This window comes from Helicoverpa zea, chromosome 8, assembly GCF_022581195.2.
Source record: "Helicoverpa zea isolate HzStark_Cry1AcR chromosome 8, ilHelZeax1.1, whole genome shotgun sequence".
Taxonomy (NCBI): Eukaryota; Metazoa; Arthropoda; class Insecta; order Lepidoptera; family Noctuidae; genus Helicoverpa; species Helicoverpa zea.
The window spans coordinates 381,735-453,823 of record NC_061459.1 but is presented as its reverse complement, the minus strand read 5'-3'; the positions used below and the strand labels follow the sequence as shown (position 1 = coordinate 453,823).

The 72,089-nt window shown below is 34.9% G+C and overlaps 1 protein-coding gene across 1 annotated transcript; it reads right to left on the bottom strand.

The window, feature by feature from the left end:
* Positions 1-41,554: 41,554 nt before the first annotated feature.
* LOC124632573 lies at positions 41,555-43,040 on the bottom strand. The gene has a single exon (XM_047167448.1). It carries the CDS (start codon positions 42,846-42,848, stop codon positions 41,586-41,588), a length of 1,263 nt encoding a protein of 420 aa, XP_047023404.1. The 5' UTR covers positions 42,849-43,040; the 3' UTR covers positions 41,555-41,585.
* Between the last annotated feature and the right edge of the window lie 29,049 nt (positions 43,041-72,089).

Below are 72,089 nucleotides of genomic sequence, written 5' to 3'. Positions count from 1 at the left end.
GCTTAAGCAGCGGCTAATCTGGCCTATTTGTGTTGCTTAGCGCCTTGTGCTAATGTCGCTGCTATTTATTGGACCTGCCTTTTGTTTTGGAAGAGTTTAAGCGTTACTTAAGGTTAGTAAAATAATTATATTTTGATACTATGGTTAAATTCTTTTGAGTCAACTTGAATACAGTTTCTATTGTATCTTTTAAAAAATGTAACATGTACTTTTAATACAAAATTCAAAATGGTTCACAAACTGGTCATCGACCTCTGTCAAATTCGCGTAATATGCCAAATGGATCAATACTAACTTCCTAAAACAAATTATATCGAAACATGCCCCAGTAATTGCCCTAAACAAGGATATACCTACTATCTGCAAAGCTTTATAATACAATCAGCAGCAGATAAGCCTTCGCAGCGCCAATGAAAGGAGTTTGTAACTCAATTTAAATTAAACCCGTTATTGTTTACACGAAACGCCTATTATCCTTGTATCTCTCGGATATTCAAAACGAATACAGCTTTTGGATTTATATCGAAATCGGGGATATGTCAAAAGCAGAGTTCAGATAAAACAACGGTTTGGAGTTGATTTAGATCCTGTTAGTGCAGAACTAATTGTATTTACTTGTTTATAGAAAGCAACTTTGCTAGACTATATCGGGAGTCTCTCGAGACATCTGCAAGTTTGTCGGGTAGTTGTACCGCAGCGCCTTTGAAATTGGAAGTCTAAAATAAACTTCTAATTAATCCTACGTATGGCGGGATCGCTCGGGAATTTGTGGGCGGTCAGTAGGCTGATGCTGATAGCCTAATTTGTAACTAAAAAACTTATTCATTCCTCAATTTAGAATATTCATGAGTAACCAATTACTTGTACTGAAATAAAATTCTTCAAGTATCAGACGTCCATAGAAAGTAAACTCCAGTATGTTAGGGTTGAATGGTCGCTCAGACCGCACCAACTCATTCGTCCTGAGGAAGAGTTACGGAGGTTATCACGCAACATATGGCCCATCGCCGCCGATTTATGACGGGTCAATACCTCTTAACTTACACACATTACTAACCCTTATATTGAAAGCAATAGAGGAGGTTATTGCTTGGATAGTTCAAACAGAATTTGATAAATGGAATAAAAATCGTAGTGGTATTTTTTTACAAATTGACCTTAACTTTAGAATTAGATTGACGTGCTATTTCAGTTGTTGTCAATAATTAAAGTAACTTCCAAGCCAGGCTGGACTTTACTTAATTAGAAGAGTGTAATTAATTTACTGATGATTAGTTTGTGTGGAAAATAAAAAGCTCAACCAAAAATGGTCTATGATAAATAAGAATATTGTTGAGTGAAAATAATTCCTTTAACTTACCTACCCTTAGTAGTGAGAAAGACAATAGTCTTAATCAAATTTTTATTCAAAAAGACAAAATCAAATCATAGACAAGGAAGAAAAGTCCACACTAAAAAGTTTTAACGTTCAGGTTATTGTTAAAATATTCGCGAAAAATTCAAAATTGGATTCTTCGGGCGCGACTTAGGTACCTTATTAATGCAAATCAAAGGGACAAAGTTTTTTGGGAAAAAGGAATAAAAACGACTAAAAATGACTTACTTGCTTGCTTTGGTAAATTGCGTTAGTATATCAAAAGATAGATTCTGGCTTGGCATAGGATATTTTGTGGAAAAACGATTACAGCACGGAATGTCGTACCCTTGTCAATTTTCGCACGGTTACCTTTATTATGGAAATAGTTTTTATGTGTGAGTAAAGATGCATTCGCTTCAAAGCATTCATGATTATTCCGATATTTTTGTATGAAGAATGATGAAATCTTAGTAATAAAGATCAGTTTATTTTCTTTTTAATGTATTTTGAGTTATTTTTTTTATTTATGTCCTCACGTACTTTCCCCAGTCTTGTTGCAAAATACATTTCTATACAATATCCTATACAACCACAAACCACTTTAGTCTCTTCACCTCCTCCAAATACATATTTTAGTTTAGGTATGTTCAAGCTAGGCTCACCACATCTGTATAAGTAAGTACCGTTTAAACTTATTAGGCCAAATATTTTCATACAAACGATGTTCAAAGTATGTCTTTATCCAGTAGATAACTACCTAACTTTAAGGGAAGGAGAGTAAATGGGGCCCATTCCTTTAAAATAACCCCTTTTGAAACACAATGATACCAGATGCTTACGAAACCTCAATAACTTATAAAGTTTCTTAATTCAGAACATAAATACGTTTCGTAATATAAAGTTTATAACTCTCAGCGGTTTCTAAATTAGTTTTCTTAGCTTCGTATTAGTGTTAATACAAAAGATTAAATGTCTAGCTGAAGATATTTACTTTAGAAAACCCTTGCTCCAGTTTCTATCCTAAGCTAATATTACAGTTTTTACTTTATTGATTTGTGGTCAGTAATATAAAAGAAAATCCTAGAATAATAGTAACCACTGAAAGATAATACGAAACTTTTAATTGTTTATGTTATGTTAAGAAACTTTTTGTTCTCTATGAGATAAATCGATCACACAGATCTCAAAGTTAAACAGTGGTTTTAAAGTTTTACATTTAAGAAAAATATTGAAAATTAAGGTAATTTGAAATTTTTATTTCACATTCTCAGTCCTCAGTCCTGGCTCAGTCCTGGCTAGGCATCCTGATTCACTGTTCATATTTATTTCTCTATTCTCAAGCCTTTTCAGGCATTAGGTTACCTTCAGAGATCGCCTCGTGATATATTATTCTGGTGATGAATGAGCTCGCATTATGCGCGTTCACAACACAATCTCGCGTGCCACGCACTACTTTGTAATGTTTCCTGAACAAAAAACTCGTAGGTTCTACCTGAAATGTGTATTAGAACAATTTATGGCTGACGGCTTTACGTTTGTAGTTTAGTATTCGGGACTCGCTAATGTATGGCTCGTTTGACGGTCTAGTTTTGTAGATTTGTTTGTTTTTGTACATATTTACGACTTGCGAAGTACTTAAAGACTGAAAGTTTTTATTCTTATCGTATGTTTTTCTAACGACCTTGCCTGTGTGTGACTGTTTTTCAAATCTGACTAACGGTTTCTATCACGGAAGTGCTGTAGTCAAGGATAACATATTTATTTGTACAACAATCTATGTAGATTGGAAATAAATGGGCTTTTTATTTATTTATTTTATTTATTTATTTATTTGTACAACAAGGCTTATCATCAGATTCTGTTTTGAGGAATTTCAAAAACCCACAAAGCGACATACAAGCTTGCAACCACTATACCACGAAACCAGAAACCACAGCCCCACACTCCATATTACACGACAAACTGTTTGGTATGCTTCAGAACATATAGAATTAACTGCTGTACATTGTTGAGCAAATCCGTCGCAACTCGATGCAAGCTAATGAACCCGTGATTAGAAATCAGCGGCTAATTGGATTAGCATCTGTAATGAGGAATGTGCTGCACACGCGAACTGTTCAAACGTCAGGTAATTTACTTGAAAATAAATGAAAAACAGATTTTTAGAGAACTAAGTAAAGCTGAATGAAAGGATTAAAATACTGTAAATAGATCAGAACAAAATGGCTAATTAAGGCTGATTAGACTCTACAAGTATAGTAAGACACGATCATCAAATATAAAGAAGTCTGGAAATAATGAAAGTGACTAAAATAAACATTTATTTTCCAAGAATATTGTCAAAAAGAGTCGTGAGATAAACACACAATGTTACGGCTTCATGAGAGACCGTCATCTAATATTCAAATTGAGGAAGCGGTTACCCAGGAGACCTGAGGGTTCGCTGTCCAAATTGTAAACGTATTTAGCTCCTTATATTCCTTATATGTTTTAGGGTTTGGGCGTAAATATTTGTGCCCTTCGTACGGACAGATTTAACCCTTTACGTGACACTGGCCTAACAGCTATATATTCTCGCCGCGAAGAATGTTTATATTAAGAGCCTTTTGTTGAACCCTATGGGGTTTATTGAATTGTATTAAAAAGAAAAGCTCGACTTTCAATAGAGAGGGCAATATTATGCGAGCGTTTGAGGCGAGGAGAAAGTTTTATCTAGTTTCAAGTTTAAGTGAAGAAATATGTTACTGTTGTCTTCTTACAGTTTTTTAACTTCATGTTTTATTCCGTTTTCGCTACTTACTACTATATTAATTAGATCAAAAACTAAGTCTAAACTAAAATCCTCCTGTATCAAGTAACAAATGATTTTAAAAGCGCTTTACGTGCTCATAAAGGAGCCTCGCAAGCCAGCCTTAGACACTGATCTCATTACACTTTGGTGTTGATCAAGAATCTAGGGCTGACTACAAAGACAAATCTTCTAGAAAATACTATAACCTTGACTAAGGTGTATGATTTTTCTTGCTAAGTGGCTATGAATAACATCTCGTCAATGACAAGATACTTGTTAAAGCTGCCAATCCGATGGCATTACTAACTATATATAAAGGTACTTAAAACTCGTTTCTTAAAAATTACACTCAAAAAGTTTAAAACATTCTGTAGCCTCATTAAGTGATTTCTCAAGAGGCCGCTACTTCTAAGTAAAAAATTAAGGAGTGATTAATTATTTTAATTCTGTACACAAATCACAATTAAATCGTTTACAGTTTCCCTTTCTATTTAACATCATTAAGCATTCTGTATACTGAACGCTTACCCTTAAAAAAACCGTTATAAATATTATGAGCACAGACAATATTACGCTTAAATATCGTCACTACAACATACAAAATGAAATAGCAAAATGTTAGGTTACAAATTGGCCAAGTGGTCGATTGGACAGTCAAGTGGTTACACGGGTGCTCGGGTGACAATCCTGAGCTCATGAGCTACACTCATTAGCTTGGTAATGGCTGCTGCGCCTTCACTTACACCCTGAAGGTTCTCAAAGTTTTGCTACCTAATAGATTTTAGACCAATTTTACAAATGTACCTAAATAATGCTAGAATTTGGTAGGTAGGTATACTTTGGAAGAGTTAATATGGACTAATTCTCCAAAATTGAGTTTATCTTGGACCCTTAAATTTAATAACACGAAATTAGGCTGAAAAGGGCTAACAATATTTTTAAACCAGCGTATTGATCAAATTGCGTGACATGGTCTATAAAACATTCGATTACCACCATATTTCAATCGGGCTACTAATTGGTTTTACACGTCACATTTCTGCAAATATTTTTATCAGCGCAAAATGTAATATAAATTAAAGTTACGTCATTTCTCTTAAAATAGTTTGAGAGCCAGTGACTAAAGGTGTTCGGCGAGCTTGCCAATTTCCTTACCGGCGCGACGAACTACTAATGGCGTTATAAAGTTCAAGTAAAGCGCTATTTATTTATTGTCGGTCACGTCTGTTCCCTAGACGCTGTATTTATGTTATTTTAATGTTTTTTCTATGAATATCGTTACGAAATGTTATCACAAAATGTGAAAAATAAATATATACTGTTGTAGCAAATGATTTATCTGCTGTGGCTTCGAAGTTGATTAAAAATATACAGCGTAGCTGCCGCGTGGATTTTACACTATTTTATGGTAGCGGAATGTAAGCGTGTATTTCCAGAAATACATTTTTATCCTCCAAAGTGTATAGACATTGATTTTCCCTCTCAATATAATAAAAGGGATTATAACACCTCAATAGAATCTGTTTGATTAAGTTATAACTAAGTGTTTCTTCCTAGGATAATAAAGATATCATTTTACCAGACGAAAATGTTTACCTAATCAATTACCTATTTATGTCATCACTATTAAATGAGAACTAATAACGTATGTACTTCATTACAATCCACAAACTTATTCTAGTATAACAATTCCACACTTACAAGACCAGTTGTTCCACTTGCACTTATCAGTCGATCTACGTCGACTGGAGATCAGAATCTGGTAACAAATGAATAGCGTTGCTCCGGCTATCGGAGGTCATTAGTTAATGTGGCCGGGCTTTCTAATCTGCTGCCGGCTCCACACTTTACGACATTTTGTCACGATTTGCTTTTTATGTTGCTAGGTTTCTTAAGAATGGTCGTATGTGTTAATGCTTTGTATGTCTTTGAAAGGATTATGTACTGTTGTTTGGATGATTGAATAACCATTAAAGGCTGTTGGCATGAAATTGTTGTATTCTACAAGCAATTATTTGAAGGTCATTAGGGAGACAAGTCTATTACTATAGGTTTAAATCATTTATTCTCAAAAATACACTGTCACTTACATGAGAATACAATTCAACACTTAGCATTACTATAGTTATATTATAAGTACCCATCACCAGATAACAACAAAGATAAAATATTAATACATACGAGTAATTACACGTGTAGATACTATTTCGCCTCCCAGTCCTTCCAATCACACACTGGACATCTACTCATAGTAGATCTCCAGTATGTGAAATTAAACTATTACTATAAGTTATATACTTATTAAGTCTTCATACACAGCAAGTTAGACCTAATAAGGACATATCGTCCCGGCTGGTAAATGGAATGGAATAGTTACTTCTTTCTTTAACGACTGCTAAACCAATGATAGCACAGTTTTTATCAAAAGTTTTAATTTAAGGCACATAACGAAAAGTAAAAGTCATGTTAGTCACCTTTTGTATACCTACTCTGAGTTCAAACGGTAATAGAAAGCATCAAGCAAGTATTTTCCAGTCTTTATTTCCCCAATTAACATGACTGTTGTGTTTGTACCGAGTGAGAGTTAACCCCCATAAAACCGGCACGTAATAGCTTGCCATAAATATTCAAATCAGTGTAAACACCCCTTCAATTGTTATGCAAATATTGACGAGTGACGCATCGTGCGACGCCGTAACCAACTCCTTTCGGTTATTGCCTATCAAATTACTTTACTTAATGTTAAACTCAGCGAATGAAGTCGATGCATTGGGTTTGTCATTTTTTTTAAAGGGTTTTTGATGTGAATGAGTTTTTTAGAATTGATTGACGTCTTAAATGTTTTTTTTTTACTGTTTCACTTTCAGGTTGAGTGTTTTATGTACGCTTTCAATATACACAAACCCAGATATGAATTTTGTATTTGTTCCGGGCGGAAATCGAATCTAATATGAAAACGCAATTGCTTCCAAGTCAATAACATGGTCTATTATATAAAATATAATAGACCATGTGACACAACTGTTTCATGTTAACTTCCGTGGAAAATTTTGACTTCCATAATAAAATAGGCCATCAAATTATGTGTACATAAACACAGGGATGGCGTTTTACTTATGATTTTCCCAAATGAAATTAATGCTGGGTGTTTTCGTAAGGGGAACGTTCGTCATTTAATTTTAGCACGTCAGAGGTCCAATCGGCGGTTATTGTTTCTTGTGATAACGTCAAAATAAAATTAATGAGGGTCCCGCGCTACCGGCGGGTCGCACAATATTGTGAAATAAAAGTTCCCACTCAAGGAATTGTTTTTATAAGTATGGCGTGGTAATTATGGGGTTCGAACGCGTGTTGTATATTTAGAACAAGGAAATGAGCTTGTATTAGCATCTATTAAATCAGAATTTATGGGTCTCGTAAATTATAGTGTGGGGAAAAATTATGAAGCGTGTTGGAATTATAGAAAAACAACAGTATGTTTAATAGTGCATACTTCATGCCGTAGTTGTATCGTTCAATACAGCTAGAGGCTCTTAAATCAACAAAACGCACGTTTCCCTAAAAAATCCAAATCCGTTTATCGGATTTCCCTCGGATGCGTGACAACGGTGACGGCGCGATGCGTTTCATTGACGTACGATTGCTAAGCCGCGAGCCTTCCGCTCTCGCTGCGTGCAAACACCGCGCCGCTGTGAAAACCCCGACAGTGAACAAACGAACAAACAGAACGCTCGTAAAACAAACACTCGTGTCACGCATTGTGGAGTCAAGGGATTTTTTGTGGTATTTGTGTCGGGAAATACACCATCAGTGTCTTTGAGATTGGTGGTGATAAACTATTCGTTTGATTTAGTCATATTTTTGAACGCTGAATAACATTAAATTACTTTTGGAATCATTGACTTAATGCATGGATAAGACTGCTATGCTATAAGGCTATAAAATTAAATGTTCTTTTTTATTTTGCTCACAAACTGATCCCAGTTTCAAAACTCGTAAAACAAAAACCTACACAATACGCAAACTCACTTATATAATTTCGACTATACAATTAAGTGTAAAAAACATTTTCAATTTATATTAAAAAGGCTCGTTGCCCTTGACCCGAGAACGGTTAAATTAATAAAGGGACTCTTTCAATTTAGAGTAACGTCGTTAACGCGAGACATTTAAAGCAATAAACAGGTTTACTAATAAATTCTTTATGAAATTAAAACGCGCCTATGAGAGAACTAAACACTAATTAACAATTTGTTCAGAGAATCATCTAACTTGCTGAAAGTTATTTCGTGTATAATGCTCTTGAATCAGGATTAACTTTTTAGACCTTTGGTTTAGTTTGAAATAAGACCATTAATGAGCACGTCTAATAGTGAATTATTTGTCACAACTATAAATAATCATTTGAAAGGTAATTAATAAATAATTAAAAAAGAGATACAAATAACCGTGAATACATATTGACAAGGGGGGTTAATATTCCGTTGTTTACAGAGATTTCTAGAAGGTAAAAGTAATATTGGACGTTGATTTTCGATGAATTAAAACACAAGCGTATTCTAAAAGAATGCTACCAGTTCCTGTACTCACTTAGAATTATCTGAAAGATTTGTCCAGTATTTCGATTAGAACAGGTTGGGCAAGTTTCCCCAACATATCCCGAATTCCTGGAGCCTTTATTTCGTATCCCTCATATCCGGCTGAATGTTTAATAGAAGACGCTCTCGGGTCACATTTCACGTCGGGTCTGTCTGTCCATCAATTTGTTTCTTATCTAGAGATACTATGTATTTTGTCTAAAGACTGGATGAGGTAGACTTTCTATAAAATAAAACAGCTAGATCTACTAGAATTATTTATTTTTACTATTTTGTTGCCTGCGGAAGTCATTGAATAAAAAAGAAAAAATAAGTCTCCCAAACAACGGCCTCTTAGAGTTAATTTCCACCTCTACAAAAAAAAAAACGATTGTACTGTTAGCCACCCAGATTTGAAGAGCAAGTAAACCCTAATAACAAAGTTATCCTATTTAAAATCTAGCCACGAGTCTCGGGGGCTTACGAGGCTAATCCGACCCCGCCTTGTTCAACCACACCAACTACTTAGTACCCTCAACACATTTTACAGTGCGCCCACAATACATCACACCTAAACCTTTACGAGCTACAACTAAGGCCCTATGATTCATATTTTTGACCTGTTTTCAACATTTATTAGTACTGTCCCTGGATGATACCAGTAAATTTTGAAATTGGTAAATATTGGGTGATAAATTATGTTTTTCATTTGAAAAATTTTTAACTGTATCGATATTGTTTATTCTATATACCGTCTTTTTTCCTTGGTTTTATATTAAAATACATTTATTTTAAATCAATATCATACAAATATGATACGCATACATATCATATCAAGTTTTCTACTTAGCAGTAACTAGAACACTTGAATGAGGGTGCGTTATGAGATCAATCCCTCTAGGTCACGTTCACGCATGCACATAAGTGGGGGCCAAGTGGGGGAGGAATCGCTCAGAGTATGGAAATGACGAAATATGTCGATGACGTTTTGATATGCCCGGAATATCCACATTAGCATAAACGGTGGTCACTTATGTGCTACGACGTAGTCTTGCTACGCCGTAGTCTTACTACGCCACACCCTTCGTAGTCAAGTAGAAGATTTTGATTAATTCTTACACAGTATTATGCAACTCGCTAATATACTGAAACTGTTACTGTTATAGCGAAGTTCAATTAACAAAATTATTTACACTTCTAGCAAAAAAAATAGCCCTATAGTGAACAACAGTACTTTCCAGGTATTACAATAACATACTTCTAATTACACTTTCGCCAGGAAATAAAATAGGCCCACGTTAAATCAGCATATCACGTAATTTCTTGTATCCTGACAAGCCAGCTAATGACACGGCCTGTGTAAGACTGCACACTTTGTCAGGAAAACGTTTGTTTGTTTCGGTAATGACGCCGATGCCGGCTTGTTTGTTTTTTACCCCTCAGGGTGACTCCATACGACGGGGTGGAGCGTGATTCCTACAAATGAGATCCACTTTGGCTGCATAATTTTGTGGCAGCAATTTTCTGCGATATTTATCAAAACGTGCGAATAAGGTTATGATGAACTCGGAATAGATTTTGAAAATTGAATTCATCAAGTTTGCACAAAGCTAGAGGAAAATTCGATCGTGAAGTAAACAACGTGCCTACAAAAATAATATTTTGATGGTTAAAAACTTTTACTCACAAAAATACCTATACATCTTATCAATACAGAACTTAGAAATATCGAAACAAAATAACCTTTGAAACCGGTTTCCTTACAAAGGAAGAAAAACACAAGGAGTTTCCTCGGGTATCCCGGGATTTGCCGGGAACACGGAAAACTTATCGGGATTTAAACGACTTTGAATGCGTTTGATGCTCACTCGTTTTCATTCTTTGGAAGTCTCCCGGGGAAACATGTCTCATATCCGGACTGCTGCTCATTTCTCAAACAATAACGTAAGTAGCTTGTCTTTTGACGGTTTTGTATTCTGTAGTAATATATAAATAGGCCCAAGGCTCTGGAGGGGTATGAAATATATTTTTTTTATCTACAGTACGGCCATCTCCAATAACTTTTTCTAAGAATGCTACACGTTTAAGCTTTGGGTATTCACAATATAATTGTTGGCGACAAACAGTATCCCCGGCCAACTAATATGAAAATATTTTTGCCAACAGTTAAATCATAATTTCGCGTAATAAGAAGACGTTCAATAAATTATCTGAGAATTTAGACAATTTATTATCGTTCAAGTAGCGTTATAAATTACCGAGCTTTTGTAAGAATACAATTATAAGATTATTATTTATCTCAGACGTGTAACGAAAAAAAGGGTTTCGGTATTAAAAGGGTGGACTAGGTATATTTTAGAAGATAAAATTTATTATTTTGTTAAGGTAGATTTTGTTTATGGAGCTGTTTCAGTTCTTCTACAAGCAATTATAGGTTGCATTTAATATTTTTCCTAGACACAATTTTACAGGAAACTGTTTCTAGAAACAATTTAAAAGACCAATGTGATGATAATTACAATACAAAGCATAAACAAGATATATATTAATTAAACTAGCTCCATTATTTCTGAGTACATGGAGACACATTTTTTTTACATCAATACTTGAGCAGAATCAACAAACCATGATGATAACGATTGTCACCCACTTTTTTGGGTGTCCCAGTTATCCAACCGTTTATATCCCGAAATCGATACCCAATTACTGGAGTGAGGACGATGACACAATACGATGTAGCGAAGACGCGAACAATCGCACCAACAAATTAATCCATCCCGTATTATAATGGCTTCACAAGTACTGAAAGCCTCCGTACTAAAGGACGCGTATGAAAGGGATCCGATATTAATTAAAACTTCAGGTCCCGCGAGCGAACAGTTACAATTAGTCGGACGCCTCGTATGGCCACGCTTTGTTTTAAAAGCAGGACACGGTCCGGATAGATGAGCCCCGCGGGTCTCATAAGATTCATTTTCAAGTTGCATTCCTGAATTGAATCGGGGATATCTCAGTAAGGGGTTGCTGGTTGTATTTTAAGACCATTTTATTGATCCTTTTTCAGGGTTATGTTAACTTTTTATCTGGTGATTTCTTTTCTTTTCAAAATTATAAATACTTAGTGTCATTTATTTGTAAAGACTGATAAGTAGCAAAAATATTTCATGTCCTAAATATTACAAAGTATTTCAACGTATTTTATTTACAATGACATTGCCATAAGAAGGAGTATTATAGAAAAGAAACGAGGACAGTCCACAAGAGACAAGACGATTGTACACAATACATAAACCTTGCTTAAAATGAATCCCGGTATTTATTTGTGCGGACACAACGACCCACGTTTTCATTACAGTTTAAATTTCGTAGTAATTATTGTTTTATCCTGGCTTCAGGGTTTCACGAGCAGTTTTCATAGGATTACTTGAATTCTTAGAACAAACCGAAATGAAAACTACGATTTTGTTAACTAAATAAAGATTTATGACTATATTACTTGTTTCTGCCACCGGTTTCAACCACAGTTACAACTACATCGCTCACCCGTAGGAAAAAAGCAAGTAATCTATTTAGATAAATGAGCTTTCCAACACTAAAATATTTTTTCAAATTGGACCACTTTTCCTGCAATCAGGTCGTTTAAGGAAACAACTGTTTAACTTCATAATTAGATTACTACAGATTTGAATTCGTAATATTATTTGACATTATATTTAACTGTTTTGAAAAACTTATACTGTTGCTTATAATAATGTAGTCTCCATACAATATTATTATGCTTCGCTGAATTAAACCTAGAACACGAAACTAACAACAGCAGTTTCACTTGGATAGTGATGCTGCAACATTGCACAAATTACATACCATACCGTTGATTTACGAGTATCTCTACAATACCAGCAAGACCTTCCACTGGGTTAACCCTCATCCAGCCGTGGGTCCCTCAGGCCCGCGCCGCACATTACGGCGAAGCATCGCCCGGCTAATAACTAGCCGCGATGAGCGCAGGGTTAATTATGACGATGACTCGACCGACGCGAATTTTCTCAGGTTTTGTTACAAGAAAACCATTGTGTTTTAACAACATCGTGTTTTCACTTCTCTTGTTTGTTTTTCTTGGCGTGTTTTTGTTGAAAACGCTGATGTTGCTGCTGTAAAATAATTGGATGAATGAAATATTATGTTTCTGCATTGTTTTATGAAAATGAAAAGCCGATACAATTGATTCCAATTAAACATAAAACTATCAAATTGATGAGTAATATTATATCGCAGAATCTATTATTGGTCGTCAAAATATATGTACGTTCAACAAAACAATCGTAAACAGTGTTTCATAAAAACCATTTGCAATTTCACCAACGATTTACTGTCCAATATCGGATTTAGTGAGATTTTATTTGAAAATACGCGGCAGCTAGTTGTGAACCAGTCGACTGGGTACAATCGCTACATAGGCGTGAAATGGTCAATTGTACCCGAAGCGCGAAGGTTCAGGAGGACCCCTTTGATGACGCGCCCATTTGAGGAAATGTTTCTTTTATTTGATAGTGAATGGAAGAAAACCTTGAGGATGGCACAGAAATATAAAAATATCGTGACAGTATTACGGCAACAAAAATGACATAAAATATTTTACTTCCAAATATGAAAGCTATTTGGTAATCGTGACGAAAGAATCCCGACGGCGAAAAACTACTCGTGCTATTTATTTATTTTTCCGTTTTTGAATCATCAGTTACAAAGGAAGGCATCCTTGAACAGTTACATATTTAAGCCACAACAAAGTTGCACTGTACTCATAGGAGTACATTGAATACTGTCTGTCCTGCACAAGTGACAGTTATTAAATAACAATTGTTTCGAGCCTTTACTTACTTCGCACGACTTAACCCATTGTGAAGGCCTTATTTACTCCTCACTGCACATGTAAGCCACAGTCGCCGCATAGGCACTGTTCTCATACGAGTACATTCATGTCCTGCTCGAGTTAGCGACAGTTGTTCAATAAGCTAGTGTTTGTTTGCGCAGACGCCGCTGCAAAGCGCAGGAAACGCCGCGACAGCCGCGCGATTCCATTCCTGTACACAGTTTTTATGTGGCCTAAGTTAGAGGATTGAGCGACTGTATAAAAAATGCCAATAAGCAATCCTGGGGATAAAATGATTTTCACGAAATTATATTCACAGCCGTCTTCGTATGCTCTAAGAGAGTTTCAGTCCAACTACAAAAACCATTCGTCTTCACATACATGCAGTTATAGGTATGGCAAAATTCCCTCGGTGTTTCTAAATTATCTGTGAAATGCGAACTTTATGTACATACGGTGAAATACGGTCACATTCTAGCCGTGGACTAGCGCCGATATACCTACTCATTTTCGTGGAATCTTGTCATTATATTCACAATAACAGCAGTTTTGACGTCAAGAAACTTACACAAATACATATTTTTATTTGTCGCTACCACTTATACCTCAGACCATCCGCACAAGGGCTAGTTAAAGGCGGACCAAGCGTATCCTGGAACACAGTTGCAGGCGTTTGTTCAACGCTCATTGTTCAGGAGCGCTTTGTTCAGCAAAAGTTGGCGTTGTACCTGAATGAGTACAGGCGCCTGCTTATTGTGCGCGCTTTCTGATTGGCTTCGTTTGCCGCCTGATCGGCTGGGCTCGAATGAGTACGAGCGACAATGGCGGACATTCAATGCACTGTTGTATGTAATCAAGTAGCACGCTAGTAATGTAATGAGTTGATTCGTGAATGGATTTCTGCGTGTATCGTCTGCCGTTATTGTTTTGTTTAAAAATAGTAGCAAAAATTCTGACTATGCGAATGAAAAAATATAAAGAATTCTCAGTAATGCCCTATGAAAGTAAAACTAAGGGCTCTAAGAATAAAAAAGTCTACTATCTTATTATTGTGGGTAGATAAATCGTCTTTAAATGCTAATGTAAGCAATATTTATTTAATACTTAATTTATAAATAATACAATTCGCTTAAAGTCACAGAGCATTACTTATTTATTAAAATGGCAAAAATAATATTGGCCCATTTGATGAAGTAAAAGCTTAGTTTTAAAACTATTCTGTCAAATAACCTTTCAAATGAAAATGTGAATAATTTTTGTTCCATAAATAAATGACGACTGCCTAAAAAGAGTAAAAATGTAATATAGAGTAATATTTCAGTACATATTTTATGAACTTGTATTATAAAAGGCTCCACTAGTTTTTATTTACCTATTAATAAAAGCTAACAAAACTTAACAGTTTGAATAAAAATATTAGTTTGATTTATTTCGTGAATATCTTTATAGCATTAATTTTAAAATGTTAGTCATAATTTTCTAGTGTAAATGACAGGCTCATATGTAATTGTAATTAAAGTATTTGTCTTCGTCGTCTGGACATTAAAACTATAGATTCGAGTGTGTTTTTAGTGCTTTAAATAAGGCAACATACAATAAAAAGTCTAGATACATTGTCAGAAAAATAACCAGCTAAAAAAATAAATAAACGGAACTAAAAATCAACACGCAGTTCAAGAAAAAAATAAAAATGAAAAAAAGAGGTGCAAAAATGATAACAAAGAGAGCCGGGCGGCCGGAGGAAAATCACGAACATCGCGCAAAAACTCCTCGCGACCACTTGTTTCATACTACCCTCATTTTATTATTTTATTCTGCTCTTAAGTTGGATTGTGCAAAGGTAAGCTCCGAGCTCTAGTTGAATTTTTATAGCTCCGTTAATGGAAGTTGATTTTTCTCAGGTTCTCTTGCTGTGACTAAGTCTAAGAAAAACGTGACTTACTGAAAAAACTCGCTATCTTTTAAATATTAAGGTTGATAGTAAAAAGGTTTGCTCAAGTCAGACGACGTTTTAATCGGCTTGAACATTTTCTATGGGAAGCCATACAACATTTATCAAAGTCTTAGTAGCAGTTTTTGTGCTTACTTTTTTTATTTAATACCTAAATTATAGTTTAAAATTTATTTTTTTGAATTTTTATGCTTTTTAAACCGAATCAATAGCTGACATGGCAATACAGTCCTAAAAATTCATCTACTTATAAAGTAGAATAAAATCAAAGAACATTTGAATAAATAAATTATTATATTACACCCACATCATACAAAGCTATTCTACTCGAGTGAGCAAGTATATCTAAAGCTAAGCTTTCAAAAATGAAACTCCCGCAAACAAGGGGTAAAATGAGCGCTGTATATTCAACTACTAAATAAAATTCAAGTACTAATAACAGAGTTATCGTTAGTAAGGCAAAAACTTAGTTTGCTTTGTAAGCGGCCATCTTGAACACAAAGTGCAGCTTCTAACACAAGCTTCCGTTGGCAAGCGTTGCTACTTCTTGTGTATTAAATTAAAACTTTAACGAACGCCATTTTCTAAAACTAATACGAGGTAAAAGTGTTTCAAAAATAAAATATTTATCAAGCACGTGCAATTTTGTTAACACACGAAATTGATTGGTTTAAATTTTTTGCACCTAAAGTGTTAAATCACTTAACATTAATTAAGCTTGGCTTTGTTAAGATTTTATAAGTGACAAATGAAAATTGAGAAAGATAATACACTAAAATAACTATGCTCAAATTTTTGATATCAGTAAGACAAACATATTCGTATTACGTCAAAGCACATTAAGTGCCTCTAAATACGGTCTTTACTTAAACGAGGCACAAATAAATAACTGCGATACATTACCGAAACTCACGTTAATATCTGACTTCCTTTCTCAATATCAGATATCAATTTATCTGGCAACACATCTGTATCGATACCGCACGAGCTCAACAAGGGCACATCCCTATAATTCCTGCTTCCTTCCACAAAAACAAAAAATATAATGGAACCACTCCAAATATATCATTTCTGGCGGCGAATATAACTTCCTTCTAATATATCATTGTATAAGGAAAACGAGGCCTTACAAACTAGGGACATATCTGTGTTTTAATATTATCTGCAAAGCGTACCAGATATTATTCTGCTAAAATATTTTGAATAAAGCAATAGGCCAGTACGTAAAGTACACAGTTATGGATAGAAGTAAATAATCTTTGTGTATTTGGCCTAATAAATTCTGTTATTTAAACTGTTTTGCTATTATTACTAAATATAAGTTACTATAAGGAAAATGTGTACAAATTTTTCCATCTTCGTAAAGTAAGCGATCCTAAAGAGCATCAAAGGTCAACGGTCCCGTTCACGATGGCTATAGCATTACTCCAAATATTATAACAAGCTCCATAAAATATTACACCTACTAAAAAACGTAAAACACACCGTTTCCGAGCCACGTTTAAAACAGCCGAAAATTTACAAAATATCGTAACATAATATGGCTAATAAAGTATCGTTATCAAAGTGAGGGTGTTTCGCAAAGTGAACGTTGCATTTTCATAATAGGTGCAATTTGGTGCGGGGCGGCACGGGGCGGGGTTGGGTAAGGTGGGGCGAGGGGGGCGATCTAGCCACTTTATGTACGTAACGTGTGATTCTTCCGCCTCATAATGTAAAGGAAAATCGTGCTGTTGTTCCTGTATTTTTAAAGATTTTTATTTTTCCTTTGAGATTAATACGGTGCACCTGAGGTGTATTTTTACTTTAGTTTTATGGTTGAATGATTTCTTTATAGTGAATTTTCTTTTATGGGAATGTATGTGAAGTTAGCGATGCGTTAGAATAAACCTACATTTGGCATTTAAAACGTTTCATACTGCTGTATGATTTAAAACTTATTGATGTCGTAGCGTTAATTGAAATAAATATGGTCCATGACTAACTTTTTAATATGATCGTGCCCCGAAAATACAAATACAAATGGACGTAGTTATGCAGAAACGTTCCAACCCACAAGTCACCCGAAATCGAGTTATTGTGATTGAACAGCCTAAAATTTAGCATATGGTTATCTAAACTCAATATAATTCAACAATAAAACCTCTAGTACCTTTACTAGTTAGAATAAAAAAGAATACAACTGAAACGCGTAAATGCTTATATCTCAAATTAAACTTGAATTTGAGATATAAGCATTTACGCGTTTCAGTTGTATTCTTTTTTATTCTACACACACAGTACAGTGGGTTGGAACGTTTCTGCATAACTACGTCCAAATATTCTTTATTGTGGTACATAGGTAAACAGTGAGTTGTTACATGGTTTTTAAATTGTACACAGCTATGACCCGCCATAATGGCATACAATAATTTTAAGGTAACATTTTATAACATTCGATTAGATTATAGATTAATTACTAATAACATATAATATAACATAACATAACATAATAACATTACTAAGTACAACTTAGCATTAAGAAATGTATTATAAATCCTTAACAAGTCGAATATCTAAGCCTATCCCCGAATTATCTGCCATTATTAAGTAATCACTGGAATCTGGTTCAACTAATATTAAAATCATAAATTCTCTTTATGTCTGCGAAAAAGGTTAACGAGCGCTTTATCCCATTTTAAGGGCTAACTTGTACTTGTGATGTCACAGGTTATAACTTAAAGATACGTAATGATCAATTCTAAAGTCTAGATAAAAAGATGCCTAAGAATGGCAGGCTTGTTAAAGAAGTAGTTTGTGTAAAGTGTTTCTTTTAAGCGAGAATATACCGTTTAGAAAAGAGTTAAAATGAAGTGGACGCGGTTGGGAAATTCCTAATTATGAGCTCTTTCAACCAAGCGGTTTTTTCTCTCGGTTTTTTCGTACGACATCGGATGTTGTCGTGCTACATCAAACAATTGACCTCACCTAGTTGTGTAACATATTTTTGTATAGCGCGTTGCAAAAACGATCCTACACGCTACAAATCCGGTAATGTGCTAACGCTCTTATTCTTACGATAATAATATACCACTGATTCTTGAACAATCTTGTAGATACCATGTTCTTCTCGAAACATCACCTCACCCAACTAAGTCTTGAGCAGAAATTATACGAAACTACCAAAATACTTGTTCAATTTAGCAGAACATGGTTCTAACAATCTACAAATTTATGAAGGTGTCTGTTTGCTGGGAGGACTGTGGAAATGCCACAATGCGCGGGTTGTTCCGAAGCGACCCTTTTTATTTGCAACTGTATTGTTTTAGATGCTCCCTCCTTCGTGTATCGGGTAACTTTTCCACTTAAATGGTTGCGGGTAGGTATTGCTAAACGTGTGTAACTTTCAGCTTTGTTTGTGTTTTTGTAAATGCTGAGGAGTTGTTGTATTGTTATTTTGTAGGATTGGTTTTGGGAAAATAATAGTCCCCAGGCCGGTGAAAAATTTTTTTTTTGATACATATACATTTAAGACCTTGTGAGTGCTTTCTTTACGATGAGTCCGACAAACTTTTCGAATGCGCAAAATTTTGGTGCCGCTGCGTTTTTTAATGCTTGACTCCTGGAATTGTCGATATGACGTCACTATGACTCTTCGTATATACAAGTTTCATTTTTTGAGATTCGTTTAATAAAGTTAACTAGAAAATGGTGGTCAACTTGTCCGATAAAGATCGTGCTGCGTTTGGAGTGTCCACCATCCTGAAAATGTCGGTATGACGTCACTACGACTCTTCGTACATACAAGTTTCATTTTTTGAGATTTCTTTAATAAAGTTAACTAGAAAATTGTGGTAAGCTTGTCCGACAAAGATCATGCTGCATATGGAGTGTCCACCATCCGAAAAATGTCGACATGACGTCACTGTGTCTCCCCATACATACATGTCGGACAAGAATAACAATGATAGATAACATTATTCTAAATGCAAATATGGACTTGTCCGACAAATACATTGAGTTAAATAGTCAGCTCGACAAGAAAATGAGAAAAAAATATTACAATTGAAAGAAGTTTATTCTTTTTGTCAATTTCTGACTTAAATATTCACGTGCATTATTTAAGTATAAGTATATGAAGTTATGAGCCATATTTCAATATGGATCATAAGTTCAAGTGAGATGTTATTCCTCAACAAAATGTAAAGTATCAATGATATGCCTTAGGTCAGTTATGTCTTCCAAAATACTAAGAATCGGTAAGTGGCATGTTAAGACGGAATATAGCGCTTAAAAAGGTCTTTCGATTGACATACGGTTTATACCTTGAGGTGGGACATTATTCCCTAACATAGTAAAACCTATCGATAATACGCCTTATTTGGGCTACCTCTTCTAAAATACTAAGAATTGATAAGTGGTATATTGAGACAAAATGTTGCGCTTAAAAAGACCTTTTGATTGATATATAGTACATTAATAGATGTGGGATATTATTCCTTAACATAATATAAACTATCAACAATACGTCTTAGTCAGGCTACTTTTTCTAAAATAGTAAGAATTGGTAAGTAGTATGCCAATTTAATATACTTAAATAATGCACGTGAATATTTAAGTCAGAAATTGACAAAAAGAATAAACTTCTTTCAATTGTAATATTTTTTTCTCATTTACTTGTCGAGCTGACTATTTAACTCAATGCATTTGTCGGACAAGTCCATATTTGCATTTAGAATAATGTTATCTATCATTGTTATTCTTGTCCGACATGTATGTATGGGGAGACACAGTGACGTCATGTCGACATTTTTCGGATGGTGGACACTCCAAACGCAGCATGATCTTTATCGGACAAGTTGACCACATTTTTCTAGTTAACTTTATTAAACAAATCTCAAAAACTGAAACTTGTATGTACGAAGAGTCGTAGTGACGTCATACCGACATTTTCAGGATGGTGGACACTTCAAACGCAGCACGATCTTTATCGGACAAGTTGACCACCATTTTCTAGTTAACTTTATTAAACGAATCTCAAAAAATGAAACTTGTATGTACGAAGAGTCATAGTGACGTCATATCGACAATTCCAGGAGTCAAGCATTAAAGAACGCAGCGGCACCAAAATTTGCGCATTCGAAAAGTTTGTCGGACTCATCGTAAGGAAGGCACTCACAAAGTCTTAAATGTATATGTATCAAAAAAAAATTGTTCGCCGGCCTGGGGACTATAAGTTGGGTGAAATTATTTGAAATTACATTGCTATTTACTGAAAAAAAGGTCTGAAAACTATAGCAATAATTGAAATCTGCAGTCTCGCAGGTCGATTACCATATTAAAAAAAAATTAAGCCAACGAAGAAAGTTTGCTAAAAACAAACCGATCCCTAGTCTAATTAGACATTAAGCTAAGAGTGCTTAAATAATGGAGCGTCTCAAGGTCATATAATTAGCCTAACTGTTTACAGGTTAACGAAAAGTTACCTGCGAAAAACTCAAGACATTGAACCAAATAGAAAAACTAATGTTTCACCTACTTCCAAACAAAAACACATAAATTATAAACAAAAGCCGTAACTCACGGAACCGAAAGACAATTTATATGTTGTGTTGTAACGTCATTCATCTTACTCGCTTCTAGTTTGGGCTAAGTTCCCGTGTGAGAGATTACACTGCGATGCCAATGAATGTACACACTTTTGGAAGTTTTATAAGTATTATTAGTTCTTTTGCATGTGATAGAAGGGTTTGTTAAGGAGAATTAATAAGCGTAGTGAGTCAGCATACAGACAACAATAAATAAAGTCTATTTTTAAACGATTTTAAAGCAAACCAGCAAGAATGATGATAAATGAACAGAATTTAGATAAACAATTTTTAAACAGTAACAACTTCCAAATATTTACGTAGAAATTAACAAACAACTCAGGCTTGACCGCAACACGGCACCCGGGAACACCTGGGGTACGATATTGATAACAGCTCTAATTAAACTTCGCTAATTAAAATATATGGGGTTGCGTTACTTCGCGGAAAATTTTGTCTTTCAACCTGTATGAAGTATGTGGAATGTAATCTCTGAGAGATTCCCAGTAAACACAGGGCACGCAAATTGTTTGACTTTTCATTAAATGAGGAAATTAATGTCGGCTATGAAAGTTCCTGCGTTAAATGGCTTTTGGATATTACGTAGGTACGTATGTCATTTGAACTTGTTAAAGGATTACGTAATTTGAAGTTAATTTATGTTTGTGGTTAAGTATATGGAATATACATTCGTAAGTTAAGGTTGAATAAACAAGTTTGTAAATTCTCAACGCAGATTTGTTTTAGTCGAAATAGTTTAAACTCCTATTTTACAGTCTAGTCACGAAATGCCTTGTAATACTTACTTAGTTTAGATAAAAATACAGCTACATACTTAGTTCAAAAGCTAAAAGCCTTTGAATACCTATTAGAATACGAAAGACCGTCTACTTATCTACAAAATCAATTTTAGATATTTTTAGCTTGGAATAGTTATTACAAAAGAATGTTTATCATCCCAATATTTATGAAGTATATTACAAGTGCATCCTCTTGTGTTCGCTCATGGCGGAGCATGCCATAAACTGATGCAAATGGTGCATAAATCTGAGTGCAGCATTATAGCTTGCAATAAAACTAAGACCCACTTTCCCTGCTGTAAAACTGCATGCACGGTGCTTGATTTAAAATGACAGGAGGGAGACGTAAATAGGGGGCTATTTACAGTTACGTGAATTGCCCCCAGATTACGACAAATTATTTGTGAACGAAAAACTAGATAGACTCTTTAGAATTGCTCGAAGAGCTCAGAATTATCTAGTTTGAACATTAAAACCTTGCCAATTTAAGTCATACTTTCTATATTTCCAGCCACTAATTAATTTTAGTTTTAGGTAAGTGTTAACACAGCATATTATAAAAATTCGCGTAGCCACAAGGTTTTCTCCCGTTTTTAATCTTCAAATACGTGAGACGCACTTTTTCCTTGGCACACATTCCTCCACGTTTCTCAATCTCGTAAGTACTCCTTTGAAATACTTGAAAATTTAATCTGTACAAAATAACAGTGTTTGCTAGATATACTCGTGCCATCTAATCCGAAGGAGCGAGGCTTTGTAAAAAAGGAGTTTTTCTTCCTCGCTATGTTATCTAAACTCTGAAGTGCGGGAAGTGAAACACGGCGAGATGGTTAAGTTTAAAGATATGTCGAGAGGCAACAGTCTGCGCCGCACAATGTTAACATTGCCGTGCTATTCAAAGAAGAGAAATGTTATTACTTTGACGGCAGGCGGCTGGATTCTGTTGAGGATAATATGAAAAGGGGAACTCGGAGTAAGGTTGATTTTTTCTCGTATATCTCAAGTGACAATGTAAAGATGGAGTTTATGTCATTTTCTATGGAGATTAATGATTCATAGTGGCATGAAGTTTAACTTCTTTTTTATGACGTCAATAAGTAATAAAAATGTATATTCTAATCAATAAGTCACATTAAGAAACATTAAACCTTTTATGACTTCCCCTCTCATCAAATTTCACCACATGCAGGTGCAATATTAGTGCTTCTACCGAGTACTCGGAATGACTCACAGTCGCCGAACAATGGACAATCAGCGTTGTAAAAACGCAGCGACTGTAGTAGCACTAACTTGACGACACCAGCTGTACCACGTACAGAGGTGGACGAATGCGGGACAAAAAAATTGCTATGGTTTGGGTCAGATAGAAATTGGGGTACTCGCAGATTAAAAACTCGACCCCTTGCATACGGATTTAAGAAGAATAAGAATAAGAAGAATAAGAATCTTTATTTGCAGAGACACGGTATTAGGTACAGGTGTTTTGGTAAATTACATAACGTACATGCATATCTCACCGCTCAATCGGTATGCAAATTTCGAGTAGACACTGGTACATACTACATTGACATAAAATGAAAAATAAATATTACAGTGTCATACACATACAGAAGTGTTATTTCAGACAATACAATAAAATTAATTATTCAATCATTAAAAATTAAAATTACAACAATCGAGATAATACAAATAAAATCTATTTAATTACACATAACACAAAATATTAAATTAAACATTATTAAATTATAATATTTTAAACATTACTTACAAACAATCATCATATCGTGTTAGACACTACTTACGCATTGTATCATGCGTTTTTGTGTTTAATAAATTCAGAAACCGTATAAAAACATTTGTCTAGTAACCACTTTTTAAGTTTGATTTTGAATTTGGATAATGGGAGTTCTCTAATTGATTTAGGAATTTTGTTAAAAATATGGATCGTCATGCAGCTACAGTTTTTTTTGTACAGAGTAGTTAGAATTCTCGGCAGAGCTAATTTTGTTACGTCGCGTGATTGGTACCTTTTATTATCACTCACTTTTTCAAACAACTGACTGTGCTTTTTAACAAATACTCCGATTTCATAAATATAAAGGCTACTTAAGGTTAATATATTTAATCTTCTAAATAGTGGTCTGCACGACTCTGTTGGACTAGCTCCACAGATAGCCCGGATACATTTTTTTTGGGATATGAATGCCCTACTGACTTCTGTAGAATTACCCCATAATATTAACCCGTACCGGAGTACCGAACTTACATAACCGTGATACGCTAGTAAAGCCGTTTTTTCACAAGTAAGCTTTCTAATTTTCCGAAGGGCATAAACAAATTTATTTATACGAGAGCAGACATTCGCTACTTGAGCTTTCCAGTTCACATTTTTATCCAGTAACACTCCTAGAAATTTGGTTGTGTCCAATTCTTCAATGTTTTGTCCGCAGTATTCTAATTTAACACTTGAGGCCACACTATTATAATTTCGAAATTTTATTACTTTTGTCTTGGATATGTTGGCTGTAAGGTTATTTTGATCGAGCCAACGCATAATATTTTCCACCGTATCATTCAAGATTCGCTTGTAATCAGATGTGGTGGTGAGATCAGGAACTATCACAGATATGTCATCAGCAAACAATGTACACTTGTATTCCGTTACCTTCGGAATGTCGTTTATATAAATTAAAAACAAAAGTGGGCCCAAGACACTCCCTTGAGGAACACCAAATGTATTTGTTAGATATGTAGATCTATGTACTTGTGCCTCACCTTTTGTACTAGTTCTAGAAATCTGTACACATTGTTTGCGGTTCGATAGATAGCTTTCTAGCCATTTTAGGGCATTTCCTCTGATACCATAGTATTCGCACTTTTGTAGCAATATTTTGTGGTCAACAAAATCAAACGCACTCGTCATATCAAAAAAGATTGCGGATACCTGTTTACTTTTATTAAGATATTCTGTGACTGTTTTTACCAAAGAGTAAGCTGCAAGTGTGGTGGATTTGTTCTTTTGAAAACCATTTTGTTCCTGAGTAATAATATTATGTTTATTTAGGAAATTAGTAATTATTTATTAGTAATTTATTAGTAATTAATTAGTAATTAGTAATTATTATTATTTGTCATGTTTACTTTAATTCTATATTTTTTCTATGTTAGCCTATAGCTACAGGTAATTTATGAGTCGACAAGAAGGAAGTGAGCAAATCGTTTAATAAAAGTTCTACAGGAAAGGTGTTTAAAACCATTACAAAAAAAGCTGCTATCTAAATAATCCCCTAGAGAAGCCGATACAATTTTTCAAGTGCCACTTAAACGAACGAACTTAACCAATTAAAGCCAGACGTTCTTAAACGCAAGATTAATTTGTATTCTCAACTCTCATTACCCTCAAACGATGTGGAAACTTCTGCAGATAGTTTTTCAATAGATCCGGACTTGGCATGAAGAATGGGGGGGAAGTAGAGGATCAGGAACACGTGTTTGAGAGAACCATTGTTTCAATGTACATATTCAGGACAATAAATATAAAATTTGGATAAAACTGTAAATTGCAGTTTGTGTTAAAATATGACATATTTTCTGCTGCATCTATTTAAAGGTTGTTTGAACAGTATCTTTAGGTAACAATACTATCACATGATTAATTGTAAACATGTAAAAAAATTGATGTATGTACTACATAATAATATTTACCTCTTAAATGAAAACAGAATACCGTTCCTTAGAGCTATACACATTTTTCAACGATAGTTTCTAAAAGTTCCTGAGAATATCTCCGAACCAAGTAGTATTAGTGACACCTGTGGCGATACAGATGTTCTTAACCTCTTTCTTCTTTCTACATAGTGAAGTATTTTCCATTTTCTGTTCAGTTAAGTTGGTCGGCGTATCGGCGGGGAATGTAAATCGCATGCAATTATGTGTAAGGACGAGTTTCGAGGCAAGTTCGCGTTACAATTTTATAGCCTGGTTGAATCCGTAAGCCGGTGCTTACCTTCTTGAGGGGCTGGGAAAACAGCGATTGGCAGAATATGAAAGTGTTTTTAACCGACTTCCCAAAAAGGAGGAGGTTCTCAATTCGGCCGGTATGTTTTTTTTTTTTTTTTTTTTTTTCTATGTATGTACATCGATTACTCCGAGGTTTATGGACCGATTTACGTGATTCTTTTTTTGTTCGACGCGGAATAGCTGCCAGTTGGTCCCATAGTCATCAGGTCAGGATCTGATGATGGAAACCCTGAGAAATCGAGGGCAACCTTCGAAAGTTGTAGGCATACATAAGGTAAAAACTTGACACTCAGGCGTATGCCTGAAAGCACTATTCAACAGTGAAGGTTTGGAGCTGACCTGATGATGGAGACCAGAGAGGGTCGAGGGAACTCGACAACTGAATATGTAAACTACCTCGTGTTTGGGCTTATATTATTTGAATTGACTAGACCTTTGCAACAGTGAAGGTTCGGAGCTGACCTGATGATGGAGACCAGAGAGGTTCGAGGGAACTCGATAACAGAATATGTAAACTACCTCGTGTTTGGGCTTATATTATTTGTATTGACTAGACCTTTGCAACAGTGAAGGTTTGGAGCTGACATGATGATGGAGACCAGAGAAGGTCGAGGGAACTCGACAACTGAATATGTAAAATACCTCGTATTTGGGCTTATATTCTTTGTATTGATGAGAACTTTCCACTTATATGGATAGTGATAAGTATTTGTATCACTGAAAAGCTGTAAATAAAAAACTTTTTTACAAAAAAATTAAACCGACTTCCAAAACCACTAAAAAGCAAAAAAAAAACTAATTTTAGGTGCATCGGCCTAGAAGTCGGTGGCAAAATTAACTTAGTAACATCCATTAGACACCGACTTCTAGGCCGATGCACCTAAAATTAGTTTTTTTTTTGCTTTTTAGTGGTTTTGGAAGTCGGTTTAATTTTTTTGTAAAAAAGTTTTTTTTATGTATACTGCGATATTGCTGTACGTAGGTATTACTTAGGATGTAGATATTTTTACATCTGGACCATTACGATATAACGGTGTTTTTTTGGTGCCTGGATATAACGGTGTTTTTTTTTTGTTCGTTTCAATAAAACGACTCGTATTTTTAGAATAAAATCACGTTCATATGAATTGCTACCATAAATAAATGTTTTTTTTTTTTAATAAAATTAAATACAAATGTCACTATGGTTATTTATTATTTTATTTTTCTATTACGATGTTGTTTTTTGAGTACGATGCCTTTTAAAAATAAATGAAAGGAACAGCTTGTCTTTTGGCTCCACACGAGCAGACAATGGACAGAGCGCGTCCTGTTTCGAGGAAACTTTTCAATTTACAAGGAATATTCAACGCAGGGTTTTTTATCAGCACGAATAAAAAGCGCTCACGGCTCCGCACTACAATCTTATTGAATTCTGATTTATTCACTTTGCTACAGGTCAAGCGTTTTAAAAAGAAAGAAACTTATTTTTAGCTATAATACAAAGAGTTTAAATTATATAAAAAGTTATATCTTTCATAAGTTCTCGTAAAAATCCATGAACTGATTGCAAAAATATATGTAACTACCTATTATATCGAAAAGTGCAATAATATTGTTGATGTCTGACATAATTTGTCCGTATATTAAATAATTAACTGCAAGCTACAGTTTCAATTTAAAAGTCACGTTTATTCACTTTGTGCACTAAAGTGCAATACTTATTGCATGCCAATAGCAAGTCCGTCGATATTGAAGCTAGATTAAAATTTATAATAGATCGAGTGCAGCCCGCCGGTCATTTGTCTAGCTGCATAAAACAATTAATAAGTTGACGTTAACTAATTGCTTGGCGATATGCACCTTACTAAATATCCCTTTTTCTCTTCTTATTCTATAACTTTCGGCGAAAATATTTATTAAAATTTTTGGTCAAATTCATAACTACTCGTAAAATACTGTGAAGTGAAAAATAAATAATGTTTCTATACCTCTTCATAAGATACTGAACAGATTTACTGGTAGTTACTTAAGATTAAGCAATATAAATATATCCGGAGTCTATTAAACAACAGACATTCATAAATATTCAATGAACACCGGCAAAACAATTGGCCAGAAAACTGATAAACTTTGGAAGTTAGCATTTGCAAATTGTACACTAATTAATATACGTCCAAATGACCGAGTTCTGTGATTCTAAATATACGGGTGAATACCAGTACTTTCCACGTTACTTTGTGCTCATTCACCTCTTGAACCGTCGGATAAAATACCTATCTATCTATCTTATTGGATTCAACGACTACTTGTGTCAGCCAATAAGGAGAACCAACCCTCGTCATTTGCTGATAAAATAAAAGTGTGCCCAATTATTGTATTGTTCGTTAGAAGTTTTTTATTATTTTATATTGACCTAGTCCTCCTGGTACTTTTTGATTTCCGCCTCCAAATGAACCCCCGTATATTTCAACCGCGAGCCGTTGAGCGCCGAAATATCTCACAAAACGTCTGAGAATTTAATTTAGAAACTTGTTCTCTGAGAACTAATTATACGTTCACAATACGACGCGATTCATTTCGTTATCTTAAACTGTTTCACCTCTTAAACATTTGTTTGTGAGAATAATGCCGACTTGAGACTATTTCAACAATTTCTATTGATTCTATTCGAATTTTGGATTTTCAATAAAAGTATTTATCTATTGAAAGTTGAAAGGAGCGATTTCAATTTGGTCTAGAATTTGATCAATTTGTTTAATTGAATTTCATAACTTGCTGAATGTTTTTACTGAAAAATAAAAATACTATAATCATTTGAAAGTACGTGAAATTACGCAGTTTATAATAATATAGTTTTCATATTAGTAAGTTCATTAATAGGCCTTATGTTAAGTTTGTATACAATGTAAACTGTGGGTTTTGAACATTGTGTTATTTAATGCTAAAGCTCAATTTGCAAAGTATCTATTGTAACGATTCTCCGTAAAAGTATTTTAATGAAACGCTATACGTAATTTGGACAACATTTCGGCCTAAATCACTCATTGGAGCTAATTTACGAAAAACCCATTAACATTTTTAACTCTGACACTTTTAATCACAAACTCACAGCCATGATGAAGTCCCAAGTATCAAGTGCGTAGGCATAATGTGTGTCGATGTTTCGCGTGATAAGGGCTCGTCCTCTGTCAGATCGAACCGACCTCCGATTGTCACTTTGAGATTAAAACGTAGCTCAAGAATAACCGTATAAATCTCCAGATGGAAAAATCGAAACTGAAATTAAAGTATCAAAATTGTTCGTGTACTGCGAGGATCGGTCGTATTTCTTTTTGATCTGGAAATGTATTGGTTTCATTGTTCAAGATTATCAACGTTCTAATATCTTTGGGAGAATCTTTTTTTATGAATGGACATCAATACCTTGATGCGAACAATATTACACGATGCCGTTTTTCTTGTTCAAGATTTTCTTCAGGCTGAAATAAAAAGTAAGTTTTCTGCCTTCTTGGCCGTTTAGGATGAAATGACCGAACTAATGTTAAAGAGGTTAGCTAACTTACATGAAAAAGGAGGTTAGATTTTTCGTGTCTTTAAAGATAAAGACACTGATTGATAAATGATTTTAAATAGGCGTTTTCATTACAAAAAGCGCCAACATTGAACAAAGTACTTCTGATTTCAATAAAGAGAGAATTTAAACCAAATGTACGTGCATTTACGTGAAAATTAATTTAAAGTGAATTTTGGCGTAACGTGTAATGAATTCGCTTTATTAATTCGATCGCGAGGGACATTATAATGAACGTGGTTACATGTTCGCGTCAAATATAGTCTTTTGGGCTCATCGCCGAGCACTGAAATATAATAGATATTGCCACGTAATGTTTTATTAAATATGGGTAATTTTATATACTGCCAGGTAAATAGTGGTAAAGTACATGATATATTGAAGGTGACGTATTTTTTATCGTTAATATTTGTGTGTTCTATGCAAATAAATGTTTCTTTACTTCGTATATTATATTATGCCACATTGTATTCCAAGGAGGTTGAGGCTTTCGTTTGAACGGAATAATTCCTTCTAGGGTATCTTTTTCATTGCGTAAAAATAAAAAGAAATAGGATTACTAGGCATAGTAAATTACCCAAAATGCTCACACTCGTTGAGTATGTTGGTAATATCTCGTCCCATGTTCGTGACAGCATGTCGCGTCGCGTCGCGTCGTCGCGATGCCAATATCTTAATGCAAATTGTGCGGCATTCGCAAAATGTAGGCAATTCAATTTGCCGCCAGCCCAGACGCATGGGTACTTAAAACTTCCAGAATTTCTACAACTGTTTATTTATAGGCGTTTTAACTGAAACTTTAACAAATGTTTTATTTAATTTGTAACTTTATTTGTATACCCTTAAGACATTATTTATATAAGACTTTAGAACAACGAGCAAGTCTTAATTAAGTTGTAAAGTTGCAAAGATGAGCGTTATTGTTCTAAAAGCGCTTGACGTTGCGAGAAGTAGCTCTGTATATATAAGGCGGAAAAAAACAATGTTTTTTCTAGAGCAACAGTATAATTTATCATGCAAAAACTGGACTGGACAAATTGTCAATACAGATAAAGGATGTTTCGATGGGAAATCAGAAGGCCATACATATTGATGGGGAGAAATCATTGGCAGATGAATTAATGAGTATCGGCGAGCGAGCGCCGCCCGGCTGTAACCAAGTATAATTTGTGACGTCACACATCAAAATGGCGGACATTCAGACTTTATTTACTGTTAACATTAAGCGAATCTTGTGACAATATTAAATGAAAACTATCCACCTAGTCCTGATACCGTGAATTAATGTTGTTTATAATCATTTCAATATATTTGCAAACCCTAAATAAAATCTCAACGAGTTATTTTAATGAGGTATCTGTAATCAAAGCTGCCATTACTCAACAATATTGTCTCGCGGTGAGAAGCTTCGCGCGCAGTTGCACGATACAGATACTCTTGATCTAAAACCACGTAAAAGATTTTCTATTTAAGACGAAATGAGAGATCGCGTTATTACTACTAAGAAATAGATTTGATTTCTATAAAAAAACCTTGTGAACTAAGAACTCTCATTAAAATCGTTGAAATGAGTCCTTTTCAAAGATGGATGAGGGCGAGTATCATCAATTTCTTTTTACTCGCTCTGCAACGTAATGGGGACTTCACATTTAATCCACTAATTGGTTCGTGAAAGGCAGTTTAAGTACTTCTAACGTTTTGGAATTGTAGGTACTTGTAATTCATCTGACGAACAATTTAGTAAGATTTTAGGGAGATGCTACATTGTTATAATTTATGTTGTTACTAGTTTTGACTAGCGGTTCCATCTGCATCCCGATCTACTTTTCGCACATGGATACAAGTAGCCTATAAGCTGCATTACTGCTAAGTGTCATTAAATCAATTCAGTCGTTTTTTGTGAAAGAAGAACAAATATGATGTTTATCTTATCCGATAAATAAGTTTTTATAACTATCGTAAATACAAACTTAAAGCAATAACTTTATAAGGTAAGTACCACAATATTCTGTGACCAAATAAATGAAAGTCCGCAGTTCCATCAACAGATATAAATTGTTAATTTCATACGGCGGAGGTAGGCCCATAGCTTTGTTCGCTTTACTGCCAGCGTATAAGTGATAAAAATTTACGCGCCACTAAAATATGTTCGCCGAGTGAATCCATAGGAACAGTTATTACCTGTAAAACGGTTTACGTTACTGTAAATCTTGAGACGAACAACTTAAACGGAAACCGTTTTATTGAGCCTCACGTGTAGAGGAAAAATATTGATAGTTTTATTTTGTTTTCAGATGGCAAATGCGGCGGAATTCTGAGGTAACTGTTCAGCATGAAATATATTAACCCTGATTGTCTTATTTTTATGAAGTAAATTCATTTCAATACTATGTGTATCGTCAATTGACGTGATTATAGAGTACATTTATCTTGGTACTAACTAGGAATACTTTACAAAAAATAATTCAAACAATAAATTATTGAAACCCTTTCCAGGAGAAAAAATATAATCTAGAGTTCCTACATTCGTAGAGACTTGCTCTTGCAGTGTAATAAATCTGATTACTCGAGTAAACTCCTGCACTCGGCTAAATCCGATCAGTCGAGTGAAATCTTTGCATAATCCGACACGCTTTTTTCTTGGCGTCTTAGAAAAGATTTTAAATTCTTGTAGACCGTCTGTCATAGTTTAGCGACCCTATCAACATTTTAAATCAAGATCTTGTAAGATTTAAACTAAGTACAATAAAATGAAATAAATTTTAAAATTCAAAATTTTAATTAAACATTTTAAGTAAAGTCTTTTGTCTATTTAAAAAAAAATAAAAAGTCTTAAATATCTCAACACGTTTGTAAACAAAAACACTACTGTGGTTCAAAGCTTACAAAATAAAACGCCTCGAATAAGTTTAAAATCGAGTATCAAGTTAAAGAGACAAAACACTGTTTAACAAAACAACGGTATCAAAGACTTTGTTTGACAATAGTTATTCAGACAAGTAGGTATTTACAGTATTTACTACTTAGAGCTAGACGCACCGATACAATTTACATGGAGTTAAATATTCATTGTCGTTCAACACAAGGTTATATAACACGACACTGAATAAACATTGGGTTTTTTTCTTTCATTATTGTTAACTAGCTTCTGCTCCCGGCGCTACTTGTATACAATATCTCCTTCGTGAACATTTTCCTTTGTTACCCTCAATGTGGTGCGGGGTAAAAAATATCGTTTCACAGTAAACAAGCAAACCTCAGTAGTTTGAAAACATTTCTAAACAATGTGCAACTGCATCTCTGTTGACACTCAGCATTATTTCAGGCGAACTCGCCCGTTTATTTCTGTTGTCACGTGACACTAGCTCTTTCTAACAACGGGTATATAAATATTGCTGTCTTTCTCTTTTTTTACTTCAGTTCTTTTTTTAAAGGGGTAGGTGGACATCTAATGAGTCCGGACTAAGCGAAGTGGGAGGAAAGTCTTAGTATTATAGTGGTAAAAGAAAATCTGAGACGTATTTCTTTTTTCTCAGTTTTATTGTTGGTAACAAAGTTGAATGCAAAGGTATGGAAGAATGGAATGGTTTATATGTTACTGTACAAAGGTGCTGCGTGTTAAATGTGTTCCACTCTATATTTTCTATGAAAGAGTTCTTTAGGTAAGGAGCAGCTTATATAATGTGGATACAAAGAAAACTCTCAGTAGTACACGTCATTGTGAAGGCACTATATTGTTGCCCTCAGTTGTTTCGCATTGTAAAGTGCTACCGTGTTTTGAATGGCTCAACATTACTTACTAGAAACTTAGAAAATGTTTTTGAGTTAGGTATATTTAATTCAAGTAAAAACGGAAAATACATACAAACATATTATTCTATGCTTTCAGTTTTGAACCACAAAACATATCGATATTAAATTACTTCCTTTAGTCACAAACTTGGCAATGTTAGTCCATTACTGCAACGCAATATCAACTAGAGTGCTATCATCATAGAGTTGTTTATTCGCTGGCAGTGGGTGGTTGCATTCGTGCAGTATCGTCCTAATGAGGTGCTTTCGTATAAAATAGAAGTACACTTAAAGCTTTATATTCTGTAATTCGTTTTTTGTTGAAAACTCCGGATTCAGTTAAAGGAGTTTAATTTAACGCGTAGTTTTATTCTCAAAGTGATTTGGAACATTATTTTTGTATGTGAAAAGGAATGGGAGAGTTGGGAATACTTTTGTGTTGTTATTTACGTGGGTATTTTAACGATTCACTTTTAGAAGCGGTGGAAAGTTGAGCGTGCTTCGAGAAAATTGGTTATTTTGCAATCATGGCTTATTGACGGGACTTGGTATGAAGTTTTAATTGAAGTCCGAAATAGTAGCTCTGCATAAATTGAATATTTGTTCCGTTGGGTCAGTATTCATTTTATTTTGGTGGTCGAGTTTAAAATTCCAATTATTGGCATTTTTGTGTGGACTTTTGGAAAGGTAGTTTATCCGAAAAGTTAATTTGAAATGATTGATTCAAAGGTAAGGTAGTACACTGTTTATGTGCACTTAAATGTGATCATTTTGCTATCAATGTAGATTTTATCGTTACTTACGATCGTGATGTAAAAAACACATTAGCAAACCGGTAATATCGCGGCAAGACCTATAGCCAACGAGATTATTTATTTGTCTATAATATATAAGATCCTTAGTTAATCGCATCCCATTGTCTGGCTATTTATCTCACATAAGAGTATTTATTATCTATCCATGTTAACAACAAAGATAAATAATCCAGTTAGGTACCATTATAATGAAATGATTTTTCCGTACTAAACTTCAATAAAGCGGATTATTTGTGGTATGAAGTATTGTAATAACCGCTACTATTTATTTGTTAACATTTTATTGTTTTGTTAATTCAGCTATCATAATAAATACACGACATAATACATATTGAAACGCATCAACAAACCCAGAACTATTCAAGAAAAATTGATTTTTGAAGTAAGTTCCAAAGTTAGCAATTTTCATAAGTTAAACGGGCATCAATCCAACGTAAAAAGCATAAGTATATGGTTAAATTCCCGCGAAAGTTGTAAATTAGATCGAGAATCGAGATTTCTTTGTAATCATAGCTTTGCTTTGGCTCCTTGCCAGGATTGACTGGTTTATAAGAATTGTACCCTTATTTGAGAATACGATCAATACATGATATGACCATTTATTTTAAAGCAAGATAAGCGAATATTAAAAGATATAGGTAATCAAATATACAATCAGTTTTCTTCTACCCTAATAAAAAACAGTAGACTGTATTTCATAACAGACTTTAGATAAGTTACTAGTGACCTACAAAATCAAAAGGTGTGAAAATAGCAAGCAGTAAATGTGATCATGATAATATTGTAAATAAAACTTCTTGGTCGCTCTTTCGTGAGCTACATCTAAACTAGGTCCTGTAGTCCAAGTTACAGCAGTTTGCGAGAGAAAAAATAAATATTCTTCATGAGTAGATATATAGAGTAGATAGATAATGAGTTGCCCGTTTCTTAAGAACGTAAATAAATAGTCAACAAGACCTATTACTCTGTTATTTATTAGGGTCGAGCTCTTAATAATCAGAAATACTACTTAGGTAAACAATAATTCATTCTACTATACAGACATTTACGATATTTCACATCGTAGCAAATGCGCAGCACTCGTAGCGATATGCGTAGCCGACTACGAACTACGAAGATGCCATCCCCCATCCTTGTCTGTTAAGACTCTTTTCCTGTGGACTTAGCCACGCTTCTTGCATTAAAAGTACTAACTAATCGTAGCAAATTCATAGTACTTGTAGCTGAATTTAACACGAAAACACTATTCTTCCAAGACATTCTAGACCCTTTTTCGGAATGTAAGTTAGACTTCAAGATATCTATGACTTAGACCGCACAGTCCATTTGCATAAGACTTTCCGACGATGCTTTTAGCGCGAAACTAACTCCAACTGCGAATGTGTTCCTGCATAAGTCTGATGCCGTAATCACATTAAAACATCCATAGCACACATGTGCAATGTTTATCTGTGTGTAGAGTATATATGTGGTATTTTTATGCATACGTTAGTACAAAATGTCTATCATTTTCGGTGTCTGAGAGTTGTGTTTTAGTGAAGATGTTTTGGAAGATTTTTCGTCTTCATACTTTTAGAGTAATAACTATGACTTGCATCGTATTTCTGTACAAACATACTTTTATACAATTACATCCAGATAAGTTTCTAAAACTTTTATTTATTTGTTGATTTAAAATGTATGATAAGATAAAGATTAAAAATAAAATCATATAATTTTCTAAACCATCACAAAGCTAAGATTAATTATAAGAACAACTTCCTCCAAAACCAAAACACGCCATAATAGAAACAGATTTAAAAAACCTAAATATTGAAATATCTCTCTTCTGGTAAGAAAGCGAGTAATCTAGTCACGTCGGCGGTCAGGCCGCGGCATCATTAGCGGGATTTGTAGCAAATGACGGATTTACCAAGTTTCTGCCGAAGGAATTTATTATACTAATGTTTTCAAGTCGCTTTAAGAAATCCTTGTTGCTGGATTAACGCTTGTTTATGAAGATGAGACCAGAAAATATGAAGATTTTTCACGAACCTATATTTTTTATCAGGTTGTCTGAGGTGGTTTAGTAGCGTATTTTAAAAGATTTTATAAATCTTTCTAGTAGTATTAATCATATTATACTAAGGGAGGATTAAATAAATTTTACTTGTAACTACCATAGATATCCGCCATCCTTCAGAGAAAATGGAAACTAGTGTAATGTTAGCGCTATCATAACGAGATATATTCATACCCACCATATAGTGTGACGTGGGTATTATACGGGTAACTACAACCAATCTAATAAATAGCTAAGACTTAACAGCTTTGCAAGTAAACCAGCAACAAACTAACATAACTGTAAACCTACCTCAACACGTTCATATTAAACCGCACCCGAAATTTAATAACAGAACCTTTATTGATATTAATGGTATTCAAAGATTTACGCACAATCACAGGATATTAAACGCTGTTAAACGTTGATAATACGCAGCGGGGTATTTCGCCCATTAAGCCTGATAGCTTTTGTTTTGCCAGATTAATAAATCAAGACCCGCCCCGAGTCGCCGCAAAAAATCTAACAATATACAGCGTTTGTTGTTAGCCTGTCTCGTAATTATTTTGTTTAGTGATATACTGTTGGTTTAGAATATAACACTTTCTATTTGCACACATTTTCTTGAGTATCATGTTTGGAAATCGGAGTCAATAGAAATGACACTCGTTGACTAACATTACATACTTTTATTTCAAACAGTAGGCTGCCTTAGCAAATTTGTAATAATTTAGCATATCAAACTTCTGCTAAATTCACTTTTTTAATAGGCTTTTGTAGGTTTTGCAAGTTCTATGGATAATTGATGTCATTTGTTTACTTAGATTCTTTCTTTCATTTAAAAGTTCGTTAGTTAAATAACTTAGGAGTGTGTCACAAAACAAACAAACCAAGTGTACATTTTATTGCACCTCTCACATGACAGAGTTTCCGAGGTGCGCTGCACTCAGACGAGACGTCATGACTATTTATTAGCCAAGCCCGACCAGTCTCCATCATCATACATGTGTACGACTAAAGTAACGTCGTAGTACACAACTAGTTTATTTCAAGCCATTTGTTGAACAAGGACCGTTGTTTTAAGAACTTTCTTCGTACATATGCAGAAAATACAAATTGGATGAGGAAAGTTTTGAAAGAACTTGAGTTTTTGTGTTTTAAATGAGACGTAAGTATACCAGTTTGTCCATGTTATTAACATCCTTACGTCTTGTACCTACTATTATTGTCTCTTAAAAAATATATGTATCGTGATGCTCGAAGCATAATTATACAATTCTTTTCTTCATATCATTTCATTATCAAACTACATGACAACATTATAAAATCAAAACCCTTAATAAGTTTATCTTTTTAGTTTGTTTGCGAGTCAAACAAGTCTCTTAGTGAACATCTCGTAATGAAGGGGTCGGTCTTCAGGCGACCGCCGCTCGCCGCTCTGCATTCACAACTTTAGCTAAGTTAATTACTGAACTGGTTTACCTGGCGGCCCTTTCATCATACGAGAGGAAGCGTTTAGTGAGTCTCGTCAAAGATGATGCGGTGTTCTTTGTGAATTATATTATTTTAAGTAATAAACTTTGACGGCTCAGCAAATTAACAACATCTATATGTACAATGCACGTTCTAAATACACTCAATATGATTTATGTCTAGTTATAATAAAATTTCGCGTAATAAAAATGCTCTTATGGTTCTCTATATTGTAAAATTCAAATAAGCTAAAAATAAAGCTTTATCTATACTAATATTATAAAGCTGAAGAGTTTGTTTGTTTGTTTGTTTGAACGCGCTAATCTCAGGAACTACTGGTCCAATTTGAAAATTTCTTTCAGTGTTATATAGCCCATTTATCGAGGAAGGCTATAGGCTACTTTTTATCCCGGTACGGGAAGTAGTTCCCATGGGATGCGGGTGAAACCGCTGGCAGAAGCTAGTCTATACTAATATTATAAAGCTGAAGAGTTTGTTTGTTTGAACGCGCTAATCTCAGGAACTACTGGTCCGATTTGAACAATTCTTTCGGTGTTAGATAATATAATAATATTTTAATATTTTTTTTTTATAATATTTTTTATTTAAATTACATTACAGCATGAATTACATTGAGTCTTAAATATAAGCTTATATCCGAGTCTTACGTGCCTGAACTAGGATATCCTGTGTTTCAGGCGAGAAGAGCTAAAATAATTTAAAATTAACAAATAAACAAAAGGATTCTAAAGCACATTTAAATGTGTAAACTATCTGTATTGTGGACAAGTTGTATTTTACTACTACAGTATTACCATATCTTAACATCTAGTTTCTTAATTAACAAGTCATTTAAAATAAATAATATTTATCAAAAATTGTATAAAAATTAAAATATAAACAAAATTAATTTTATAAACCACTTAAAAATATATAATATTAGTCAAAAACTTGTATAAAAACAAAATAAACAATAAACAAAGTCACTTTAGCACAGTCAATAAATTCTCTGTATCATCGTAGGACATTTTTTGAAGAGTTTCTTTCAGTACTTTTTTACAGTTTACTTGATTCAAGTCATAAATGTTTGCTTTCGCGTTCAATCTATTGTAAAGTAGAGGACCAAGAAACAGGTAAAATTTTGATGTGAAAGCATGTTTGGTGTGATTTTGAGGACAGACTATATCTTTACGTCTTTTGTTAGTAACTTCCGTGCTATATGTTAGCTCTGAGTGCTGTTTTAATACAATGCCCATTATAAATAACTGACGGACGGTTAGTACTTCACACTTTTTGTATAGCAGGTTAGTGGGAAAAAGGAAGGGCCGGAAAGTAGACACCTTGAGAATTGCTCTCTGGGCTCTCTCAATAATTAACAACAATGTTTTACTCGCTCCACCCCATGTGGTAATACAGTATGTTAATATCGATTGACATAGAGCAAAGTAGACTTGTCTAATTATTTTTGGGTCTGCAATGTAACGTAATTTTTTGAAAACAAATATCAATTTACGAATCCTATTATTTACAGTTTCAATGTGATCTTTAAACGAAAGTGTGTCATCTATAATAATTCCGAGGTACTTTACTGTACGTGACATTTTAATACTGGGACAAGCGCACTGGTTATTTGTGCAAGTTGTGCAGTTATGATAATGTGCATATAATGTTGTGTTAGTGCCAATTAGTTTTTGCTTGCGCATCGAAAACTTGACGTAGTTTGTCTTGTCAGCATTTAAAGTTAGAGAGTTATTTTGAAGCCATTTATTAATAACATTGAATCCGTTTTGCGCATACTTGTAGACATTTTCTACTGAGTCAGCTGAAAACAAAAGAGCCGTATCGTCTGCATAACAAACGATATGGCCGTGATCTAAATTTAGATTACAGAGATCGTTTATGTATATTAGGAAGAGTGAAGGGCCCAAAATACTTCCTTGGGGAATACCGAAATCGGTGCTTTTTTCATCATCGCTAACAACATTTCCAATCTTGACACATTGCGTTCGTTCTTCTAGGTAGCTTTTAAAAAGTTTCAGCTGAATATCTCTGATACCTATGGCTTCAAGCTTGCGCAACAGGATGGGAATAGAAACCGTGTCAAAAGCTTTTGCTAGGTCGAGGAATATACCTACTGTGTGGTTACCTTTATCAAGTTCTTGTGCTAGATAGGCGGTTAGATGGTGTACGGCATCATCAGTGGACATTTTAGGTCTAAATCCAAACTGCTGCGTAGAGAGAATAGATTTATCCTCCAGATATTTATAAAGCCTATTGTTTATAATCTTTTCCAATATTTTGGACATAGAGGGCAGTAAGGAAATAGGTCTATAATTTGTCACTTGGTCTTTACTCCCCGATTTGTAAACTGGGACAACAACAGCTTTTTTTAAACACTTAGGGAAAACTCCTGTATTTAAACATTTATTAAAGATGACCGTTAAGGGCGGTACTAAAAGGTCTTTAAATTGCTTTAGAATTTTGTTAGATATGTTATCCCAGCCTACTGCAGAGTCGACTTTTAGACCCATAATAATCCTTTCAATTTCCGCTTCGTCAGTATCTAGTAACACAAAAGATGATAAGGTAGTGTTGGGTGCATGCAATGAGCTTGTTAGGCACTGCGATTGTCCACGATTTTTTTCAGCTAAGCGCTTGCCTACGTTAACAAAGAAATTATTTGCAATATTCGCCGCTGTTAACTGTGATGAATGTGCATTTAATAAACCTGAAGAAGACTGATTCTGTTTTGTATTGTACGTCACATTTTTAACAATTTTCCAGATCTTTTTGTTATCTCCACCAGCCTCTTTCAGTGCAGTATTATCATAATTGCGTTTTACTTTTTTTAGGAGGTCGTTACAAAAGTTACGATATCGCTTATATGACACTTGCAATATTAAATTATTCGGATTACCTTTAGCCTTTGTATGCAGTTTATCTCTATTTTTCATACAACGTATAAGACCGGTCGTGATCCAAGGCTTGATGTTGTAGGTTTTGTTATTTAATCTAGATATGACTGTGTTCTTTTGAATTGCATGTTGCACTTTTTTAATTAGGTACAACATACAAAACTGCGGATCAGCGGAATTGTACACTGGGTCAAAATCAATATTGCCTAAGTCTTCTTCAAGTTTATGTATCTTTAATTTAGATACTGTGCGAGGGGCGACCTTAGGAAATTTACAGTTAAGAATAAGCAGGGTAGCGCTGTGATCTGTTATTGTGGAATTAGTTACAAGGGTAAGTGCAGGGAAGTTGGTTTTAAGCATTATGTGATCCAAGCAGGAGCCACTTTGATGTGTAGGGTGCGTGTGAGCGGGTAGCAACCCATGGAAGGCGCATAGGTTCATATATTCCTCTGCCGAAGCATCTGTTTTTCCCGGAAGAATATTGATATTAATATCTCCAGTTAAAATTATATTTTTAAAGGATGATAGGCTTTGCAAGGTGTCGTTTAAAGAGTACGTGAAATTGTTTACATTTGTAACGGACGGAGATCGATACACAGCCAATATCGCAAAATCAGCTCCAATTTTAACCAACAATCTGCTGCAGTCGTTCATTTTTGGTTCAATGATAGACACATTTAGATGATCTCGGGCATAAACTATCACGCCATCGTTCTGATTGGTAGTTGAGTTACTCTTGTACATGCAATATCCCGGTATTTGTGGTATGTTATATTGCTTAGCAAGCCAACATTCGGTTAGGACAATGATGTCACAATTTATGTCCAAACGTTTTAGAAAAATGCTTAAGTTATCAAAATTCTTAAAAACACTGCGAATGTTTTGGGTTAGTATGGTTAGTGGGCTAGTGTAAGAGGACAGATATTGTTTGCAGTGTTCAACATCACACACTCCCGATTGAGATACAGAGAAATTATCTATGTCACTAATAATATTATGAAACATACTTAAAATAGTATAATAATAACAAATAAGGCCTGAAGAATCGTAATTTACGGCGCTCCTAGGCGCCTCCATAATCTATTGAATTTATGTACCTATTTTCTGCCATAATTTTCGCCGGACAGTCCGCAGCACCTGTCTTATGATTGCTTGGCTTTTTGAAGTGCAAGCAAGTAGCGCATTTTGGTTCCTCTTCTTTCTTGGTGCATTCTTTGATGGAATGACCCAATTCACCACAGTGCCCACATATGTAGGTGGTCTCCCGACATGATTTAGCCGCATGTCCGTACTGCTGACATTTGTAACATCGTGTCACTAGAGTGAAGTCTCTTACAGGGCAGGACGACCAGTTAATGAATGCTCGGTCTTTGCACATGAGGGCTTTACGTATTTGTGCAGATACTTCTATTATAAAGTTACAGGTATCAGCATCCTTCTTACCTGATTTGTGGCTCAGCTTAACAGAGGACAAAAACGTCTCTAGGCTACAGTCCTGTAGTTTGTCGGCTAGGTTTTGGTTGTACAAACACGTAAATACTTCCTTATCTTGCATCGATGAGGGCACTCCACAAATTACAACTCTAGGTTTTCTTTTATGGGGTTCGCCGACTATTAGGCCTGTATTTGTTGACTGCATCGATTTCTTAACTTTCTCAATGTCGTCTTTGGTTTCAGTGCTGATGATTACACCGCCGTTTCTAGTCTTGCGTAGTCCTCTCACTTGTAGTTTCATCTGTTCAGGGCATATGATTTTTTGTACAAGTGACTTTGTCTCCTCACTGGATTTTAATTTGTCGTTAGGATAGATGGCCACTGAGCTTAAATTTAAGGGCTGTATAAATTTGTTGGAACTTTTTTTAACCATATCAGCAAAAGAAGGTCCGGTGTTTGGCTTGTTAGATGCTCCAATTGTCAACTTCAATTGTTGTAGTTGCTCCGACAAATTAAGTTGTTCTTCCATTTGTTCTTCCAGTCTTTCGACGGTAGAGGTAGCCATAACTGCTTTCATCTTGATGGACTGGTACTGAACAGCCATTTGAGATGTGCCGTGGCTAATTTTCATGCATAAACTACTTATGCGCATTTTTTGGTCTGAGTTTAATTTGCCCTCTGTAGCAATAGTGCACACTTCACCTAGATACTGGTCGATAATCTTCATCCAGTTTTGGATTTCTGGCGTCGAGATCACCTCCACCTCGTTTTTTTGCGTAGGCGTCTGAGGGGGTGCATGTGCAGGCACGGGTGTAGGTCTAGCTGCGGCCACGGGTGTAGGAGGCGGACTCCGGGCACACCGGTCACCCCGGCTAAAGGGGCTGCTCGCCATTGTGTCACAGATATTGGCTTGGTAACACTTTACACATTTTATTTTGCTTGACAATAATAAGCAAAAGTATTGTTTACGTTTCACAGAGTGATTCGGTCAGTATGTAAAAACTAACTAGGTCACGATTCAGCGAGTTTTTATTTATTAATTTTATAAATATTCGAGACGTCCGTTCACAACAAAGTACAAACAACAGAGTCCAGTACAAACAACAGAGTCCCAGATAGAGATAGCCCAATTATCGAGGAAGGCTATACTTTTTATCCGGGTTCGTGCAGAGGTTCCCACGGGATGCGGGTGAAACCGCTGGCAGAAACTAGTATTTGATATACTGTTAAGTAAACATTTTCGGAACTTTATACAACGTTTATAAACAATAGTTGCCATAATTACCACAAAGAAAAACAACCAAAAATTTTATACCAGAAACATGTTCCAAAAATGTTTTACATTGGAAAACATCGGGGCCTACAATTACTGCGGCCGTTTACCGAAATGTATGCAGAGTTATGCATCAGCGACTTGCAGCGAAATTACTTGAACCTCGGTAAATCGTCGGTTTCGCTAAAAATTAGGCGCACTATTTTACAAAATTGCTTGTCTGCTATGCATCACCGGAACTCGCTTGCCTAAACTAGCTATAAAATTAAGGCTAGATACCGTACTTAGTTACAAGCGTTAGCGATTGGGTATCCTATACATTCAAAGACGATGAAAACAACTTGATCTATTTGATATTAAACAATGTGCACCTTGTAGCGTTACATTTTCTTTCAAAATGTAATAACTAAATAATGTAATAACGAAAATATTAATCACTTTTCAAATCAGACTACCAAATTCAAGACTCCTATACCATCTCGCTTCTGCTTATAACATAAGTCAACCGCTACTGGTCAGAGCGAGTCCAACACTACGAAGTGACGTCACGCTGCCACTGCGCACCTCGCTAGCACTAACTACGCTGAGTTAAAACCACCAAACGCCTTCGGACACGTAATTATGGGGAATTGCAGACACGGTATTGTGGGAAAACAACGCTGAATTAGAATGGTAGATTTTCGCAGCGGAAGTTTTTACTTGGGTAAAGTAGGTCGAGTGTATTTTGTTTTAGAAAATTGATTTTTAGACTATCTTCTGTGCCTAATTTATCATTGCAGACAAAGGAACAAGCATGATTAGTCATTTAATTTAAACGAATGAAAAAGTCTGCTGCCTCAATTCGATCTAGCATTCAGTCTAAATAAAAAGCATTCCACTTTATAAAATGAATAGCTTATTCATTCGCTTTAATTTAAAAATATCATGAACAAAAAATATTTTCTCAAAGAAAAATCTCAAGAAATCGTATAAAACTAATATTAACCGAAGCCACTTATTCCCGCACTTTGGGAAGCAAAGCGTTGCTCACGAGTATTCAACTACCACATAAACGTGTAACGAGTCTTAACTCGGAGAACTAACACGAGACTCCCAAATTTTATTCAAAGAAAGCCGTGCCCGAGATATTAACGGTCTTCTTCCATCGGTAATCCTTCCTTTAGCTAACGCGAATAATATTCTTCAGCTTACAAACTTTGCTTTGCATCTGCCACCACCCCTATATCACAGCATATAAGGTCCATTTTTTAATTTCTTGGTGTACAAGTAAGTTTGTATAATTTTTACGAGCAGCACCGTTTACATATGTCTTGGCGAATTGGCATCGTAAAAAGCCTACAGTGGGTACAGCACGGATTCATAATAAAACCTTGAATGTACGCAGAATGAGAATGAAGATGGATCCTGCACGTTTTATGTCTATCAAAATACTGAATTTTAACAGCTATAAAAGGAAAATGTAAAACATGGATTACTTTTCAGCGTTTAAACTCCGGGTTTCTTTGAGATTTTCACGAAAGGCCTCACTTAAGCGGAATATTACGTTCTATGACCTATTTATAAATTTTAAATGTTCTACAGCTACCAAAAATATGAGAGAAGATATCTAAAAACAGTATTCATTAACTACGTGGTGAAAAGCAAGTGCTATACAATGAATGTATTTTCACTTATAATACCACAAGAGCTTCAAAATTATCGGGTATTTTCCGATAGGTTCGTTGCAAACAAATGAAGGAGTCAAGTTTTTCAGGTTAAAAAATAACGAGCGCGAAGCGCGAGTGATTTTTCCTGAAAAACTTGACGACTTTATTTGTTTGCAGGGAACCTTGAGGGAAATGCCAGATAATTATGAAGCTCGTGTGGTATTCGGGAGATTATTTTTCCGTCCCAAATGTCGGCCACAACCTGTCAGTTTGACGTAGCAACGACCAGAGAAAATATTCAAAAAATTTTCAGTATAATACCATGTAGGTTGTACCACGTGACGTCGAATGGTGCAATTCTATTGGTCGATATTTGGGTCGGAAAAATAATCAGTAGAAACTAATTATAAAATGTCAAGGAACGGAGGTGGTTAGTTGTTAATGATCGCACTCGCGGTGGAGGAACCACACGATTCTTTCAATGTAAGGTTTCTTTTGTACTTTTTTTCCATTCGTATGTATAAAATATGCTTTTCGACACAAAAAATAATCGAATGTTTGTTTTAGGTTTTATTTGTTTTATGATCACTACAACTTACACAGTTTTTGATAAGTTCTTACAGAACCAATCATCTTATGAATTGTTCAAGAAGTCTAACTTCACAAAAACTAATAACATCTTCAATGAATACACTACAGCTAACGTGAAGTCAAAAAAAATACTCTTATAATTTATTTAATTAGAAAAACAAGCGAATTTATCTTTCTCTTTCAGACACGCAGAGTAATAAAAACAATGTTTTTGCCGTCTATCTACTAGCACTGTTTGTTCAGAAGCTAGTAATTACAAAGAGCTCATAACGAAATTGTTTCAGTTTTTAATTTAGGCCAAAAAACTCCTACATTTTTATGATAAAGTTGGGCGCGGGAGTTTTTGTGACCGGCCCGCTAGATCGTATATTTTTATTCGTCTAATATACGCCAGTGAATCAGGTATTTTGTGTGGGTTTCATATATTCCAGCAATTTATGCTGAATCAGTGTCTGCCGTGAAATTCTCTAATACATTCTAGATAGGTTTCTTAGTTGCCAAAGTGCTTTAACACGTACTATAAAAGGAATCGATGGATATTAAGGGCGCTGTATCAGCATAAAATTAATGTAGATTTCAATGGCGTAACTTTAACTTTGTGTTACGCTACTGGGTCCCTCTAGCCCAGTCATCTTAGCAAGAACAAGATCAAAATGTCAAAGTACTTAAAGTATAAGTTTTAAACTTACAATAGTCTTACTCTCAATGTAACATATTCTGAATTCTAAAAATCATTTTTCATTTCGATATTATAAACCGCATTTTTCAAAGACCCCGTCTAAAATATATTCGCAAATGTTCAGTGTCTTGTAAAGCAATGCGGTTGAAATATCGCTCCATAGATTACCATGGGATTAGAACAAGTAGGGTGAACGCAACAATGATCAGCAGTCGTGTCAGACGCCGTTCTGACTTCGACTCCTAACGTCTAATGAATATTAATGATATTATATTTGTAGAGGTCTGCTCACATTGACGGGAGTAGCGGTTTCAAAACTGTTTGACCGTGACGTTCCTAGCAATGTTGGCTCTTAGGATCCAGTGTCAATTTGCTAATGTAATAACGACCCTCTGTTGATATTTTGATCAATTAAACTGTTATAGAGTTCGGTAAACTTTGTCTTGAGAATCGTTATTCTATAATTAATATTGACAAGAGAACACATAAAATACGGTGTTTTAGAAATAAACTATTGAGAACGCTTACAAAATTGTAATTATTAATTACAGAACTGACAAGCCACTTCCTTTTCGTAATAGTTAGTGCCTACATTTTACAGCATACACCCTATCTTATATAGGGTAAGATAGAGTACGGCTTGTACAGAAGGTGGCACGAAATAAACAACTACCCACCGTTTTCGCCACACGCACCGCCTATTACTAGCCTTATATTAGGTTCAGTGGAACGCCAACGCCCCGGTATACATTAAATACCTATTTTTGGTATTCTAGGATATTACAATATACTTACATATTTGTAATTTGTTACATGAAAACTAACACGGTTATGAATAAAATTAATCAAATCAAAATCAAATCAAATCAAAATATTCTTTATTGTACACCAAGACACAACAGAGGACATCACAACATACAAAAACACAGTACAATCGGCGGTCTTATTGCTAAATAGCAATTTCTTCCAGACAACCTTTGGATGGAGTTTATCTGTAGAATACAGTGAAAAACGATAATTATCTTTTCTTTGAATGTGTTTTCAATTTCAAGCTTTACCATATAATATTTTTTGTATGGGAAGAAAAGTTAGAGTAATCGTAGTTTCTTGCAAAGCGGTCATCGCTCTAGTGGAAAATGCCTGAAATACAAGGAAGTGGATAAAGGAAATTGTTATAATAAGGTTCAAACTAAACTTAAGTCTATCAAGGTGTTTCCTGGCAGAATATTAAATTCTTAATTAAACTTTGAGTCATGTCTTGTTTACTAAATATAGATCAAACGTTTGTTCGAGATTAGTTTAGAATTTCACTACTATAGTTAAGTACTATATTAATTTAGTTTTAATATGACAAACAAGTAGGTCAAACTATGATATTGTTTTCACTCTCAATCAAAATATTATTTTGCACACATTGTGATATAATGTGAGTACAACAAGAAATATGTACGTCACAAAGTCAAATGTAATACAGCTCAGGTTTCGTTGGTATATTGTACAAAACATATAGAATTGTTGGTAGATTGTATGTCAAAACAAGAGACGTAGTATATCCGTGATACGTATTCAACGTTGATGTAACAAAAGACTTCCTCTATTTCCACGTCACCTGTATGAGAAACCTAAGCCTCTCTTGTGATGACACTACAGTGGTAAGGTCAGAAGGCTCAGTATACTACATTAAGAAACAGAACTTCCATTTATGACTAGACAATATTAGTTCCAGGGTTGCAGGATCAGTGTGAGGATCTCAAAAATTGCAATAAATACAACTTTGACGCATAAAAACGCACATAGCAGTTGCACAGTTGCACAAAGTTGCCTCAAGAAACAGTCTAAAATAAAATGCAACTTTTAAACTCAGTCAAGTTCATTATCCAATTTATCAACCATTTGTAACGTTGATAACTAAGATTAAAAGTAACTTATTAAAAATAGCCAAAAAATCCAAAAAGGCCTCACACTTGTCAGCACTTCCTACGTTTTTTTGGTAAAAAGCTCACATTATTGCTCCTGAATATGTTTATTTTTCATATTCAGTGAACCTGCTGCATTTCTCTACACTCTAACTGAGTGGGTACAGTCGGCACGGAAATGAGTAGGTCTCGTCCACCGCGGATATTGGCTTACTGCGGCGCTGGACGAGATCTGCCGGTACTACTGGCGTTTCTTATTATTTGTACTATACTATAATATATCAACTGTCAGTGTGGTTCTTTGTTCTTCTACTTCTAATGTGTGAAATTATTTTATTTAATGTCTAGTATCATGCGTATTTAAGAATAATACATAAATAAACTACAAACAAATTCGAGTTCTAATAATGCAAGTGTCTATTATTTATATGTCAATTTCTATCTTGCGTTTAATAAACGCGTATTTCAAAAACTGTCATAAAAGCCATCACTTCATATTTCATACTTAAGTCACGATATAAACATTTTTACTCTAATACATTGCATACCACACCGTGTCTGACAATGTTTTATAGTCTGATCATTTAATATTCATGTAGATTAATGTATCTTAGGCTTGGCTAACCACCTCGTGCGGAGGTATTAATATCAATATTAGTATCTGTAACATACATTTGCATTAACTCGGTTATACACGTTGATTGGGGTGCCCATCTATTTTACTATATTAATACTGATTTGAGACATACACGTGCGTATTAAACAAGCTTACATAAAAATTTCAATCAGTAGGTACATAATAGAAATAATAGCTCTCTAACCCCAGATACTTCTTAATAATTCCACAAAAGCTTTTAATTATACACAGTTCGGCCATTAAATTCCCTCCTAAACACTAAAATATTCAACAATATCCTCGGAAATATTCATAACGTAACATTGCATATCCCGGGAAATCATAGCGATATGGTTACTGTATTCCCTCCCCAGTGACCGTGGGCTTACCGCGACTGCGCGCTGGCTTAATACAAACGCAGCGATGGAAAGAGATCATTATTACTCATTATTATTTACCACCTTAATGAACATAATGCGCCAGTATTTATTTTATGATGCTGAAATTTTACGACGCGAGATAAGCATTGTATTTTATTGGACTTAAAATGTAGCTCACAGTTTTATTAAGTTAATAACATTAATTTCTGTATATTAATTATGATCGTTTATACGTATATCTATTTAAATTCTCATTAACCAGAGGACCACTCGCCCGCACAAATCTAATCTCGGCAAAAAAGCTTTGTAATTACAACGGAAAAATGAAATCATTTTTAATAGGTAGGTAGTGTAAAAAATTCGGTCGGCTGTCCGTAGAACAGATTATTTAAATTCAAAATTTTAAAAGGTTTTTATGATATTATGTAAATCTTGTAATGAAAAGGGAAAGTGAGAGCCGGCAGTGGGTCAAGTCCCATTTGGGTGCCTAACTTAAGCCTAAACGCTCAAAGTATTCAGTTTGTCCACTTTAGATATTAAATGAAGAAAAACATTTGACTCTTGATAAAAACAGAAAGTTAGACTTTTAAATCCAAAGTTCTTTTTTAATATCTTCTCTTATTTTTACACGCTTTTTATTAGCTTCACCTGTATGTTTGTATGTTTGTAGGTTTGTAACCGACTTCTTTGGGCGCGATTTTGACCCACTTTAAACGGCCAGATTTCGTTCAAACTTTGTAGATTTATTGAGGACCGATGACAATACACTAATTTGATAAAATTATTCCATTTTTAACCGACTTCCCAAAAAGGAGAAGGTTACACATACACATCGATTACTCGGAGGTTTATAGACCGATTTACGTGATTCTTTTTTTGTTCGACTCGGAATAGCTGCTAGTTGGTCCCATAGTCATCAGGTTAGGATCTGATGATGGAAACCCTGAGAAATCGAGGGCAACCTTCAAAAGTTGTAGGCATACATAGGGTAAAAACTTGACACTCAGGTGTACGCCTAAAAGCACTATTCAACTGTGAAGATTTGGAGCTGACCTGATGATGGAGACCAGTGAGGGTCGAGGGAACTCGACAACTGAATATGTAAACTACCTCGTGTTTGGGCTTAAATTATTTCTATTGACAAGACCTTTGCAACAGTGAAGGTTTAGAGCTGACCTGATGATGGAGTCCAGAGAAAGTCGAGGGAACTCGACAACTGAATTTGTAAACTACCTCGTTTGGACTTATATTCTTTGTATTGATGAGAACTTCCCACATGTATGGATAGTGACAACTATTCATATCACTGAAAAGCTTTAAATAAATAACCTTTTTACAAAAAAATTAAACCGACTTCCCAAAACACTAAAAAGCAAAAAAAAAAACTAATTTTAGGTGCATCGGCCTAGAAGTCGGTGGCAAAATTAACTTAGTAACATCCATTAGACACCGACTTCTAGGCTTTTCAATTTGCAAAATATGATTTTTGTTAATTTATATAATTTTCATCTATAGTCGATAAGGTAAGAAAATTAATTAAAATTTTCTAGAATTTTTCTCTACAGTCGATAAGGCAGGACTCGATGTTAATTTTTATTTCCGATAATTATCTTTAGCCGTTTTCTCTAATATTGACAAATTTTTGTATACTAAAAAGAATTTTAATTCTACAAAACAAATAATAGTTTTAAAACAAACTAAAAAGTAGAAAATAAATAATAGTTTAAAAAAAACTAAAAAACACGCTTTTTATAGAAAAATAAACTAAAAAATAGAAAATAAATTTTAATGAATTTAAATTAAGAAAACAGTGTTAAAAATTTCAATGAATATAAATTAATAATAGTGTGAATACAAAAAAAAAATATTTAAAAAAAGCGTGGGGTGCTTTTTAAGATATTATCGAAATGAAAATCACTGTACTCATATCTGTCAATAAAATATTTATAACTATTGACACCATGCACCCCACGCTTTTTTTTAATATTTTTTTTTTGTATTCACACTATTATTAATTTATATTCATTGAAATTTTTAACACTGTTTTCTTAATTTAAATTCATTAAAAATTATTTTCTATTTTTTAGTTTATTTTTCTATAAAAAGCGTGTTTTTTAGTTTTTTTTTAACTATAATATTTTTTTTTGTATTCACACTATTATTAATTTATATTCATTGAAATTTTTAACACTGTTTTCTTAATTTAAATTCATTAAAAATTATTTTCTATTTTTTAGTTTATTTTTCTATAAAAAGCGTGTTTTTTAGTTTTTTTTTAACTATTATTTATTGTAAACGTTACTCGTGCGTGGTCTTTAAATAAATAACTCAAAGAACGTAAAGCTGTCAAAGGCTGGACTATTAAAGAAAACTTTATTTTAAAACAAAACTTCTTTATCCCTTAAAAACGTTATAAGCCTCTAAGTCAATATTGTTACACAAAAAACTTTTTTACAAAAAAATTAAACCGACTTCCCAAGACACTAAAAAGCAAAAAAAAAAAACTATTTTTAGGTGCATCGGCCTAGAAGTCGGTGTCTTATGGATGTTACTAAGTTAATTTTGCCACCGACTTCTAGGCCGATGCACCTAAAAATAGTTTTTTTTTTTGCTTTTTAGTGTCTTGGGAAGTCGGTTTAATTTTTTTGTAAAAAAGTTTTTTATTTAAAGCTTTTCAGTGATACGAATAGTTGTCACTATCCATACAAGTGGGAAGTTCTCATCAATACAAAGAATATAAGTCCAAATACGAGGTATTTTACATATTCAGTTGTCGAGTTCCCTCGACTTTCTCTGGTCTCCATCATCAGGTCAGCTCCAAACCTTCACTGTTGCAAAGGTCTTGTCAATACAAATAATTTAAGCCCAAACACGAGGTAGTTTACATATTCAGTTGTCGAGTTCCCTCGACCCTCTCTGGTTTCCATCATCAGATCAGCTCCAAATCTTCACTGTTGAATAGTGCTTTTAGGCGTACACCTGAGTGTCAAGTTTTTACCCTATGTATGCCTACAACTTTCGAAGGTTGCCCTCGATTTCTCAGGGTTTCCATCATCAGATCCTGACCTGATGACTATGGGACCAACTGGCAGCTATTCCGAGTCGAACAAAAAAAGAATCACGTAAATCGGTCTATAAACCTCGGAGTAATCGATGTACATACATAGAAAAAAAAAAAAAAAAAAAAAAAAAATATACCGGCCGAATTGATAACCTCCTCCTTTTTGGGAAGTCGGTTAAAAAATGACGCAAATAAAATGTTTCTTCTATTTTGAAGGCGTTTACAACCCTTCGTAATGTAGGCGTAAATAATTGTATCAAAGTCGATGCTCTGGACCTCATTATTTGATAAAAAGGTGACGAAAATATCCTCAACATTTAGTAGGGGACTTATCTCGGCTGCAAATAAGCCTAAAGATTATGTTAAGCCGACTTTTTGCCGGGTAATGAGATCGCTATCAGTACTTTTGGCACCGACTTCCCCTTATTGCGCTTTTTTGGCAAATGTCGGCCGAAGATAGCTCCGTCTAATGTGACCTGGCTTGCTTCAGAGCGACTTATGACTGCCTATTGGCGAATGTATGTGAATCACTGTACTGTTAATACACTCATAAAAATAGTGTGCTGGTAATTTTGATAAAATGGAGGTCTTTATTCTTTCAATTAAAATATAACTTTACTACTTACTCTAAATTCAGATGCTACTAATTTGTAAAAATAATAATGTGGATAATCAATAGAATTAGCCAATCTTATGGTTGATTGAACAAAATTAGAATAATACACGATTTATTCTAATTTTGTTCAAAACAAACACTCTTTTAAATGATGGTTCTACAATTCGATATATTTATGTCGTACAAAATTAGCTTAACTTTTACCGGTTTAAATATTCAGTAGAGCTGTACCTTGTTATTCCCAGTGAAGCTTATAGGCAACACATAGCGAACTATTTGCAATCCGTATGCAAATGTGAAGCGCTGACAACTCGCTTTTTTTTAACACTGTTTGTACAATTTCAGAGACAGCGCGACCGAAACTGTTTTAATTGGCTTTTAGTGATTGCAAAGAATTCCTCGTTTAATGTAAATATAGATGAATATTTAAATATTGATGATTTCCAGGAAAAGTACCAAATATAATAGCAGTTGAAAATGTTATCACAGAAAGTTTGTAAAGGGGAAATGAAAACAAAACTCAACGGAATAAAAGAACTTTTTGTACCCTAAAATATGCATTTACCTTGCAAAAGGCAGTTACTGCCAAAAATGGATATCTTGTTCCTTTTTCAACTTGTTTTTTGAACTAGCTTATTCTCTTTTTCATGTAGATAGACATCAGTAGAAGACCATAACAATTTTATCATGTATCTAATATTATCATTCCCCCATTAAAACGGCTTTCAGTTTTCAAACCAGGAACAAAATAACTGTATAAGTATAACACGGTCACGTCCCAGCCCTTACATTAAGGGCTTAGCAGTATTCCAGCCCTTGCCTTCAGACTCGCTGATCATTCCTATAATTATAGGGAACTGTTAAATTCTAACTACGTATACATTCTGTATGGCAAGAGAATTTTAATGGCAAAGTAACATGGCTTGTAATTAGTTTAGCGGTAATACAGGAGCTGGGAAATTAATGGCAGGCGTAAAAACTTTATAGGCTGCTTCATAACGAACTTTATCATTAAAACAATTGAAGGGCAAAAGGCACGGGTACCTTGTGTTAATTTAATTTAACTTTTGTAGATTATATGCACTTACTTACTGAGTATATCTTGAATACCTGGATAAAGGTGAAGGAAAACATCTTGAGAAAATCTGGAATTAGATGTCGTAATCGCCTTTCCACCTCCATAAGCGTGGTGACAAAAGCTTACTTACAATATGATAAAAGGCTTGTGCCCTGCAGTAGCACATTTTAGAAAGCTAAGAAATATGATGATGATATTCATGAATTGTTAGTACCGAATATTCTAAAAATGTTTCACTAAACGACCAAACACCTCTATTGGCAAAAGTTGTTGAAGCTCCATATAGATCAGTGACCCTTAAAAGTTTTGGCAAACATATTGAGAGCCACTGACATACCTATAGACTCACAGAGTCAACACTACACTACTATGAGTACTGTGTTGCCTGTATAACAACAAATATTTGTTCATTTAACATAAAAGTTTGCGAACGTACCGCTACTTGTATATTTTCTGTTTTTTCCCCGTTTTCGTGGATGGGTGTCACTTGCCACAAAATCTAAATTGTCTTTTTGTGAAACCTTCGCAAATACAATAGTTTTCTCCATTTCGTTAGCGTGCTTTGTTAGCGTTTATTTTTATTGTCTAGTTAGAATGTCCACAATGAAAATGCTTTAATATTTTGTCGCATATTTTTTTAGGTACGTATGTTTCAGGTTTTTTTTAATTCGTTTGGACTTTTTTGTAATTGGAAACTGTACGCACGTTTTGAAAATGTTGCACTTCTTTATCTTTATTTCTTTCTATTAAAGACACTTCTTCGTTTTGTTTTGTGACGACGTTTTTGTATCGTTCGTACCTTACAACTGTCAGCTCGTATTTAATAAAATTTCCTTTTATATTATACCTACATTAATGACTTTAAAATAACAACCTAAAGTCAGTCTAATTAACCTAATCATCCAATACAAAAAGTAATAATAAAGACGGGCAACCCTTTGAAACAACAAAATAATTTACCCCAAATCCTATAGAAAATAATAATTTAATTCAACAACACAATAGGACAAAGGGCCACGGCGAATTAGTCCGCAAATGTCCGGGACAAAAATGGCCGCGATGAAAAATGGCGGCGGCCCTACTATAAATAATTTCCACCGTAAATGTTTTCATACGGCCGAGAACGTTTACATTAACATACACTTGAGGGCAGTAATAAGTGCTTGCTTTTCTTTACACTCGTCCACTCTTATGAGAAAAGTGTTATTTATTTCATTTTTCATGCTAATAAGAACATGAAGTAAATGTTTCTGTGGTATAACGAGTTTGCTAACAACCTATTGTTGGTTACAAACCGTATTTATATTAGTTCACATTTCGTTATAATTTAGCAGCATTTTCTTGTTACTGTAATTGTACAGGGCATTAAACTCGCTCGTGCAAAATTATTATAAAAAAGCTCTGTCGTGTCGTGTTTTGCTTTGCTCCATGTACCTGCTAAGGGTACAAACTGTAGATCCACAATTATTTCGGAACTTTTAACTTACCATTTCATTTAACAAACATGATATTTTTTTAACTGAATTACCATACATTACTTTAAAAACATGAAACTACTCAAGCGGTTTGTAACGTATATACAACCTACCTCATGTCAAGTACGTTGTGTGATGGCCATCCTATCCTATAGCCATCATCTATAAAGCCGTACCCTCACATTATGTTTCCAAATTACAATCCGCAGTCATGTAACTTTGATACAGTCCAGCAATAACTATGTAACTATCAATTGCGAGCACGCGGCGACGCCTTATTAATTCATGGAATAAATTAAACCAGTCCAGGTGCTGCGGTATTACGGAGAAGGTACCGACAATTTATATGTTGACCCCGGTGACAACAGGATTACCCAGTTATTGCGGACACCGTCACGCACACTAGAGTTATGGCTTTAGAGAAGATTTGTATGTTGTTTATTTAATTAGTCATCAATAAAAGTTACGATCACATAGCGTTTTATTTTTGACCTAAAATCCATCATGGCAAATGTGACCAATATCAAATTAAAATGTAATTTCATTCTTAATGACATCAATTTATTTTAAGCGCTTTTTAGACATACACTTATATCATATCCATTAACAGTAAATGACCACTAAAACTTAAAACAAGCAGTGAATCTTTCACAATATAGAGCACAGACACAGCTGAAATAGTGCGATAAGACGATCATAAAGTGAAGAACCGCAGTACACAACTTGTACTCATTTGTTTAGGTTTCAGTTCGAACAACACCAGTTTTTGCTAACGAATCGTCTATTATAATCCGAAAGGGTGGATTGACTTTGAATAAAATTTACTTGCGGTCCCAATGAATATTTATATGAGAGCGATATGAATTAATTTTGCAAATAACCTCTTGTTCAAACAATAGCGCGTTCCAATTTGAAGCATCAGCTGAAAACAGTGGGAAAAGGGTCCTTTCAATTTGTGCGGTAAGAGCCCGGATTATATTGTCAATACATGTATTAGAGTTGGAAGCAACACGTATTCAAATTATTGTTCACTTTTGGGCAACCACTTTATCATTTAGCTTTGATGACACAAATAAGGAAGACGTATAATCTAACGTCGTTTTAGTTAATCAGGTAAGTTTTGCACTGTACGTCACAGCAGCAATTCACGTTCGAAGAAATCCCGGAGCGTACAATTTGCAGGTAGCGAACTTCACGCTAGTAGCCAAGGCGCTTCGAGCTAATGAGCAACTTTGACAGATTGTACCTTGATACCGACAGCTTTTATTACACAAAACAAAGTTTTAATTAAACATTCAGGATTCCTTGGGGAGGCGAAAATATTTTGGAGCTAATAAAACGCTTGAAGAGGTTACAATTATAACTTTGCACTATGATTCCCCTCGCGTTGGCGAACTCGCTTTACTTCAATGACTCAAAATTTAGATTCAGGAAAGTTATATCGAAAAATATTTGAATATCTCGGATGCGAAGTATTGAAATCGATTCTGTTTGCAACAAAGCGGACGCTTGGTTTACTTTGTTTATTGTAAAACTATCGCTTCGATTGCAAATATCGAGAGCTGCTTTACAATCTAAATCAGAGCTTCGTTACGAGTGTCTACGAGATCCTCTTTGATGACCATTGGCTTTGATTAATTTCTCTCTTCACAAAGGAATTATTGCAGGTATGCTTTGGAAGTATATCCAATTATATAGCATATATTAGAACAGAGTTGTGATAATTTGTAAAATATTATTTTGTGATCTTTTGTGATTTAATGAATAAGCCTAAAAATACTCCGTGGTGGTTCCTTAATACATTTAATTTATCCGAAAATCACAAATTCCAACGTTTTGGCATGCACACTCATTAGATTTGCTTATTTAAATCATTTATTTAATGAGCGTACTATTTGTATTACTATACAAAAAGCAGAACAATGAATTTCAGCAGACATTTCCACAACACCTCGTTAACATTTGTAATCTAGTTAAATCAGCATTTTAATTACAGTCGGACTACTTAGTTCCCTATCAGTGTTAATCTCTAGTACTTACCCAACCTTTACAGTAACATCCCACATAGATTCTTCCGCTACGTTCGCCTGGCTTTCATTAGGCACCTCGGCGATACTATCTTATCGTTACTACATCGCACTACCTCTATTGTATTTTAGACCTTAACTATACTAGGAACTGTAACATTTAATTCGCACCATACATTCACATACAATCTTGATGAATATTTTTCTCGGAAAGTGGGTTAAAAACTCGCGTGATCCGAGTAAAACTGGATTAGGTTTAACTGTAATTACTTGAAGATAAGCCTGTGGTTTTGCTTTTTAAAGTACAGTCGACACACTCCATTACGTAGTTAAACTGCTATTGAAAAGCAAAGTTTTGAGCTTGACTTCGTTACATTTTCCAAGGAGAATTAACTTTGACTGGAATAAAATAAAGTCTGAACATTGTGTAGTCTCAACCGCGGCCCTTAAAACTTTGTTATCAAACAATATTTTGTGGCCTCTTGCTGAAACAACATTAAAACTATAACACAATATTTGATTTAATTTTATAGTTTACAATTTAGAGACGAATGATCGATCTTTGTAAAGAGAATGAGCGTTAAAGTCAACCTCTCCTCTAGCATTAAGTGATACATCAATAGAAAGTTTATTTTATATAGAATTCTTTCTTGTGTTACAGTAAATTGACATTTAGTGATCGTTTGACAATTTGAAGGATTTGGGGTTGAAAATAACTACACTCTGAATAAAGTCAGTATCAGACGCAGATGCACCATGTGCGTGAAGTGACGAATGAATTTGAATTTTTTTTTGATGGACTTGTAAGAGTTTCACAACACTGAGTGCCTATGTTGGAATTAGATCGAACTTCTGTTCTGTAGGAAGGTATATTAACCAACAGTACATTGAACTAACGAACAATACTCAAACAGTATTTGAATGTGCACCTGTATTTGAATGGGCAGATACAGCTCAAATAACTACTCCTCTAACTATTCCACAGAATTTTCGAACTTTGACGTTTACTAGAGAAATTCCCAGAGGAACAAGTTTGGTCATAATTATGGGCAGCCGACATTGGGCTTCATTATTACGTAATTGGCTTGGTGACTGTATTCAATTCTAAACTCTTGCTCCAGTTTCTCATTTGAAGAATCGTATGACCTCTGTGGTGCGGAACATGAAGCCGGTTAAGAAGATCAGTCTAAGTATGTGATAGTATTTCTGCCGAAGGTTCGCTACCATGTTTAATGCAGAAATTGCATAGACAGATGTAAACAGTTTAGTTAAAATGACGAACTAAGTAATTTGCAGGGAAAAATAAAGAAAGGTATCTCCTAATAAACTTTCTATAGACTAAAGGTAGAAGGCATATAAACCAGACCGAATCATACAAATTACAGCTAATGAAAAATTTACCAAGCAATGATTTAATTACATTAGTTTTTAGAGACATCCAACAATATTGTAAATTGCTCTAAAATTGAGAAGGATCATTAATTAGGATCAACAAATTATATTAATCAAAACGTATCCTCTTCATGGCAGCTGGGAAGTTTATGTCGCGAACTAATCTCGGACACAGAGGGTTGAGAAATTACCAGTGTCATTCAGCGGGTCAAATCCTCCCAGTATTAGCATTCTCATTGAAGTGATTCTGACTAGACGCCGGATTAGCATTGAATGGCTAATGTGGATCCTAGTGTCAGTGTTATGGATAATCATGGATTAAGTCAAGCTGCAAGTTTTAGGCTGCGGTTAAAACTGTAATCCGAAGGCTCTGAAATAACATTTTAACTTTACAGATTAAAGTCGTATAGTTTTAGTTTCGTTGTTTTAGCAGCCTTAAATAGATTTAAAGTATTCTTTTGAATTTATAAATTCCCTTCTGAATGTCTACGTTTATTTCATAGAAATTATTATAGTTATAAGCTATGTTTGTAATAAACACAAAATATTTAAATTATGTAACGTAATTAAGTGTCATGTTTCTGAATTATAAATTAATGTTTCCATTTGAATTTTACAGTGAACCAACTTAATTATCGACATATATTAGTTTAGGAAATCAAATATTATGACTGATCATTATGGAAAGCATACAAACTAGGTGATTGCTGTTTTCTAACTAGGTCAAATTAAACGAGATACCTATAATAAATGAAAATCAGCTAACATAAATATTTTAAGTAATTTTTACAGGTTATAAGGAATAAAAGAAAAGAAATTGGTATTCACTTTCCGAATATTCTAAACATGCACTTTTGCTAAGGAACAGGCGGTTTACCTCTCAAACGGTTGTGGAATTCTATTCCAAATTGTTACTGTCTAAGTTGGGACGCAACCCTTGAAAGGTAAACAGCAACTATTCAGGAACAAAGTTATTTTAAGTCGGAAACATAAATCTCTCGAAGGGTCTCTGTGAGTTTTTCGGGTTTTTTTATGAGCGCTCGATGCCATTTTGTTGTTTTTATTTATAATGTAAACAATAACGGTATGGTTTATATTACTATACTAGCTTCTGCCCGCGACTTCGTACGCGGATCCTGTCCCTTATGCCAGCTACTACGGGGTCAGCAAAATCAAAGATCTGAATAGTCTGATATTGAATTTTAAGGGCCCGTTGACTTGAAAACAACGGAATACGCATAGCCATTAGAAACGTTCCATATATTTATTTTTTGTACTTTAACGGCAAAAGCACAGCAGACTAAACAAAACGCTGAGAACTGAACCGCAATAGATGTGACCATAGGGATAAAACTAGTGATTCTAATTAGTCCGCATTTAAGTTGTGTGTGGCAAAAATATTACACGTATTATTTCGTAAAAAAACATTAAATAGATGACAAAGTCGAAAACGAGGTGGACAGACGACCTTATAAAGGTCGCCGGAAGACGCTGGATGTAGGTCGCTTCCAACAGGTATCTGTGGAGATCAAAGGGGGAGGCCTATGTTCAGCAGTGGACGTCCTATGGCTGAGATGATGATGATGATGATGAGATGACAAAGTCGTGGTGACTTAGTGGAAGAAGTGGTGGTCTAGTGGGTAGAGAACCAACCTCTCAAGTATGAGCGTGCTTCTTTGATTCCAGGTCTGGCAAGTGCCTGCCAATGCAACTTTTCTAAGTTCGTATGTACGTGCTACGTATGTTTTGGATACCAATGACCGTTATTTGGAAGGGATGTTAAACTGTAGGTTCCGGCTGTCATTGAACATTCTTTGCAGTCGTTATGGGTAGTCAGAAGCCAGTAAGTCTTACCAAGGGGTGTTAGGTTGAGCGGGTAACCGGGTTGTGGAGGTTAGATAGGCAGTCGCTCCTTGTAAAACACTGGTACTCAGTTGCATCGTGACTGGAAGTCGACCCTAACATAATTGGGACAAAGGCTCTTGAGATAATAACGACAATAATAATGAGATATAGGTACCGCAAGACATCTGAGGCTGATGACGGGGAGTAGCGACCCCGCGGGGCTATATATACTGAGTTCTCCAGGGAGAGTATACTGTCCCCGATCTCCGGCCGGTCGGAGTGAACCATGACGGGGGTAGGTCTCACGCCTCTGGCTTGGCTTGGCCGTCCAGAGTGGAGTCGTTAGAGCAGGATTAGTAGCCCTGCTCGGAGGGTAGGTGCCTCATGGTAAGCACAGGGAGCGCGTAATCTGCGTTTAAAGTCCGCCGAGGTATCCTCAGCCGAGGTACCCTTCAGCCGCTCATGTCCCTGTTGCCCCCTTGTTGCTATTCAGTGACTGGTTCCCGGGGGGCCAGTAAGTGAGGTGGCGAGTCTCCACCTGCCATTTTTACATGTACCTAATACATTGTCATCCACTAACATCCCATCACAATAGCCCAAGTAGTTTTCCTCCATAGTTAGCAATAGTTTAGCACAGAACCGGGGATTGTCTTTTTTTTAACGAAGTCCACCGGGGATTGTCCTTGGGTTCATTTCTATAGTTTATAAAGGGATAATCGTCGGTTCTGTGTCACCATTTCATTTAAGTTGTCTCAAAAGAGCTTCAGCGTGTTGGCTTCGGCCCCACGTTTGCCTCCCAAAAATTCGGAACTCTGTAGTCCCGAGGTCTGGAAGAGACATACAAAATAATAATGAGATATAACGCAACAAAGTCGGAGAGTGGGTGCTCGTGACGCTACGTCTAGGTATGTAAAATTTGTACTAAGCAGTGACTTAACACGAAATTCAAGCGTTGTTGTATCTTTGTTATTATTTGTTTGTGAGAGAGAGAAAAGAAAAATACGTGTCCATTATTTTAGGGTTATCTAAAAGACGGACTAATTACTTTTTTTGATTTACCATACCTATTACATGACATTCATTTATATTCATTTCAAGTGTAGTATTGCTCTTGAAGTTCCACATCAGGTGTTCCAGATCTTCGATGTTTATACGTCAATAGAGAGTGCTTATCAGATTGAACCACTTTTGCTAAAACGTCATACCTCTATATGCTATAGTCTAGCTGGGCCCCTGGAGTTCCACATCAGGTGTTTTAGATCTTCAATTTGTATAAGTCAATAGAAAGTGCTTATTAAATTGATCAAGTTTTGCTAAAACGTCATACCTGTATATGGTACAGAGAAGCTGGGCTCTTGGGGTTCCACATAAGGTGTTCCAGATCTTAAAATTTATTATCTCAGCTGAAAATGCTCATCACATGAAACAATTTTTGCCATGGCACCATTTTTGTATCTCTTGTAGTTTTGTTGGTCTGTTGGAGTTCTGCATCAGGTTTTCAAGTTTCGAAGATAAATTATAGCCTATATGTTGACCAGGCTTAATACTGATACAACAAAGAAAAAATCATTGAAATCTGTTCAGTAGTTCGGAAGATTAGCGTGTACAAACAAACAGACATACAGACATACAGACAAACAGACAGAATTTTTTTTTGGATTTGTACTCCATTACTGTTTCTAAACCCCACCCAATTATTATTTTTTTAATAAATTCAATGTACAGACACAGTTTTTTTACAGATTTATTATATGTATAGATATAGATTAATATGCGAAATAGCGACTATAATGCAACAATTAATTATCTTGGAATACTGAGCCAATATAGCCAGAAGCCAAAGGTATTTTGTTTTTTTTTTTGTTTGTACACCTCATTATACATTGTTTTCTTCTGAGTTTAGTTACAGGAAATAATTTTCGTTGTTTTACATTTTCTACAAGATCTGTATTCTTAACATTCTTAAGTTAGCCTATAGCTTTCACTTGCACAAGATGAGACCCCATTCCTTTTTTAAAAGATAATTACAAAAGTTATTATTCCCATTAGTTAAGCTTAAAAAATAATCTATGTTTTAATGACCAAAAAGTAGAACAAAATTAACAACATAAAAATACAGTTAAAAAGTAGCCCAAACAAAAAGTTAACTTCGTTATCTATTTTCGTTTTAAATAGGAGACAGATAAAAGTACAATTTAGAACAGATAAAAAAGAATTTATCACGGAACTTGAAAGCGGCAAGGGAAATTGTGTACTTTTAGAAATGTAAGCGACACAAAAATAAGGAATTTTATCAACTTCTTGTAAACAAAATTCGGAATCATTTGCGTTCTGGAGCGGACACTCCGACACTCCCGAGGTCAAACAAATATTTATATAGAACAACGATATTACGTAAAACAAATAAAGACACCAACATGAATATTAAAACCATTGAAAAAGTTTTTGGACTAAAATATATTTTTTGATGAAAATAATTATACCTACCTAGCTAAGATTAGCCTAACATTATTTCGAGTTTTCAAATTCCTTTTGAGAAGGCTCGATAGTCAAGGAGTGACAACCAGGTATACATATATCCTGATTACCTTTAAGACAACCATATAGGGTGTAGTTAAGTACTTACACATAGCTAATGAAAGCACAAATCAGATGAGCATCTGTCAGGCACCTACGTGCCGCATCATATAATTACACCAGCACCAACAGTCGCGACAAACATGTCCGGCGCGTGACAACTCACTTAATTCTCATTTACCCGCCATTGCTGCTGACCCACATTTTAGGCGTAAAATGTCTGTTAAAATTATGCAACAAAATATTATGGTGATCGCGACTTGGGTTTAAAGTAAGTTGTTTTTCTGTCGAGTGGGGTGTTGGTTTTAAGTCTTAAAACGTTAACGAAGGAAGCTTACCTAGTATTCAATAGTAAACTCACATAGCCATCTGATTAAGATTAGAAGTAGAGGTGCCAATAAACACGAGTTACTGTACTAACCTAAATGGAAAAGTATATTAATTTATTAAAACATTCAAGAGGATAGGAATGGAGGCAGATAGAAAAGACGCCCGAGAAAGTTTACAAAATATCCGGATGTTTAAAATAGTTTACTACTAAAGATACAGTCTAAACTCGCGGAAAACTGTTGGAGCGCTTTAACTTCAGTCGATTATCCCAAGATAAGATTGAATTTGAATATTTTTACCTTAGCGCAAGACAACAGTGAGTACAGGCCAGTGTTTCGGCTTAACGTATAAGGATGGTTGCCAACACGCTCCGTGCCAACTCTCGTGAGGTGTAATGCTGAGCGTGCCAGAACACGTCAGCTACTAAAACTTGCATATAAGGTGAAAAACTTGCTCGTGCATGCTGTTACACTTCTAATGTACTGACCTGACTTTAGGATCATCTGCCGAGCCTTTTACCTGACCTAATGCAGATGAGTATTTAACATGGATCCCACTGGCTATCTGACCTCAGCCCGGTTACCGGTAACCAGTCGCAATCTTACATAAACCGCCTCGTGGCTAACCTCGGTGCCTCACGTTAAAATCTTAACAATGCCTTAGAATTTCATAAGAGCTCACCGTTGAACCGAAGTATTTTAGATAGTTTAGAAATTGTAGTCACTGAATTTAGAAAATTAAAAATTCCTGTAGGTACAAAGATTTTTAATACAATCTAGTCAGCTTCAATAGCAAGTAAAATAGCGCAATCGTTCAAAAAATTTAAAAATGCCTTCCAAATTCCACAGCCCACTTCATAATTTTTCCGGCTACTGCATAATTCCTAACTTTCGTACAGCTTCCATTATAAATGTATATTTGAACAAAAACGCTGTAGGTAGTATTAATTTATTCAATAACCTTTATATTGAACATTCTGGAACAAAGTGAACCAGTGCTGGTCATTGATGTGCGAAATACTCGATTTTTAAATCGAGTTGTTCAATTTGATTTCGGTACGAACGAACGTATATTTTAAAATCAATCGAAAGACTCGGCCGCGGTTTGCGGCTGGCTGGGAAATATTCAAGTTTTTACATTTTGTTCCGTTTGTATTGTTTAAGGGTGCGTCCACATCTGGCGAATGCGCCGCGAATGCGCAGCACGCGAGCCGATCGCGAGCTGTCCGCGAGCTGCGCGCGTGCATTTTTGTTCGTGCGCCGCTTCTGCGCCGCCCGCGCGCAGCTCGCGCGCGACCTAAGCGCCGCACGCGAGCGGCGCGCAGGCGGCGCGCGACGTCTGACATCTTCGATAGTACTGAGCCAATATACGGAACTGTAAGGGCGAGAACTGATTGCGCGCAGATCGCGCGCCGCTCGCGCGCCGCTCGCGCGCTCTATACGAGCCTTGCGTGAGTTGCGCTAAAGAGGCGCACCGAACTATTGCAGTGACTGCACGCGCGCAGCTCGCGGACAGCTCGCGATCGGCTCGCGTGCTGCGCATTCGCGGCGCATTCGCCAGATGTGGACGCACCCTTAGAGAATGTTTTAGCTTTATGCTGTTTGCAATTTATTTTTCAGTTTTTCTATTGATCATATTGTTTTGATCGTATTGTGTGTATAAAACTAACTTGTTGTTTTTAGGTAACCATTTCTTATTTAATTTTCATTATCGCCACATACATACTTGTATACATATGTTTTCACTTTCAAAATTAGGTAATTACGGTACCTACTTCTAGGTACTACAATATATTATGTTATCAAAGTTCAGTTCTTACAGTACATTAGAAAATGAGTGAATAAATGTTATAGCGATTCTAATAGCAGCGAACTTTTAACACATTCTGAATACACAGAGCTGGAAAAACTTCACAGACTAACTACGTCTAGAAAGTTCTCTCGCGATAGTGTTGGACGTTATATCGTCAGTAGTAGGTCCATGGTGCTTATATTTACTGTAAACTGTATAAAAATGCGAAAGTATAAAAAAACAGCTTTGTGACCGAATCCTTAGGACACACTCACTAAATTATGTACAAAGAGTTTATTTTATGCAAGCATGCCATTGTATACTTATTGCGAAATGAATATATAGAGATTTGACCGCTTTATTACAAAAATATTTCTGTATGGAACGAACAATGAATTGTTATGGTATATTTATTATTCCTTCATATCAGAAACTTAGGTAAAATCGAATTACAGTAGCAGAATACTAACTCTAACTACTTCTAATATTACCAGAATATTAGATACATGTAATATGATAAAATCAAAACAGACAGAATTCACAAATTATTACCACAAAGTGAAGAGAAAATGCGATTCGCTCTTAGCTTACTACCAGGAAAAGTAATTTGCGGGTTTACTTACAGGCATAATATCTACAGACCTTTCTGGGAAAACAATCACATATCCTTATAAAATACATGTTTTATAGGTCACGTAACAATTACGTACTCAGAAAAGAGAAGTGCATCCATACAAGTAATACAACGTAATTAAACCGAAGCTTCACGGTCCACTTTCCTTACATTAAAAAGGATTCTTTGTAACAGCAATTAAACATGAACACCAGTAGTCCAATTAACAATATAATTGGAATGCGCCAAAAGTATCGCATTCATTTTAATTTTAATTTGAATTCCTGCGGTACTGTATCGAATATAATTGCAATAATAATCGGAATCCGAGCCGTCTGTAAGAGGATTCCGATCGATTTGATTGAAGTCATCGATATTAAAGACAGATTATTAGCGCGAACTATTCCATTAATACGTTATACTATGTTTGGGTATGCATCGTTTGAGGGACACTGTTATTAAATTCTCAGATAATGCTGTGCTTTATTGCTAAATGCCTCGATTGTTGGACATGGTTTGTGAAACTACAACAGTCGATTGTCAAATGTTTATCAATCACCTTATAATTTCCTAAAAAGCTAATGACCACTGGGATGAAATGCTGAAACAAACTTAAATCTATTCACAGTCTTATCATATTTATATTTCCATCACTATGCTAAAAAAAGCCGTATCCTCTCACCATTGTATAAACATTCCTGAAAGAGCTGAATATAAGGGGCACTGAAATAATCGTAGTAATAACCAAAAGTCTACGTAGCTTTACCTAACTGAACCAACAAGTATTCGCAAATGAAACGAACATAAAATTCGTAAATGTTACTTAGCTCAAACGTCTCCATTCCTTGTTAGTCGTAGTATTTGCATTCAAATTGAAAAACATCCATTAGCATAATAAACTATTTGTGTTTGTTCGACACGCGACGACTTGTACGTAATTGTGCTCCACTGTGCTGCATTGCGAAACTTTGTATTATGCTGCCACTTATGTAATTACTTGTATTATGTTTTAAATAACTAGTGCTAAGAATTACTGGTATAACCGTTTTATTCCCTTATTTATTTATTCAGAGTACCTAGGCCTACAAGTTTATTTTGAAATGTATGTAAAAATAATAAGTCATCATAAATGCTTATGAAATTATTTTAAACCAAGCTTCTACCAGCGGTTGCACGCGCGTCAGCACTATTAATTACATCACAAATATCTATACTCGTCAGCTTTATTATATTAGTATGGATAACCAAATCAAAAATAACTGTTGCAACAGACCACGAAACAACCCAAAACGATTCGCCGATATCCCAACGCATTCTATTCATAAAGTTAGTACAAAAATGGCAGTTCCCCATTTATTTGCGGCAAACGTTGGAAGTTTCAATTGTTGGTGATACAAATAACCGGAGGAGGAACAACGATTACAAGTTGTGTAATCCGGCGACTGAGCCGGGTAATCCGGTTTTCTAGTTTGTACGCACGCATGGGAGACGCCAACGAATTGATAGGATTCTCTACTTGATTAGTGTGGCACCTGTGTTGAGGAACTTTCAGCTAAAATTAGTTGTATTCAAAATATATTTTCGACGTCACAGCGTTTATGGCTAAAATTAGCAGTTATTCATTTCAAAATGAATGAGGTTTATTTATAAAGCTCTTTTGAAGATTTTTCACGAGGTCTTAGTTCTCTTATCTGAATATAAAGCTTTTCATGCTATTTAAGGAATATCGGCACATACCTCCTCTAGATAAACATCAATAACCTCAGCCCAGACCTCAGCTATTTATCATGAAAGTCCTAATTTATTTCACCAAATTACATTTTACACCTACGAACGAAATGAAAGAACAACATCTATACAATTTGCCTAAAATGTTTCGCGTGGTGACGTCACGAGGCACAAAGAGGGGAGTGGTAGGGGGAGTTGGGGGGAGGGACGGGGTACAAAGGAGCTCATCAAGTCGAGTCATCGCCTTAATGCCGGGTAATGAAGACACGCATAGGATTACTGTAGACTAACCTTTTTTCTGGCTGAAGAATGAGAAACCCGGGACTAAGGAGTTTCTTGTTTTGCAAAGATTTGTATGTGGGTAGTGTTTCGGAGTTTGTAAAGTTTTGTAATAGATAACGTTGAAAATGTTTTGTGGTTGCTTGTGCATAAGAAGTTAGTTATAGAGAAGTAAGTTTATGTGTTAAAGTCACATCTCTAGGATCTCATGTTGATGTTTATGTAACTTTAGTAAATATTTATAAATCAGAAGGAGCAACTTAATAATTGCTTAAACAATACAAACCACCAAATAAATCTACTAAATTACATCTAACGACCTTCAATCTTTCTCAAAATCAGAGTCTTTAAAATAATTGAGTTAATGTTGGTAATAAACAGCATTGTCAATGTTTCAGGGGTAAACGGTTGGAATGAATCACGAAGGCATTCATTTAAACGCTGCAAAGCGAATAATGTAATCCAAGTGGTTTACTCCGGACTCCAGATAAAGACGGAAAAATATAAGACGACTCGCGTTAAATAAATGTTTTGGTGAAAACTAACGGTGGATCGTGTCGAACGGGCACGGTGCCACGTATGACTATGTTGCAGGTTGGATAAGTTCAATTTGGAAGTTTTTTATTACGTAAAAGCTACGTGCAAAAAAAAATTGTCACAATACAATACCTATTACATCAATTTTGATTGACATCTAAACGGTGATTTAATAATAGAACACTTTGTGTTATTGGTTAAGGTTAAGCAGGTATGTTTTTTCACTGTGGCAAATTCAATGTTTACACTTATTGATACAATCTAAGAACAGAGCTAAAGTTAAAAAAAACGAGATTAAAAACAGTGCCAGGCGTTTAATTTAAAACATAGTAAAGTATGTTTCCAATTCTGTGACTTGATAAAATAACAGTTTAACAACTCGCTGCGTTAATGGAATCTAGAGTTTTATTCTGTGCTAACTGGCGCCTCCCACTACTTCCACCGACCATAGTAAATTAGTCACAGCGCACTAATTAAACAAAAGCTTTTTAAAACTAAAAACTGCGAATAAAAGAGTTCGAGGTGCGGATTTATTTTTAGCTCAACTATATTTTTTAATTATTTTAAATGGAGCGATAAACTGTTCCATATTTTAAGCAAGATTTTAGGTTTTACTGTCTCACTCATTTTTAAGTCCATAACTTTTTCAAACCTCGCCTTTTATCACCGAAGCAATTAATTTGTTCCAAGTGTTTTGCTGACATCTCTTAAATACCAATTCTGGTTTACGAATTAAATTAAATTATTAGACTAGTTAACGCCTCTATTTAACATTCGAGTATGCGAGTAATTGCTTTTATAAAGTCACTAGAGAAGGGTAAATATATACCTAATGTACACGAAGCTTTGTTATAAACCAGAGCAAAACAGTTAAGTTATATTATTAGGTCAAGGAAGACAATAAAATGTACAAAAACATATTAGGTATCCACTCATTCTCTTCCTTTATCACTCCAATGAATTCTATTTTTTACTGAAACCACGAAAGTCTCGGGTTGTTTTGCAAAAATAATGTTATTTTCCTTATACCGAGACCTAAAAAACTGTTTCACTAGATTCCAACATCAATGTTTTATGTCAAAGTTTTTGAAGTATTGCTTCGAATGTATTGTTTCAATCAAGCCATATTCCACATTTAACAAGTTTTCCCAGTAATAGTAAAAAGTTGGGAACAATATTCTTGCTCTCGGTTCGTTGCGGTAAAAAATACGCTAAATCATTCTTCAAAACGTACTTTTATGTAAGGCTTTTAGTACTAAGGTTTACCAATTGTTATTATGTGGGGTAAAAAGTGGCGTGATTTATGATATCCTATAATGACCTAGCATGCATAATAAAGCGCTGTGAGGAACGATTTTAAAGTTATTTTCGGCACTCAATCTCGGCTTCGGAAAAAATATGAAATTTTTAACAAACTGTTCGACGTCCAGTCCAATAACTCTATTAGTTGCTCGAATATGTCGATTTGCTTCGAAAATAATTCGAGTATAGAACATGAGTGGAGAGTATCGGCTCCTCGCGTACAAACAATATAAATAAGGTTGATGTTGAGGAACATCGACGCGCGTTCTGTTATGATTTATTCCCACATGTAAATGTATTCGGAATGCGCGGATCAATCTTCTGTATGAGCCGACCCGGGAACTTTTGCTATGTATTATTTATTAGTACTCCGCCTTTGAGACTACGGATTATTTTTTCAACATTCCTAAGTAGTGTATATTGTTTGTATCCAATTTACGAGATTACTTGTATTTGATTTTGACGAGTTTTATGTAAGTAAGTCAGCATAAATTGACAGAACCTAGTTGAGAAAGTTCTTTATTAGATCACGTTTTATTTTTCATCAAATGGCTGTCTGGTTCTGTAATCGGATTTGTAAGGGTTCTTGAATTGTTTTATATTAATAAAGCCATCTTAAAAGAAAAGTTTTGAAATAAATATTGCTTTATCGTTTAGACAATTGCGTTAGTTTGAAAGGCAGCATACGGATCGATTCAACTGAACTATGAATATCATATCTACAAAAAGCTATGCCTTGTTTTCATCTCACACAGAATCAGATTTTTTTTTTTGGATTTGGTTCACACAATCGCTTATAAAATTATTAAAGTTAAATTGATTCTAGACAATTGTAATAAAGTATTTAAAAAGATTTAAAAACATTCGTACATCAAAATAACCCTTCACTATTCACACATACCCTTATCAGTAGGGCACAACAAACCTACTCGCATATTATATAGACATATAGATATATCCCAAGACATCGGAGCACAAGTTGCAAATCAGGCTTGAGTCCTGCTAACCCCCGGTGTTAGCGTAATGCCGTTAATGGCGGGCTTCGGCCGGTAAATCAGCCAAGCCGGCGTTTATCAGCCGACGAGCTCAACAATGGACTGCTATGGTAAACCTGATGTGGCTGATTTGTTGGCTGTTTTGTGATATCAGCTTTTGATTAGATGATTAGATTTGATAAATAAAAATTGAGAAAAAACTGCTTTTCAAAAACTTTGAACTGTGAACTTTTTACAAATCCAACTTATTGCAATTCAGATGACAATTTAAGACCAATAAAACATATAGCGTGACTATAACCAATACCAAAAAAAAAATAGTACAGCACAGACTTACAAACAACGCAGACAGCTATTGACAGAAATTTCTCAATAAATATAGGAGAGAAGAATGTTATAATATTCATATCGCAGCTTGAAGCGACGGCGACGAGCGAATGCCGGGGAATTCTCACAAAGTGCCGTTTTATATCGAAAACTGTACGATTATGCGCTATTCACGACTATGTTTTATTGCTGCGCCAATATCTCTTAAATGGATAAACATAAACTTTGAAGTAAGTATTTACATATTCAGGATATTTTCCACGCGATGATACTTAATCATTTGTAATTATATCTATTTAAAAAGCAGATTCATCACACTAATTAGCTATACATATATATTTTTGGAAAAATATTAAATGTAATCACTTAAACACATTACATTAAATCCAACTAATCAGGCTTCGATTAAAATAACATAAATGTGGATTTATCAAATCCTTCTATCAGTTGAATACCTATATAAAATTAGAAAATTTTGGAAAGCTGTAAGTACGAGTATTACGTTGTCATCATGATTGACATCTTATTATGAAAGTGTGACTAACATTTATTAAGTTTGATCGACACTTTAATCGGTTTTCATAACTCTTTAAAATGTTTTACGTAATATGTGGAATAGAGTTGGATTCGTGTCGTTTCAGGCTAGAACTTAAAAATAGTGAATGCTGAATCTTTTTTTCATCATTCATGTTCAGTACAAAAAATATTTTATTTACAGCAGTGGTCTGTCCAAAAATTACTGAGGTGGAATGGATTGGCGAAATTTTATTAAATTCTCCATTGAAAACTGGCAAAAAATAATCCATCGGAACAGGTGTGCGTGGAAGTGCATTACGAGACCAATTCGAGTGTATTGCAAATACTAAGTCGGTGGAAGTTTGTAGAAACTTGCCACTCCGACTGAAACATGCCGAACATATCGAACTGTACCGAATACATTACCGGAGAGGTTTAACGATAAAAATACGACACTCCACTTTCTTATCTAAAGTTCGCTCCGCTTTATATTTGCCGTAAAATCTTTCATTTACTTTCCCCTCGAGTGTAAACAAATAAAAT

Bases quoted from the DNA above. Each gene is read 5' to 3' on its own strand.
- LOC124632573 (XM_047167448.1), bottom strand. From the start codon at position 42,848: ATGGCGAGCAGCCCCTTTAGCCGGGGTGACCGGTGTGCCCGGAGTCCG.